Source organism: Oncorhynchus masou, chromosome 27 (assembly GCF_036934945.1).
Source record: "Oncorhynchus masou masou isolate Uvic2021 chromosome 27, UVic_Omas_1.1, whole genome shotgun sequence".
NCBI classification, from domain to species: Eukaryota; Metazoa; Chordata; class Actinopteri; order Salmoniformes; family Salmonidae; genus Oncorhynchus; species Oncorhynchus masou.
The window spans coordinates 50,900,576-50,971,297 of NC_088238.1; the positions used below are offsets into that span (position 1 = coordinate 50,900,576).

The following is a 70,722-nucleotide window of genomic DNA, read 5'->3' on the forward strand; positions in this document are numbered from 1 at the left end:
TGGTAAAATAAGAGGCAGACACCACATGTTTAGAGAACTAAATATTATAATTATTGGGATTTAGGTGAATTTGTAGAGTTATTTTTAGAGATCAATATGTAAACATTAGCCAAGACTGATAAATTCTTGTGTTTGTTTTGAAGTTCCCAGACGTCGTTGCAGAGGGCACATCGAGTAGACGTTCAACTGACAGATCCTCTGAATGCCCTCTTTGGGATCACAGAGGCCACAATTCTCCAAACGCTGGGTGATCAATCCTGCTCTTCTGGCTCACCTGGATTGACCAGATCTATGGTCAGAGATGTCGTGAGTCAGGTGAACTCTGACATCTCACTGATCATCTCCTGTTCCAGCTCAGGTAAATCAAGACCAGTGTTGTGTGACACTGGCAGGCGATATGCCATGCAGGCCGCCCAGAAGCTGGTGTCTGTTATCTGTGCCAAGTTGCGGAGGTTTGGAATCACTGGAAAGGCTGCGCCTCAAGCCAAAACCAATCCATCTAAGGAGATTGTGGACATTGAGGCTTCTCTTGCACCATTGACAGGAGAGGTCATGGCTGTTATGGTCAACTCCAGAGAATGCCAGGGAGGAGAGCAAGGAACAATGGATGTGCTTCGAGAAATAACACACAAAGTAAATGTTTTGGCTTCAAGGGATAGTGTTGGTGGTCTTCTGGAAGACACCCTAGCAGAGGAAAAAAATCTGAAAGAGACTGTATCCTCTGGCAGCTTGGTGAGTCCAAACATCCTCATACTTTCACCTTCTGAGAAAAAGCTTGGATCTCCTGTAATGACAACCATTGAGAAATTCTCCAGTGGTGAATTGAAGTCAGAAGCCACTAACGCTATTAGCGAAGTGCTCATTAGGTCTAGCAGAAGTCTATCTGCACAAATGTCTGCTTGCACACCTGAGCATTCATGTAATCTGGCCAGTGAAAGGAATCTGCCAGCTATGCCAGAACTTTTAACAACTACAATTAATGTAGGTTCTGAAGCCTCTGAAATTATGGATTCCTTTCTGAGCGATATGACATGTATCGCACAATCAGATTTCACAAAAATGAAAGCTCTACCCGCGGCCCTTAACCTTTCTAAAAGGTTGCAGAATACGCTGAGGGGATTTTACACTCGACTTTTGGCCCCTAACAGCTCAGAACGAGACAAAGAGGAGAATCTAGAGCAAGCTAAAAACATTTCTGCTCCTACTTTGATCCAAAAGTCATTTGGATCCAACAAGAGTGAGCGTATGCTTCCAGGGGTCATATCACCAGGAGAAGTGGCTCTTCATAGACATCAGAGTGAAAGCTCCAGACCTACGGCTCTTAGCCCTCAGATCATTCAGCTTCACCTCGACTCTACCACTAAGGAGGTTGTGAGCACAATTGTGTCATGTTACAAGCCAGAAGTTCCTGAGGAAGAATTGACATATTCACATGAAAAGATGTCATCGGATACGTCCCTTTTGGCTACTGAGTTTGTGGACAATGTCATAGCTTGGTTAAAGGTCATCTCTGCCGCAAGTTCTGCAACTTCTTCATCAGAGAGTTTGTGCGTTTCTCCAAATGCATTCATTTGCGAACTCTCCAGTGAAACGTTTCAGACACAGGCTGTGAAACAAGTGAAACAAGTCCTAATTGAATATGTCAGGTGCTTTTCCAACTCAGGAAGTTCCAGCATATCAGAGTCCCACACTAGTCTGGTCAGTCAATCAGATTTTGGCATTCAACAGGATTCCTCCTCAACTTCCTTTATGAGCATGGACTCATCCTCTTTTGGTGTTGTTGCAGCCGTTGTGAAAGACATGAAGAGCCTGTTGCAGACCACCGAATCAACTGATAGTCTACAGCCAACTGATTCTGCCCTTCTACATGGTACCACAAGTTATTCTGAGACATCAAGCAAGAGCTGGCAAAGTGGCGTTGCCATTTCTGACTTTAAACTTTGGTCTACAGCACAGACTATTTATAGGCACCTGCGGAACAACCTGAGAGAGTTTTTCATCCGGCATCATCAACCAGATGTAAAAACCACAGATGCTATCATAATGCAAGCCAAAAAAAGCAGCAGTCAAATCTTGCTTGCCATCCAAGAGGAAATGACCAGATCGGAGGAATTGATGACCTCACGGGAGCTGGTGCAACTCCATGGCATTGTGGGAATGATGCTGGAGGGTGTGGAGACAGTTTGCAGTGAGGATGATACAGAGCAAGAGTGGCAAGAGCTTCAAAGGCCTTCAACGTCTTTATCTACTGCTTCAAAAGGCTCAAGGTCTCAGAGATTGAACAATACTCACACTCTCCCAGGAACTCCAATGTCAACTGAGTTACTGGACAGTAGCTTCCCTGTCATTAGAAGCACATGTATTGATGCAAGAGATGATATTGCATCCGGGGCCTCATTGAGTGACCTAGGAAAAACCCTGAATGGTGTGGTGAGCTTCATCATTGAACATATTGATCCTGAAGTGATGCAGCGGATCACTTCTCCAGACTCTGATCTAACATCACTAGAAGAACTTATCTCAAAGGAGAAGATTCACTCATTGTGCCATGACCTTGTTGATCAACTTGAGAGCCTCATTCGGGAGCAGAACAGCATCCCACTAATCAAATCGGTGGCAGTCACTAAGTGTGTCTCTGACACAGTTTTGCTTAACCTAGCAAGGAGGGAAAACCAAGTGGGGAAACCCTTCTCCTCCAAACTCATCTACATGTTCGCTGAGGAGTTAATGAACCAATTGCTGCTTCCTTTGATCTTGCCTCCTTCATTGTGGGGCTTGGATCAGGAAGCCTCCCTTTACGATGTTCTGTCGAGCACATCTAGTCACCGCAGCTCAAGTTCCACTACTTCTCGAGTGACTGTACTTGATGGTAGTAGCTCTCTGGTGTCTGCTAGTTCTTCGCAGGTTTACGATGACACAGTGAATCTGTTCACAAGCGCGATATGTCACCAAGTGATGGACAACATTTCTGGAGCTTCTAGTCACACAGTGGAGGACAACATCCATGACAGAGAGGCATCCATCATTGCTACTGGGTCTGTGGATCAGGACCAGAGTGATTCCAGTTCTCCTCCGGCTGTGAAACAAGGCAAATGGAGGTTCAGATTCCTCCCAAAGTTTTCCAAGTTCAGACTCAACCTCAAGGTAAACCAGAAATGGGTCTAAGTGAAATGTTATTGAGTTTAGCTGTAATTTTTTTATAGGCAAGTTATGATGATTATAACAACAACACTTGATTACAACAGGACTTGGAAGATAGCCACCAGGAGAAAGGGATGGAAGAGGAGGTGGAGGCAGAGAAACCAGACGCTCAACTAAAGGAAGAGAAGAAGGTCATGTCTGGCAAGGTAAGATTGGTCCTCTTATCATTTTTTACATTTTTTTTGCTAGGTTTTAATCTATCCTGTTTCATTTTACAAACTTGATTCAATGTCAGATGAAAAGGAGGCAGTCTTTCAACAGCTTCACAGCTTTTCAACAAAGTTTACAGAATCTCTACATATTAAAAAAAACTCACTTACTTTCATTTTGATAAACACTGTATAGGATAGAAAGAATGAGAGGAAGGTGTGATTGGTCCTCTGGCCACTTGGTTTATTTTCTAGGTTTGAATCTATATTGTTGTCAATTGGCTAAATAATGGACTGCTTTAACTTGATGTTAAAAATAATAATGTGTGATTTGAAAACTGTATTCTTGAAGGCCCCCAAAAAATCAGCAGACCAAGGCACTGAAGAAGGTTAGAGATTTTTCTATATTAAACTATTTATTTTGCTAGTACATGTACTGTTTTGTTCCTTTTGTTGTGCAGATTCATTATTTTAAAAACAAATTTATTTTTGTCCTTTGGGTTCCTCAGTGGCATTCTGTTCACCCCGAGCTCACTATCTAGATAAATACCAAAACAGAGCGGCCGTAATTCAACTCTTACATGAGGAATTACGCAAGAGTCAACTTTACCCCTCAGGAATGGAAGAGGACGTCTGCTTCCCAATCCTCATCAATTTCATGAGGAATCTCACTGATAGGTATGCTCCAAATCTTTAAATAGCGTCCATTCTTTATACAACAACCCTGTCTGGACCACTACAAAACAACTGAACATGTTAACTTGTGTCTTTATCAGGCAGTGGAAGGTGATTCAGGAGGGCATGATAAATCCTGTAAGTTTATCTGTCAACATTTGATGTGTGATTATATGATAGAAAGTTGGACATGAAGTTTATCATATTGACTAACTAAGCACTTGACAACACAGCCCCTCAAGAATAAATATTATGCTCTTTTTTTGTATTGAAACAGACAACCAAAGTACAACTTGCCAAAATGTGTAAGAAGATAGCGAAAACGGTTTCCCACATTGCGGTAGAGATCCTCATCCCGACCCTTGCACAAATATTAGAGCTTGATTCCGCTGGAGAAGCTAGTTCCTCTCCCTCGCTGACTGGATCAGAGTGCGCCAACATTGCAAGCATCCAGGAACATGTGGTGAAATTGAATGAAGATGGTCTACCTAAGAGGACGGGCAGTGGAAGGTCCCTGTGCAGTCCACGGGCCAGGACTCCCTCCCCCTCGGCCACTGATTTTGAGCAGTCACACATGGTGACATTTGATGACAAAGATCTATCCACAAGGCCCAGCAGTGGAAGGTATCTGTACAGTCAATGGGTCAAGAGTCCCTACCCCTCATCCACTGAATTTGAACAGAGGCTTGAATTGATCCGCGGACACAGTTACCACAACAGAGAATTGACGGCGAGCGGCAGTGGCAGACATTATTACAGCTCCCACACACCCACTCCACGTTCTTCCACAAGGTATGTTCACCGACCAAACTTCAACTGTGTGCCTGATCTGACTGATCTTAGCACCGTGTACATACTGAATTCAAACCAACTTTTTTCACACATTACACAGCATATGACACATCTAAGAATGAAAAGCTAATGAACGACTGTTTTTACGACTGTTTTTATGGTAAAATAAGAGGCAGACACCACATGTTTAGAGAACTAAATATTATAATTATTGGGATTTAGGTGAATTTGTAGAGTTATTTTTAGAGATCAATATGTAAACATTAGCCAAGACTGATAAATTCTTGTGTTTGTTTTGAAGTTCCCAGACGTCGTTGCAGAGGGCACATCGAGTAGACGTTCAACTGACAGATCCTCTGAATGCCCTCTTTGGGATCACAGAGGCCACAATTCTCCAAACGCTGGGTGATCAATCCTGCTCTTCTGGCTCACCTGGATTGACCAGATCTGTGGTCAGAGATGTTGTGAGTCAGGTGAACTCTGACATCTCACTGATCATCTCCTGTTCCAGCTCAGGTAAATCAAGACCAGTGTTGTGTGACACTGGCAGGCGATATGCCATGCAGGCCGCCCAGAAGCTGGTGTCTGTTATCTGTGCCAAGTTGCGGAGGTTTGGAATCACTGGACAGGCTGCGCCTCAAGCCAAAACCAATCCATCTAAGGAGATTGTGGACATTGAGGCTTCTCTTGCACCATTGACAGGAGAGGTCATGGCTGTTATGGTCAACTCCAGAGAATGCCAGGGAGGAGAGCAAGGAACAATGGATGTGCTTCGAGAAATAACACACAAAGTAAATGTTTTGGCTTCAAGGGATAGTGTTGGTGGTCTTCTGGAAGACTCCCTAGCAGAGGAAAAAAATCTGAAAGAGACTGTATCCTCTGGCAGCTTGGTGAGTCCAAACATCCTCATACTTTCACCTTCTGAGAAAAAGCTTGGATCTCCTGTAATGACAACCATTGAGAAATTCTCCAGTGGTGAATTGAAGTCAGAAGCCACTAACGCTATTAGCGAAGTGCTCATTAGGTCTAGCAGAAGTCTATCTGCACAAATGTCTGCTTGCACACCTGAGCATTCATGTAATCTGGCCAGTGAAAGGAATCTGCCAGCTATGCCAGAACTTTTAACAACTACAATTAATGTAGGTTCTGAAGCCTCTGAAATTATGGATTCCTTTCTGAGCGATATGACATGTATCGCACAATCAGATTTCACAAAAATGAAAGCTCTACCCGCGGCCCTTAACCTTTCTAAACGGTTGCAGAATACGCTGAGGGGATTTTACACTCGACTTTTGGCCCCTAACAGCTCAGAACGAGACAAAGAGGAGAATCTAGAGCAAGCTAAAAACATTTCTGCTCCTACTTTGATCCAAAAGTCATTTGGATCCAACAAGAGTGAGCGTATGCTTCCAGGGGTCATATCACCAGGAGAAGTGGCTCTTCATAGACATCAGAGTGAAAGCTCCAGACCTACGGCTCTTAGCCCTCAGATCATTCAGCTTCACCTCGACTCTACCACTAAGGAGGTTGTGAGCACAATTGTGTCATGTTACAAGCCAGAAGTTCCTGAGGAAGAATTGACATATTCACATGAAAAGATGTCATCGGATACGTCCCTTTTGGCTACTGAGTTTGTGGACCATGTCATAGCTTGGTTAAAGGTCATCTCTGCCGCAAGTTCTGCAACTTCTTCATCAGAGAGTTTGTGTGTTTCTCCAAATGCATTCATTTGCGAACTCTCCAGTGAAACATTTCAGACACAGGCTGTGAAACAAGTGAAACAAGTCCTAATTGAATATGTCAGGTGCTTTTCCAACTCAGGAAGTTCCAGCATATCAGAGTCCCACACTAGTCTGGTCAGTCAATCAGATTTTGGCATTCAACAGGATTCCTCCTCAACTTCCTTTATGAGCATGGACTCATCCTCTTTTGGTGTTGTTGCAGCAGTTGTGAAAGACATGAAGAGCTTGTTGCAGACCACCGAATCAACTGATAGTCTACAGCCAACTGATTCTGCCCTTCTACATGGTACCACAAGTTATTCTGAGACATCAAGCAAGAGCTGGCAAAGTGGCGTTGCCATTTCTGACTTTAAACTTTGGTCTACAGCACAGACTATTTATAGGCACCTGCGGAACAACCTGAGAGAGTTTTTCATCCGGCATCATCAACCAGATGTAAAAACCACAGATGCTATCATAATGCAAGCCAAAAAAAGCAGCAGTCAAATCTTGCATGCCATCCAAGAGGAAATGACCAGATCGGAGGAATTGATGACCTCACGGGAGCTGGTGCAACTCCATGGCATTGTGGGAATGATGCTGGAGGGTGTGGAGACAGTTTGCAGTGAGGATGATACAGAGCAAGAGTGGCAAGAGCTTCAAAGGCCTTCAACGTCTTTATCTACTGCTTCAAAAGGCTCAAGGTCTCAGAGATTGAACAATACTCACACTCTCCCAGGAACTCCAATGTCAACTGAGTTACTGGACAGTAGCTTCCCTGTCATTAGAAGCACATGTATTGATGCAAGAGATGATATTGCATCCGGGGCCTCATTGAGTGACCTAGGAAAAACCCTGAATGGTGTGGTGAGCTTCATCATTGAACATATTGATCCTGAAGTGATGCAGCGGATCACTTCTCCAGACTCTGATCTAACATCACTAGAAGAACTTATCTCAAAGGAGAAGATTCACTCATTGTGCCATGACCTTGTTGATCAACTTGAGAGCCTCATTCGGGAGCAGAACAGCATCCCACTAATCAAATCGGTGGCAGTCACTAAGTGTGTCTCTGACACAGTTTTGCTTAACCTAGCAAGGAGGGAAAACCAAGTGGGGAAAACCTTCTCCTCCAAACTCATCTACATGTTCGCTGAGGAGTTAGTGAAGCAATTGCTGCTTCCTTTGATCTTGCCTCCTTCATTGTGGGGCTTGGATCAGGAAGCCTCCCTTTACGATGTTCCGTCGAGCACATCTAGTCACCGCAGCTCAAGTTCCACTACTGCTCGAGTGACTGTACTTGATGGTAGTAGCTCTCTGGTGTCTGCTAGTTCTTCGCAGGTTTACGATGACACAGTGAATCTGTTCACAAGCGCGATCTGTCACCAAGTGATGGACAACATTTCTGGAGCCTCTAGTCACACAGTGGAGGACAACATCCATGACAGAGACGCATCCATCATTGCTACTGGGTCTGTGGATCAGGCCCAGAGTGATTCCAGTTCTCCTCCGGCTGTGAAACAAGGCAAATGGAGGTTCAGATTCCTCCCAAAGATTTCCAAGTTCAGACTCAACCTCAAGGTAAACCAGAAATGGGTCTAAGTGAAATGTTATTATTGAGTTTTGCTGTAATTTTTTGGGTGTTTATTACTTGCTGTTGGGTATCTTACTACACAATATGAAAACCTCTCAACGGCATTACTTTATACTTGTTGTTGTTGTATAAATTATGTTGTTTTAAGAATTACATTCAGTAAGATATTTTATTTTGAAACAATAAGTGCTTCAGGCGGCGCAACAAAAAGGAGGTACAGCCCTCAGAGGAAGCCCAGGACCAGATTAAGTTTCCCCGGGAAGAGGACCATTGCATATGTAAGTCTAACGGCTAATTATTATTTTATCACAGTTTTTTATATAAACTCTGATAAAATATATATATATTAAATATATATATATATATATAAATATATATAAACGGCATAATATTTCACAGTCCCACAACATTAGCAACATGAAAGGATGAGCACACAATAATTTTAAAACCAAGTCCATGTAGGTTTGTTGACTAAAGTTCATGCCAACTTTCCCTTCGGTCTCTAGTACCCAACATAGTGCCAAAGGCTGCCATGGCTCCACTTCAAGAGAGTTGTCTCTCCACTTCTCAACCCAAGGAGAAGAAACACAAACCCTCCATCTTTGTCAGGATGTTTTCGGCCATCAACAAATGCTTTTGCAACACCTTAAAAATGTCAATCTAACAAATAACAACACTTAATTAATCAAATAAAGATTTATTGCATTCAATTATTTTCCTTGTTATCTTTTCATGTTGTTTTTCACAAAAAAAGACACTGTCAAATTAAATGTACTTCAAAACAGTGTATTCATGCCACTAGAGCATTAGGAGGCTCTGAATGTGAAAGAAGTAGTTCACTAATCAGATGCTCAACAAACACACTGTTTATTTATCAGTTTGCATTTGCTTCAGCATTGTCAATATTGAGTGAACACTGTAAATAAGGGCTCAGTAAACTACTTACTTCATTTGATTGAAAAACGATTGGTATAATATGGACCTCGAGGGGACCTGTAACATCAAGCATGTGAGAGATCTAGGATAAATACACATAGAATATACAGCAACAAATGCACTGTAGCCTACATAACAAATGGCTACCTCTGAAAAAGAGTACACAATAACAAAGGGAAAGAACAGGTTAAGAAATTATTCTGAAAACAATGTATCACATGCTGCCTTCAGAGGTAAAGTCTCACCGGAGATACAGATTCATTTTCAACATCATATGATTTGGGGAAAATAATTCTAGAAATTACTGAATCTGTGAAAGTCAATCCTCTGCTATTCAAAGAAAAGGAAAACCTCACAGAATAGTAAGGCATGGTAAACCATAACCTCAAATTCTATCTAGACTACAGAGAGCTCAGTCTGTGAGAGCCAATCCTCTGGGGGTCACAGAAGAAGGAAATAAACAATTCACATAATAGTAGGGTAAAGCATCACTGACATAGGACTCTAGTCTAACTCACATAACTCAGCTGTGGTCTTAAAGCAATGAAGCCAGAACACAGGATAGAGGGGCTGCGTGAATCTGGTCTGGACACTGTGGAGGAGGGCATTGTGTCAGAGACACTGTAGAAGGACAGAGTGCCCGCCTGGTGATCCAGGTACTTAATTCTACTTCTGTGATTTACAGCAGTAGACACACACACAGAAGAACAACTACAGACATGTGAATAAATAACATGTTTATTCACTCCTTTCACTGACACAAAGCAAGTATTCCACAGTTCTCATTAGTTATAAGGGCTTTTCTACATATACAGTTGTTAACAGGCTTATACGGTAGGCCTAACTAACTGAGTTGCTGTGTGTTTCTACAGTCTTTCTATCACGTGTCTTTATAGTCTGTGCAGGCTATGTGTGCTGGCATACCTGTCTGTCTGTCTGTCTGTGTCTTTCTTATGGCAGCTCTATCATGTTGTGTTCTTCCAGTATGCTCTGTGTGCGTGTGTATACCTCTCTCATAACGTCTACAACAATGTTGAGCACCGGCCCAACCTCCTCCTCTTTTTTCACACAAACTATATCCAGGAACACTCTTCTGTCTGGCAGAGCTACAAACACCAGCTCAGCCGCACTGCGGATCAACCAGGGGTGATGGGGGGCCAGGGCCACGGTGTACGCATCCCTAGGGAACAGGGGCAAGGTTAGGGTTAGTGTGTGTGTGCATGAGTGAGAGAGCAGGCATCTGTGCCCACGATACTGGCAAGCTGGTATGGCCATCAGGCTATGGTTAGTGTGAGACTTGGTCTTCAATCATTTAGTGAAATTGTGAAGTAACCTTTTGAGTGTGTGTGTGCAAGTGTGTGTATGTTTTCTGTCTAAAGATACCTGCAGAGCTCCCCAGGGGTGCGGTAAACCCCCTGTGCGTCCGGTCCCTCCCCCATGCCCTGCAGTAGCAGCAGGATCCAGAGCAACGAACGGTGGAGCCGCAGCAGATTTCTGCAGCCGGAGCGCGTCCGCACACTGAAGTTCACCAAGCCCCTTTGCAGCTCCGACTCCACCATGGAACGCACAGAACTGTAGGCCGCTGGGCCTTGTAGTCCTGATGTGCGAGTTTGTATTCCAGAGTGTCCTTCTACTGGACTTCGTTTCTCAAGGGCCTCTTTCTCCTGCTGGGCCAGCTCTCTGATGACAGCGATCTTATCTTTGACCTTCTGAGAAAAAAAACTGACCAGAGGTCCGAGAGATTCCATAAACCTAGAGAGAGAGCGAGAGAGAGGAGTGGGGAATCAATGTAGAGCCCTTCACCTAACAACTCCTTACTGTATCATTTAAGGCAAGTTTAAAAGGTGTTCCCCTTATAAACACTCTCACACACAGACACACACACACCGTACTTGATGAGTTCGTCCCAGCTGTAGAGGTAGTGCTCCAGCAGAACATCATCAGAGTGCGTAGCCATGGAAGAGGTCAGGTGGGACATGAGACGCCACACCTGGAATTGTTGACCTTGACACACCTGGAGAGGGGGCACAGAACCCAACACTACACCCCTCTCACCCTGCTGTCCCCCACTCATCACCCCTGCTGGATGAGGAATAACAGGGCTCTCCAGCTGGAACAGGAGAGAGAGGGAGAGAGGTGGAGAAGATGAAGTATCATATCTACACTACATGACCAAAAGTATGTGGACACCCTTTCAAATTAGTCAATTCAGCTATTTCAGGCACACCTTTTGCTGACAGGTGTATAAACTGAGCACACAGCCATGCAATTTCCATAGACAAACACTGACAGTAAAGCTGCCCTGGTAAACTGTAAGTGATGTTATTGTGAAGTGGAAACTTTCAGGAGCAACAACGGCTCAGCCGTGAAGTGGTAGGCCACAAAAGCTCACAGAACGGGACAGCGGAGTGCTGAAAAATTGTCTGTCCTCGGTTGCAACACTCACTCCCACGTTCTAAACTGCCTCTGGAAGCAACGTCAGCACAAGAACTGTTTCGTTGGGAGCGTAATGAAATGGGTTTCCATGGCCGAGCAGCCGCACACACGCCTAAGATCACCATTGGAATGCCGACTGCAAGCCAGGCCTAATCGCCCAACATCAGTACTCGACCTCACTAATGCTCTTATGGCTGAATGGAAGCAAGTCCCAGAAGCAATGTTCCAACATCTAGTGGAAATCCTTCCCAGAAGAGTGGAGGCTGTTATAGCAGCAAAGGGGGACCAACTCCACATTAATGCCCATGATTTTGGAATGAGATGTTCAACGAGCAGGTGTCCAAATCATTTTGGCCACGTAGTGTATGTCCTATTTATCTTTATTATATATTACAATCTATCACTTGGTTTCACACTACAATGTAAATTATAGAACAACTAACTGTTAAGACATTTCCCTACAGGCTAAATTGTGTGTGTGTGTGTGTACTCACTGTTGGAAGGTAGAAATTGAAATTCAGACAGGGGTGCCAGGAGGTCTCACAATCATGCATTGCAATCTGAGCTGAGAATGAGAGAAACACGTGTACAGTTTGTCACAATATACACACACAGCCACACAGAGAACAGTATCAGCTAAATCCTATGGTTAAAGTGGAAACTCACGGAGCCAGAAAGAACTGAGGAAGAGCAGCAGAGCCATGATGGAGGCTGGCAGCAGGTAGCGTTGCAGTTGCCCATTAATGCCCATCTTGTCTACACAAACAGGTACTGTCCTGAACACAGACACACTCAGTAGACCACCCCTCACATACTGGTAGGTAACCTCGTCCCCAGGCTATTCGCGACCGAGAGATCCGGCTGGGGAATACAACTAACTAGTGGTAAATGGCTGTCCACCTTAGAGAGATAAGATATAGAGAAATACAGCTATCTTCTTGTCCCTTTGCAGCTTACACTATTTCTTAGTATTGTTTTCCTTTCCCTCTCTTTCTAAATGCATTACAGTAAAGAAACACTTCCTCTTTAAGCCACACCTCCTGGAACATTCTGTACTTGACCTTTAACCTTTGGCTCTTATCTCAACCACTGTTTCATCAGCCCTCTATCAACGCACACACACAGTCCCTGTATCTCATGATGTCTCTAGACTCTGGCCATGGGTTGGATCTTATCAGTGAAGTTACACACACACACACACACACAATAGAGAGACAAACAAGTATGTTGTGATACATTTGATAATTTATTTTTTTACAGAGAGACCTGCTACACCTCACCACATTGCTTTCCATGTCTTACATGAAGAGGTACAGTGTGTGTGGGGGTGTATTACAGTGTGTGTGTAAGTCTGTCGGTGGGTTGGCATTGTGTCTATGATGTTAGTGTGTTGGCAATGGCACATGGCAGTATAGATAGTGTTTGATAATGTGTCATTCAGTTCTCAACTCCAGGCCCCGGAGGGCCACAGGACTGCTGGTTTTCATTCATTTCAATTACATTAGACAGTATCTGGGGTCATCAGGGGCACTTTAGCTTAGTCTAATGCTTTGTCCCATTAGACAGCCTGGAACCTGCCTGTCCTCTCCTATTGGCCATGGAGTCTGAGCGGAGTGTCTGGTTGGCTGCTCCTGAGGCAGTGGCAGGGCTAGGATTCTGGAGCACAGAGAGAGAGAGTCAGGAAGAGTTTATATACACCACAGTAGATCAATTCTCACATCTTGCCCCAAATACTTTCTGTCCTCCCCCCGTTCAGAGAAGACAGTGGTGTGACACACACACCTTACCTTTATGCCCCTGCCCCGTCCAGAGAAGACAGTGGTGTGACACACACACACACACCTTACCTTTATGCCCCTGCCCCGTCCAGAGAAGACAGTGGTGTGACACACACACACACACCTTACCTTTATGCCCCTGCCCCGTCCAGAGAAGACAGTGGTGTGACACACACACACCTTACCTTTATGCCCCTGCCCCGTCCAGAGAAGACAGTGGTGTGACACACACATACACCTTAACTTTATGCCCCTGCCCCGTCCAGAGAAGACAGTGGTGTGACACACACACACACCTTAACTTTATGCCCCTGCCCCGTCCAGAGAAGACAGTGATGTGACACACACACACACCTTAACTTTATGCCCCTGCCCCATCCAGAGAAGACAGTGGTGTGACACACACACACACCTTACCGTTATGCCCCTGCCCCGTCCAGAGAAGACAGTGGTGTGACACACACACACCTTACCTTTATGCCCCTGCCCCGTCCAGAGAAGACAGTGGTGTGACACACACATACACCTTAACTTTATGCCCCTGCACAGTCCAGAGAAGACAGTGGTGTGACACACACACACACACCTTACCTTTATGCCCCTGCCCCGTCCAGAGAAGACAGTGGTGAGTCCTTTAGAGACAGAGACATGCTTCATAGGACGGGACTGAGATTGACACAGCTCAGTTAGCAGCTCAGGACTGGAGAGAGACAGGAGAGTAGTGCAACCTACACACACACACACACACACACACACACGTTATTGTACACCACTATGTTACACACAGCAGCTCGACTGGACACACACAAACATTACTACTGTACTAGTATACCATAACTACACTATACTACTACTAGAAGTATACTATAACTACACAACTACTACTAGTATATTATAACACTACTACAACTAGTATACTATAATGACAAAAGTACAACTAGTATACTATAACGATTCCTTATATTAAGCAAACCAAACGGCATCATTTTCTTGTTTTTTAAATTTATGGATAGCCAGGGACACACTCCAATACTTAGACATAATTTACAAACAGCCAGATCAGAGGCAATAGGGATGACCATGGAAGTACTTTTGCGTTTCAGAGAAAATATATGGAATAAAAAGTACATTATTTTCTTTAGGAATGTAGTGAAGTAAAAGTAGTCAAAAATATAAATAAAGTAAAGTACAGATACCCCCCAAAAATACTTAAGTCATACTTTCAAGTATTTTTTATGAAGTACTTTACACCACTGCTACTAGTATACTATAACTACACTACTACTACTACTGGTATACCATAACTACACTACTACTAGTTTACTATAACTACACTACCACTACTAGTATATGATAACTCCGTTGCTAATACTAGTGAACTATAACTACACTACTACTACTAGTATGCTATAACTACAATACTACCACTAGTATACAATAACTGAACTACTGCTAGTATACTACAATGACACTACTACTACTACTACTACTAATAGTAGTATATTATAACTACCCTACTGGTATACTAAACTAAACTACTCCTAGTACACTATAACTACACTACCACTAGTATACCATAACTACACTACTCTAGTAGTATACTATAACTGCTCAACTACTACAATAGTATACTATAACTACACTACTACTGGTAGTATACTATAACTACACTAATAATACTAGTATACTATAACTATACTACTAGTATACTATAACTACACTACAGCACACATTCTATAACTACACTATCACTACTACTAGTACACTATAACTACACTTCTACTAGTATACTATAACTGCACTACTACTAGTATACTATAACTACACTGCTACTAGTATACAGTAACGGCACTACTACTAGTATAATATACCAACACTACTGCTAGTATACTATAATGACATTACTAGTAGTAATATACTATAATGACACTGCTACCAGCAGTATACTATAATGGCACTACTACTGTTAGTATACTGTAACTAGACTACTAGTCAGTGGTGGAAAACGTACCCAATTGTCATACTTGAGTAAAAGTAAAGATACCTTAGTCATTTTCTATTAAGGTATCTTTGTGAAAGTCACCCAGTAAAATACTCCTTGATTAAAAGTCTAAAAGTATTTGGTTTTAAATATCCTAAATTATCAAAACTAAATGTAATTGTTAAAATATACTTCAGTATTGAAAGTAAAAGCATAAATCATTTCAAATTCCTTATATTAAGCAAACCAGACGGCACCATTTTATTGTTTTTTTAATTTATGGATAGCCAAGGGCACACTCCAACACTCAGACATCATTTACAAAATAAGCATTTGTGTTTAGTGAGTCCGCAAGATCAGAAGCAACAGGGATGACCACGGATATTCTCTTGCTAAGTACATGAATTGGACAATTTTCCTGTCCTGCTAAGCATTCAAAATGTAACGAGTACATTTGGGTTTCAGAGAAAACGTACTGAGTAAAAAGTACATTATTTTCTTTAGGAATGTAGTGAAGGCCTCCCGGGTGGCGCAGTGCCATCAGAGACTCTGGGTTCGCGCCCAGGCTCTGTCGTAACCGGCCGCGACAAGGAGGTCCATGGGGCGACGCACAATTGGCCTAGCGTCGTCCGGGTTAGGGAGGGCTTGGTCGGTAGGGACGTCCTTGTCTCATTGCGCACCAGCGACTCCTGTGGCGGGCCGGGCGCAGTGAGAGCTAGCCAAGGTTGCCAGGTGTTTCCTCCGGCACATTGGTGCGGCTGGCTTCCGGGTTGGATGCGCACTGTGTTAAGAAGCAGTGCGGCTAGGTTGGGTTGTGTATCGGAGGACGCATGACTTTCAACCTTCGTCTCTCCCGAGCCCGTACGGTAGTTGCAGCGATGAGACAAGATAGTAGCTACTACAACAATTGGACACCACGAAATTGGTGAGAAAAAGGGGTAAAAATTTTAAATAAAAATAAAATAAAGGAATGTAAGTGAAGAAAAAGTAGTCAAAAATATAAATAGTAAAGTAATGTTCAGATACCTAAAAAAAAAGACTTAAGTAGTACTTTCAAGTATTTTTACGACTACTACGACTACACCACTACTACTATGACTACACTACTACTAGTATACTATAACCACACTACTACTAAAACTACTACAAACACTAGTGTACCATAACTACACTACTACTGGAATACTATAACTACACCGCTACTACTAGTATACTATAACCACACTACAACTAGTATACTATAACTACACCACTACTACCAGTATACTAAAACACTACTACTAGTATACTATAACGACACTACTACTAGTATACTATAGTAACACTCATACTATTAGACTGTAAGTACATTACTAATAGTAAACTACAACTACACTACTACTACTACGTGTATACTATAACTACACTATTGACAGTAAACTACACAGTCACTACTAATAGTATTCTATAACGACACTACTACCACTACTAGTATACTATAACGACACTACTACCACTCCTAGTATACTATAACTCCATTACTACTACTGGTATACTATAACTCCATTACTACTACTGGTATACTATAACACCACTACTACTACTAGTATACTATAACTCCATTACTACTACTAGTATACTATAACTCCATTACTACTACTGGTATAGTATAACACCACTACTACTTCTACTAGTATACTATAACTACACTACTACTACTACTACTACTACTACTACACTACTACTGGTAGTTTACTATAACTATGACTACACTACTACTAGTTTACTATAACTACACTACCACTACTACTACTGGTGGTAGTTTACTATAACGACACAACTGCTACTCCATAACGACACTAGTATGCAATAACGACACTACAATTAGTAGTATGCTATAACGACACTACTACTAGTAGTATACTATAACGACACCACTTCCACTACTAGTATACTATAACTCCATTACTACTACTACTATACTATAACTCCATTACTACTACTGGTATACTATAACACCATTACTACTACTGGTATACTATAACACCATTACTACTACTGGTATACTATAACACCATTACTACTACTGGTATACTATAACACCATTACTACTACTACTAGTATACTATAACACCACTACTACTTCTACTAGTATACTATAACTACACTACTACACTACTACCATTACTACTGGTAGTTTACTATAACTACTACTACACTACTACTGGTTTACTATAACTACACTACCACTACTACTACTGGTGGTAGTTTACTATAACGACACTACAACTAGTAGTATACTATAATGTCACTACTGCTACTCTATAACGCCACTCGTATGCAATAATGACACTACAATTAGTAGTATGCTATAACGACACTACTACTAGTAGTATACTATAACGACACTACTATTACTACTAGTATACTATACCGACAATACTACTCGTATGCTATACCGACATTACTACTAGTATACTATAACGACAACCATTACTACTACTATTCAGTAGCTGAGAACTGGAGAGAGACAAGCATCACATGACTTTACTATCAGTACTAGACCATGGCACTGCTTCAAAACTCACCCTCTTTAGTGGGCATGGAGGAGGACAGGGGCTGTGGGGGGGAGGTAAGGGTGGAGGTGGTGATGGAGGTAAAGGGGGAGACCAGGGTGGAGCTGGGGGAGGTGAGGACATCGCTGGTGTCACAGGAGACAGTTCTCAGACCACGGCTTGCTCTCCTCAGAAACTCAGCCTGGAGCTGGGGACTGGACAGGGAGAGGGGTGGAGGAGGGGAGGAAAGAGGTGGAGGAGGGGAAGAAAGAGGGGTAGGAGGGGAGGAAAGAGGTGGAGGAGGGGATGAAAGAGGGGTAGGAGGGGAGGAAAGAGAGGTAGGAGAGGAGGAAAGAGGTGGAGGAGGGGATGAAAGAGGGGTAGGAGGGGAGGAGAAGAGGGACACAGAGGGGGAGACAGAGGGAGAGGGTTGGTGGGGAAGGTTTTTGTGTCGAGCCAAATCGTTGTCGGGGGAAGCAGCTCTGGGAGCTCTTCTCAGAAACTCAGCCTGGAGCTGGGGACTGGACAGAGAGAGGGGTGGAGGAGGGGAGGAAAGAGGGGTAGGAGGGGAGGAGAAGAGGGAGACAGAGGGGGAGACAGAGGGAGAGGGTTGGTGGGGAAGGTTTTTGTGTCGAGCCAAATCGTTGTCGGGGGAAGCAGCTCTGGGAGCTCTTCTCAGAAACTCAGCCTGGAGCTGGGGACTGGACAGAGAGAGGGGTGGAGGAGGGGAGGAAAGAGGGGTAGGAGGGGAGGAGAAGGGGGAGACAGAGGGAGAGGGTTGGTGGAGAAGGTTTTGGTGTCTTGCCGAGTCGTTGTCAGGGGAAGCAGCACTGGGAGCTCTTCTCAGAAACTCAGCCTGGAGCTGGGGACTGGACAGAGAGAGGGGTGGAGGAGGGGAGGAAAGAGGGGTAGGAGGGGAGGAGAAGAGGGACACAGAGGGGGAGACAGAGGGAGAGGGTTGGTGGGGAAGGTTTTTGTGTCGAGCCAAATCGTTGTCGGGGGAAGCAGCTCTGGGAGCTCTTCTCAGAAACTCAGCCTGGAGCTGGGGACTGGACAGAGAGAGGGGTGGAGGAGGGGAGGAAAGAGGGGTAGGAGGGGAGGAGAAGGGGGAGACAGAGGGAGAGGGTTGGTGGAGAAGGTTTTGGTGTCTTGCCGAGTCGTTGTCAGGGGAAGCAGCACTGGGAGCTCTTCTCAGAAACTCAGCCTGGAGCTGGGGACTGGACAGAGAGAGGGGTGGAGGAGGGGAGGAGGGCTGAAGGGGTTGAGCTGAATCCTGGGGCGAAAGTGATGTTGAAGATCTCATTGGAATGATGAGGACTTCTCCAACTGGATGCTGAAGGAGAGGACAAGAAAGAGAGAGAGAGACAGAAGAGAGAAAGAAGGAGAGGTAGAGAGAGGGGGGGTTGGTGTATGATCAGTGGTGGAAAAAGTACCCAATTGTCATACTTGAATAAAAGTAAAAGATACATTAATGGAAAATTACTTAAGTAAAAGTGAAAGTCACACAGTAAAATACTACTGGAGTAAAAGTCTAAAAGTATTTGGTTTTAACTATACTAAAGTGTCAAAAGTAATACTTAAATATTGAAAGTAAAAGTCAAAATAATGTCAAATTCCTTATATTTTGCAAACCAGACGGCATCATTTATGTTTTTTTAAGGATAGCAAGGGGCACACTCCAACACTCAGACATAATTTACAAACTAAGCATTTGTGTTTAGTGAGTCCGCCAGATCAGATAAGTATGAATTTGAAAATTTTCCTGTCCTGCTAAGCATTCGAAATGTTTCAGAGAAAATGTATGGAGTAAAAAGTACATTATTTTCTTTAGGAATGTAGTGGTCAAAAATATAAAAGTACAGATACCCCAAAAATCTACTTCAGTAGTACACTTTACACCATTGGGTATGATGATCAGACGTTCTGCAACAGATCCTGTTTCATTGAATCACAATAAAATATTCCGATATATTACCTCTTTCCTCTCCATGGCAGCAGCAGTAGTATCAATGGGGGTCTGGGCTGGCTATAGCCCTGCACACAGAGAAACACATTCATAACATCTGTGCAGTGTACGCACCTCTAATCCAATCGGTTTTGCGCTCCTCAGAGAACACAGAGCTTGGCCAATCAAGGGCTGATGTCTTATAGACAGTGTTGAGGTGATTTTCAGCATCAAATAAATATAAAAAACGCGAAAATAAACATTAAAATAAAATCATGCTTCTCTGAGTGAAAACTGCGTTATTTGGCTTGGCTATGCCCGTTGGAAATGGACGCCAGCGGTAGCCTATAGTTTATTGTGCCTAATGATCACCGCGCATTGAAAGAGGGATTAATCTGCCCGCGGTCTCTGCCATCCCCCGATAGTGGTTTGGGTAGGATAATCGGATCCAAGATCTGTGTTAAAAGACGAACCATACACCCATTCTAGTCTACTCACCTTGCGCGCTCCAGCGGTCGACTCGCTTGACAGCCCGAGGAGCCCCCGTTCCGCTACTAGCTTTGCTTGACAGCTGCTCGCGCCACGTTACTGGATTTCCGTACACACAATACTCCCTCACCGGGCAAAGTCTGCCATGCGAACATTGACCGATTATTGTACTAAGCCTAGCACAGTCATCCGCCATTTTCACAGCGCCAGATGCAAGCGCAGCTTTCACTCGTTGACAGGAGCACTCAACCTCCCAGTTCTGTAAATGGGGTACAAACACATTACAGCCTACTCCGCCGTCCTGTCTGTGCCAAATCAGGCGCTACCGTAACTCTCATCCACTGGTCGCCACTATAGTTAGCACAGCCACAAATTCTTAAACCCCGCCTATTTCGACCATTTCTCTTTAAAGATTGTAACCCTAATCCTACCCACACTACTGCTGACCTTATGCCTAACTATAAATTAAGAGCACAAAGCTATTTTTTTTCCATTAAGTTTTACAATATAGCCAACCTATACTTTGTAGCTGTTGTAACTAGTGGAAATCCCCCCAATATGCGTGCATTAATAATTAACGTCCCTTTACAGCTGAGGTTCAGGGGTTGTTGCCCTTAATTACCACCTGACCCCTCTGCCCCCTTCCTCCAATATAATTATATAACCTATTCATAACATGCAATACATAAACATATAATCATGTACTTTACCACTGATAGACTTTAGTCAGTTATGCAGAAGGGTGTGTGTTGATGTCAGGATGTGTGTGAGCAGTGGTTTCAGAAAAAGGAACTTGTTTTAATCTTCCTGGAAGCGGATAAGCGCACAACCTGTTGTTCCCTCTAAGAACATTCTCCCTAACAGGACAGAGCTTATAAACAAACATCTGTATACAAACCTGAACCAGGGTACACACACACACCAGTCACACAATCAGGCTCCACGTGCACACATACACAGGAGATTACTCTATAGCATAAAGGTTTACAATACACACACTGAGTCATAATCAGACATGTTTAATTAAATCATTACAGCAAGTCAGACAGACAAAGATAGTCAGACCCCCCCCCCCCCCCCTACGACGCAAACCCCTCCCTTTCCTGCCCTGTCTCTGCCCCCTTCAGGCCAGTGGCGTGTATTCATGGATGCCAAGCTTCCCCAATAAATTGACCAAGTAAAAAAAAAAAAAAAAAAAAAACATTTTATCTTTTGTGTCTGTTATTCATAATTTTCAATTTGCATGAGGCGGAATGCATCTCACTGGAGAAAGCTTCCGGGCAAGCGAAACAGCGCCCCTCTGTCTCTACACGTGTAGGCCATCTATCTGATGCTGTCTGGTTCATTGCTGCAGCCCGTAGCATTGAACGGAATGCAAGGGAAGCCAGCGAGCATCTGGCCTCTTGATAAAAAAAGTATAAACAATTAGCCGGTCAACATTGAGCTAAATTGAACAAGCTCAACTGTGAGTGGTCCTGGTCTGCAAAAAAAAAAAAGGGTCAAGGGAAGCCAGCTTGGATTTTGGAATCACTCCTATCAAAACGCAATGAAAGCATTAGTCATTGACAGAAACAAATTTAATTGTTGCATCTCGTTGTGTTGTTGTCCTCCGGTGGCTAGCTAGCTAAAGTTGTCCTTTTCTTAAATTAGCCATGGATGGAGATATGGATTTGGACTTGTGGTTCTACTTAATTCTCCATACCGGCCAATGATTATAACGGCGATTCTGTTCCAACCAGAAATTCATATATTGTTGTGCCCCTGGCCTGAGAGGATGGAAATTCAATATGTAGCTAGATGTAGAAGGCTAATGTTAACTAGATAAAATTTCCCATGAATGGAAGTTAATCTAGCGAGCAAGCATTTTAGCCAGGTAATCTATGACAACAAAAAAATAAAAAAGTGTGTACTGTATGACAGAGTGATAGACCTATTTGTGAAGTAATATGAATTAACAAGTTATAGAGCAAACAATGCAATTATAACACATAGGTTGTAATATGGCTTTTTTTCTTGCTTCCCCAGTGATTTTACCCATGCACCACTACTGCTTTAGACCCTACTCCACAACACTGACGTCACACCGCAGAGTGCTGAGCCACTGTGTGCATGTTTGTAACTTTCTAGTAGCGTTCCCCATTACTTCTCTGGTAGTGTTCTCTCCATAGCATCTCTGGTACACGGTCATTATCCGTAGCGCCGTTCCTGTGTTGTAACATTCTATACAGCTACAGGTAGAAGAATTTACCATCCACATTTTGTGAGCATGACCAGGTATAGTCAGATCAGCTGCTACAGAGTCATCTTCAGACACCTGAGAGAGAAAGAAATAGAGAGAGATATGAGGCTAAGGGTAGTAGGGTTAATATACAACCCTGTGTGTGTATGGTATTGTGTATGTGTGTGTGTGTTGCATTCATGTTACGTAGCCTCTGTGTGTATTGAACAGTGTGTGTGAGTGTTAGAGCTGGGCAATATGAACAAAAATTCTTATCGCGATAAATTGCCTAATTGATGCGATACCAATAAATCGAACAATAAGTTAATAGCAATGTGCACCACACTTTTTATTGTATTATCCTTCAAACTACTACTATTGGTTTGATGGTTGTAGCTATCAATTGTCCCATTAACAATCACCCATATTAGCGAACGCATTTCATTTCGAACTTCACATTTCTTTAGTATAGGCTACTTATCGTAATGAACGATCATTTTCAGTTTATGGTCCCAGCTCTAGCGAAGTGTAGTGTGAGTTACCTGGTCTCTCTGTGCGTGATAAGACAGCGTGTGGAACAATAGCGCCCCCCACAGGAGCAACAGGTGTAGGAGGAAGGAAATCCACAGACGGAGCAGAACAGACGAGGGGGGAGCGAGGAGGGAGGGGCTGCAGCTGACAGGTAGTTAGGCTCCTCCCTCTCAGACACATTCTGCCAATCACAACACAGCAAGGACGGGGTTAGCATCTCAGCAAAAACGGGGGCTATAGATAGGTTAGCGAACAAAGCGCTTCCTTGGGGCAGAAGTCAGCGTATTGTTGTGATTCTGGATGGCCAGATTGCTAGCAAAAATGACAAGAAACTGCCATGTGGGGAATCGTAAGTACGATAGTTTCAGCTCGTTTTATCTTGTTCTTGAGGTGTTCTGACTGATTTCATATCAATGCTAATATGGCTAAAATTTGTTAGCTAGCTAACCAACCAACAACTGTAAGGATGTATTTGAGAGGATACAAGAGCTCGTTGTGCAAATGTATGTTTTCAATAAACATTGGAGACAAAATATAGCTTACATGTTGTCAACAATCTAAGCCAACCCTGTCTATTTTGCATGTATTGGTTTTGTTGCTAAACAACCAACGAGTCTATGGGAAGATCTCAATTAATGATTTCAAAGGAAATTATTAGTATAAGAAAAATGGTGGAAGCTCCCACTAGCCAATTCCTCCACCAATCCAATGCTTTTAGATTTGTGGGTAGTAGTGAATGGGTTTACTTTGGGGCGTTCTGGATCAGACAAGGCTTAAGTTTACTTTTTTGAATTTAGTGAATAAGTTCACACTTCAGGAGAAAGGAGATATTATTGGTACGCACTAGAGGTCGACCGATTATGATTTTTCAACACTGATACCGATTATTGGAGGACCAAAAAGGTCGATACTGATTAATCGTCCGATTAAATTAATTAAAAAATGTATTTGTAATAATGACAATTACAACAATACTGAATTAACACTAATTTAACTTAACATAATACATCAATAAAATCAATTTAGCCTCAAGTAGATAATGAAACATGTTCAATTTGGTTTAAATAATGCAAAAACAAAGTGTTGGAGAAGAAAGTAAAAGTGCAATATGTGCTATGTAAGAAAGCTAACGTTTCAGTTCCTTGCTCAGAACATATGAAAGCTGGTGGTTCCTTGTAACATGAGTCTTCAATATTCCCAGGTAAGAAGTTTTAGGTTGTAGTTCTTATAGGACTATTTCCCTCTATACCATTTGTATTTCATTAACCTTAGACTATTGGATGTTCTTATAGGCACTTTAGTATTGCTAGTGGAACAGTAAAGCTTCCGTCCCTCTCCTCGCTCCTCCCTGGGCTCAAACCAGCAACACAACGACAACAGCCACCACATCGAAGCAGCGTTACCCATGCAGAGCAAGGGGAACAACTACTCCAAGGCCCAGAGTAATTGAAGTTTGTAACGCTATGAGCGCGCGCTAACTAGCCAGCCATTTTACTTCGGTCACACCAGCCTCATCTCGGGAGTTGATAGGATTGAAGTCATAAACACTGCAATGCTTGACGCACAACGAAGAGCTGCTGGCAAAACGCACAAAAGTGCTGTTTGAATGAATGTTTACGCGCCTGCTTCTGCCTACCACTGCTCAGTCAGATACTTGTATGCTCAGTCAGATTATATGTAACACAGGACACGCTAGATAATATTTAGTAATATCAACCATGTGTAGTTAAGTGATTATGATTGATTGTTTTTTATAAGATAAGTTTAATGCTAGCTAGCAACTTACCTTGGCTTACTGCATTTGCGTAACAGGCAGTCTCCTTGTGGAGTGCAACGAGAGAGAGGCAGGTCGTTATTGCGTTGGACTAGTTAACTGTAAGGTTGCAAGATTGGATCCCCCGAGCTGACAAGTTGAAAATCTGTCGTTCTGGCCCTGAACGAGGCAGTTAACCCACCGTTCCTAGGCCGTCATTGAAAATAAGAATGTGTTCTTAACTGACTTGCCCAGTTAAATAAAGATTAAATAAAGGTGTAAAAAAAATAATCTTTTTAAAAATAAATAAAATTGGCGCCCAAAAATACCGATTTCCGATTGTTATGAAAACTTGAAATTGGCCCTAATTAAATCGGCCATTCCGATTAATCAGTCGACCTCTAGTACGCACCCAGGGTCACGTTCAGAAGTCTCTATAGCAGAGGTCAACCAATTAATCGGAATGGCCGATTAATTAGGGCCAATTTCAAGTTTTCATAACAATCGGAAATCGGTATTTTTGGGCGCCGATTATGGCCGATTACATTGCACCCCACGAGGAGACTGCGTGGCAGGCTGACTACCTGTTATGCGAGTGCAGCAAGGAGCCAAGGTAAGGTGCTAGCTAACATTAAACGTATCTTGTAAAAAACAATCAATCAATATTAACATAATCACTAGTTCACTACACATGGTTGATGATATTACTAGGTTATCTTGCATGTCCTGCGTTGCATATAATCGATGCGGTGCCTGTTAATTTATCATTGAATCATAGCCTACTTCGCCAAACGGGTAATTTAACAAGCGCATTCGTGAAAAAAGCACTGTCGTTGCACCAATGTTAATGGTTTGGTACACGTCTTTCTTAAAAACAATACACAAGTATATATTTTTAAACCTGTATATTTAGTTCATATTGCCTGCTAACATGAATTTCTTTTAACTCAGGAAATTGCGTCACTTCTCTTGCGTTCTATATATATGCAGCAGTGTGGGCCGCCTGGCTCGTTGCGAACTGTGTGAAGACTTTTTCTTCCTAACAAAGACAGCCAACTTCGCCAAACGAGGGATGATTTAACAAAAGTGCATTTGCGAAAAAAAGCAATATCATTGCACGAATGTACCTAACCATAAACATCAATGCCTTTCTTAAAATCAATACACACAAGTATATATTTGTAAACCTGCATATTTAGTTAACAGAAATTCATGTTAGCAGGCAATATTAAACTAGGGAAATTGTGTCACTTCTCTTCCGTTCATTGCACGCAGAGTCAGGGTATATGCAACAGTTTGGGTAGCCTGGCTCGTTGTGAACTAATTTGCCAGAATTTTACGTAATTATGACATAACATTGAAGGTTGTGCAATGTGACAGGAATATTTAGACTTATGGATGCCACCCGTTAGATATTATACGGAACGGTTCCGTATTTCACTGAAAGATTAAACGTTTTAATTTCAAAATTATAGTTTTCCGGATTTGACCATATTAATGACCCAAGGCTCGTATTTCTGTGTGTTATAATGTTATTATTAAGTCTATGATTTGATATTTAATAGAGCAGTCTGACTGAGCGGTGGTAGGCAGCAGCAGGCTCGTAAGCATTCATTCAACCAGCACTTTAGTGCGTTTTCCAGCAGCCCTTTGCAATGCTTCAAGCATTGCGCTGTTTATGACTTCAAGCCTATCAATTCCTGAGATTCGTCTTCAAGAGAGCGAGAGTTGCACCCCTTCTGAAAAAACCTACACTCGATCCCTCCGATGTCAACAACTACAGACCAGTATCCCTTCTTTCTTTTCTCTCCAAAACTCTTGAACGTGCCGTCCTTGGCCAGCTCTCCCGCTATCTCTCTCAGAATTACCTTCTTGATCCAAATCAGTCAGGTTTCAAGACTAGTCATTCAACTGAGACTGCTCTTCTCTGTATCACGGAGGCGCTCCGCACTGCTAAAGCTAACTCTCTCTCATCCTTCTAGACCTATCGGCTGCCTTCGATACTGTGAACCATCAGATCCTCCTCTCCACCCTCTCCGAGTTGGGCATCTCCGGCGCGGCCCACGCTTGGATTGCGTCCTACCTGACAGGTCGCTCCTACCAGGTGGCGTGGCGAGAATCTGTCTCCTCGCCACGCGCTCTCACCACTGGTGTCCCCCAGGGCTCTGTTCTAGGCCCTCTCCTATTCTCGCTATACACCAAGTCACTTGGCTCTGTCATAACCTCACATGGTCTCTCCTATCATTGCTATGCAGACGACACACAATTAATCTTCTCCTTTCCCCCTTCTGATGACCAGGTGGCGAATCGCATCTCTGCATGTCTGGCAGACATATCAGTGTGGATGACGGATCACCACCTCAAGCTGAACCTCGGCAAGACGGAGCTGCTCTTCCTCCCGGGGAAGGACTGCCCGTTCCATGATCTCGCCATCACGGTTGACAACTCCATTGTGTCCTCCTCCCAGAGCGCTAAGAACCTTGGCGTGATCCTGGACAACACCCTGTCGTTCTCAACCAACATCATGGCGGTGGCCCGTTCCTGTAGGTTCATGCTCTACAACATCCGCAGAGTACGACCCTGCCTCACACAGGAAGCGGCGCAGGTCCTAATCCAGGCACTTGTCATCTCCCGTTTGGATTACTGCAACTCGCTGTTGGCTGGGCTCCCTGCCTGTGCCATTAAACCCCTACAACTCATCCAGAACGCCGCAGCCCGTCTGGTGTTCAACCTTCCCAAGTTCTCTCACGTCACCCCGCTCCTCCGCTCTCTCCACTGGCTTCCAGTTGAAGCTCGCATCCGCTACAAGACCATGGTGCTTGCCTACGGAGCTGTGAGGGGAACGGCACCGCAGTACCTCCAGGCTCTGATCAGGCCCTACACCCAAGCAAGGGCACTGCGTTCATCCACCTCTGGCCTGCTCGCCTCCCTACCACTGAGGAAGTACAGTTCCCGCTCAGCCCAGTCAAAACTGTTCGCTGCTCTGGCCCCCAATGGTGGAACAAACTCCCTCACGACGCCAGGACAGCGGAGTCAATCACCACCTTCCGGAGACACCTGAAACCCCACCTCTTCAAGGAATACCTAGGATAGGATAAGTAATCCTTCTCACCCCCCTTAATGATTTAGATGCACTATTGTAAAGTGGCTGTTCCACTGGATGTCAGAAGGTGAATTCACCAATTTGTAAGTCGCTCTGGATAAGAGCGTCTGCTAAATGACTTAAATGTAATGTAAATGATTAGGCTGGTGTAAGCGACGTGAAATGGCTAGCTAGTTACCGGGGTGCGCGCTAATAGCGTTTCAATCGTCACCCGTTTTGAGACTTGGAGTAGTTGTTCCCCTTGTTGTTCCGCGGATTTTGTGGAGCGATGGGTAACAATGCTTTGAGGGTGGCTGTTGTCGATGTGTTCCTGGTTCGAGCCCAGGTAGGGGCGAGGAGAGGGACGGAAGCTATACTGTTACACTGGCAATACTAAAGTTCCTATAAGAACATCCAATAGTCAAAGGTATATGAAATACAAATGGTAGAGAAAGAAATAGTCCTATAATAACCTCAACTTAAACTTCTTATCTGGGAATATTGAAGACTCATGTTAAAAGGAACCACCAGCTTTCATATGTTCTCATGTTCTGAGTAAGGAACTAGAACTTTAGCTTTTTTACATGGCACATATTGCACTTTTACTTTCTTCTCCAACACTTTGTTTTTGCATTATTTAAACCTAATTGAACATGTTTCATTATTTATTTGAGGCTAAATTGATTTGATTGATGTATTATATTAAGTTAAAATAAAAGTGTTCATTCAGTATTGTTGTAATTGTCATTATTACAAATAAATATAATAATTTTAAAAAAAGAATTCAAAAAAAAAAAATCGGCATCGGCTTTTTTTGGTCCTCCAATAAATCGGTATTGGTATCAGCGTTGAAAAATCATAATCGGTCGACCTCTACTCTATAGAGCTGACGTCATTCCTTATTCTATGTGAGAGAAATGTGCTACATGGCATTTAGCAGACACTTTTATCCAAAGCACTTTAGAGACACGCGTGCATACATTTTTATCGCTTGGGTGATCCCGGGACTTGAACCAGTTACAAGCATCATGTTCTACCAACTGAGCTACAGAGGACCATACATACGAGGGTTAGCGTCAATTCCGTTTCAATTCAGAAAGGAAACGAAATTCCAATTCAACATTTCCCTTACTGAAAAGCATTGGAATTTCAATGTCCTCCCTGAATTGACTGGAATTCAAATGAAATTGACACCAACCCTGATACATATCATCATAATGTATTTCTATCGGAAGGTTCTGTCAGGATGCACCCCTCTGCACATGATGCTAGTGTGTTTCAAATGACACCCACTTCTCCATATGGCGGACTACTTGTGGGGTTAGAGGTGTTCTCAGTCTATTACCTACCTCTTCTTCTAGTAGAGTCTGGAAGTTTTTGCGAAATCTCTGTTTGAAGTGATCACCTCTAGTTTTCCTCTTCTTCTTACCTAGAGACAGAAAGAAAGAGGGAAGGAGGAAGAGAGGCAGGAGAAGAGGGAGTGAAAGAGAAAGGATAAAGAGATGAAAGAGAAGGGAGGCAGAAGTACACATGAAGAAATTAATATAGAGCTCTCCACCAAACAATAGCACTGGGCAGATCTAAAAGGCGTTTCCTCACACACCGGGTTCCTCTCCTTCGCTAAAGGCGGGCAGGCGGGCAGTAGGACCAGAGGGAGGCAGGGAGGAGAGAGGGTCATCCTGGAAGTTGTCCTTCTCTAGAGCATCCAGCTGCCGATTTAACCTCCGCTGGCGTGTTGCATCGTCCAACACACGCCTCTGTCCCGCCTCCGCTACACGGGCTGGGAGAGATAGAGGGAGTAGGGGTAGTGAGGTAGTGAGGGAGAGAGAAAGATGTTATTAAAATATCCAATACCTGTAGTCATATGGATTAAGTCATTCGAGTCTACATTGGGCTCGTGTTTTAAAGTGCTCAGCATATGTGGGAAAAGCTTTCCAGGTGAAGCTGGTTGAGAGAATGCCAAGAGCAAGCTAAGCTAAGCTTTCATCAAGGCAAAGGGTGGCTACTTTGAAGAATCTCAAAAATAAAATATATTTTGATTTAACACTTTTTTGGTTACTATATGATTCCAGATGTTATTTCATAGTTTTGATGTCTTCCCTATTATTGTACAATGTAGACAATAGTAAAAATAAAGAAAAACCCTTGAATGAGTAGAGAATATTCATTAAAAAAAATCCATGTTTTGTATCGAGTGAGAAATTCCAGCTTGCATGTAATTTACATATTTTGGTCCACTGTGTGACACGCTGTCATCTACTTCTACACACTGCCGTGTCGCTTAGAAAAGAGCTGGGCACAGACATTTATAAGATACAATTTTCTTAGGAATCGAGAACGAAGAAAGTATCGCCCAAGTACAGGTTAGTTGAATATGTGTCTGCTATGCTTTACTCAGACCGAGTTTTCTTAAAGCTGCAATAGGGCTGGACAGGTTTCCTGTGGAGATTAAGATGCAGCGGAGCCAGCACGAGATATGGCTCGGAAAGCGTTCCTCAGTCCATAGATGAGAAATGCATTGTACTCCAAACTGTTCCATTATCCCAACTGTTATACAGAGAATTGTACGACTGCTAGTTAAGTAAACTGCCGTGTTTCGTTCTTATGCTAGCTAACAGTAGCCACTGCAGCCAATCTCTCATTCCATTCAAAGTGGTTTGGAGGCTGGATATTTTTTGAGTGAATTTTTTTTTTTTACACCTTTTTTAACCAGGCAAGTCAGTTAAGAACAAATTCTTATTTTCAATGACAGCCTGGGAACAGTGGGTTAACCGCCTGTTCAGGGGCAGAACGACAGATTACAACTCGGGGGTTTGAACTCGCAACCTTCCGGTTACTAGTCCAACGCTCAAACCACTAGGCTACCCTGTGCAGGTAGCCTAGTAAAAAGACCCATTTGAAGTAATTGTTTGACAATCAGATTAAAACATCATGACTGGTTCTGTTTGCCACAATAAAAAGTAATAAATTTCTAAAGTTAAATCTCAAATCATTACAACTAGTCCCACAGAGATCCTATTGAATTAATAACATAGAATTACATATAGAATGTATGATTCGACTCACATGTTTTTGGTTTAGGATGTTCTGTATAGCGAAGAAATTAAATCCACTTTCGCCCCTGCTTAAGCTACACGACTGTCCGACCCTAGTGCAGCTGTAAACAAGTGGGTCAAATCTGCTGGCTAGGTTTACACTAGCTACATATCAACGACTATCAATCACACAGCTGGAACAGCTAAAGCCTGACTCGAAGAGCTAGTAATGTTCGGACTAGACGATGATTTATTAGCTAACCTTGCTGTTGGAAAAGTACTGAAAATTACTTTCTGTTGTCATGTACTTCCTCTCATTGCAATTGAATACCCTTTTCGCCTTTCTATGTTAATATGAGATGATCAAGTTATATGTTTCGGTATAGTATGTCATAGTATGCATAGTTTTTCCGGTATAGTATGCTCACAACCGGTATTTTTTGTGATGATTGCGCATTTGTACGATCTGGACACAACACCACCAGGTTAGCCAGTTAGCAAGCTCAAGTGACAAACGTACGGTTGTTTGTTAATTAAATTGTTATTGTATTATTGACTTGTGAACTCAAGTTATCTACTCGAGATAGTTATTATAATCAGAAGCAACCATTTCACTAAGAAAAGAGAGTTAAACTCACCCGAAGACTTCTTTTCAAAAACCATTTGATCCTTTCTACTTTAGCAGGAAACGTGTTCGGCTAATCTACGTAGGCCTGCAGCGAACAATTTGTCCCAGATTATTTTCTTGCGCGTTTCTCTTCGTGTGACATGGTCGCCTTCTTGTGGTATCTATGAGCATGCAATTAAAATTATATTTCTAGTGGTACGAAATAGATCAAATATGATCATATGGATTATAATAATTTATTGACCCAAATAAATCACACAAATATATACATCGGTATATAATAATTTAGCGCTATTAAAATGTTGAAACTTTATTTCCCAATGATAACAAATCATTCACATTTGTACTAATCACGAAATAAAAATCAAATCAAAGCGATGACATACTTTGAGAGCTCTCGAATCTTCTAGAAATTAAACAATTAAAGTATATAGGCCTTACATACCCTTTCATGAAACCCCCAAAACAATGAAAGAATTATGGAATGTAAAAAATAAACAAAATATGAATATTTTCATTAATTTGAACCTCTAAACGTCTAGGGAGTATTGGTTTCATGGAAATAAACTCTGGTATAGTGGTATATGCAGTGAAAACATTCAAAAACCTGGATGTGGGTCGGTCATACCTGAAGCAACATGGTACAGGTATATCTGAGTGCATACACATAACCCATACAGTGCATTCAGAAAGTATTCAGACCCCTTGACTTTTCCACATTTTGTTATGTTACAGCCAGCCTTTTTCTATAATTGATAAAATCGTTTAAAAAAGTATTCAGACCCTTTGCTATGAGACTCGAAATTGAGCTCAGTTGCATCCTGTTTCCATTGATGATTTATTTATTTTTTAATGTTTTTATCTAACCTTTATTGAACTAGGCAAGTCAGTTAAGAGCAGATTTCTATTTACAATGACGGCCGACCAAAAGGCAAAATGCCTCCTGCGGGGATGGGGGCTGGAATTAAATATAAAAATATATAGGACAAAACACACATCACGACAAAAGAGACACTACAACACTACATAAAGAGAGAACTGAAAATAGCTGTGCAGCGACGCTCCCCACCCAACCTAATAGAGCTTGAGAGGATCTGCAGAGAAGAATGGGAGAAACTCCTCAAATACCCAAGAGGACTTGAGGCTGTAATCGCTGCCAAAGGTACTTCAACAAAGTTCTGAGTAAAGAGTTTGAATACTTATGTAAACGTGATATTTCTGTTTTTTATTTTAGCAAAAATGTTTAAAGCCATTTTTGCTTTGTCATTGTGGGGTAGTGTGTGTAGATTGATGAATGAAAAAAACACACAATTGAATGCATTTCAGAATAAGGCTGTAATGTGGAAAAAATCAAGGGGTCTAAAAACTTTCCAAATGCACTGTATATGGCCAGCTTTTGATGTGGTTAAATGATACTGACTGCTTTTGCCATACAGTTGAAGTCATACGTTTACATACACTTAGGTTGGAGTCATTAAAACTTGTTTTTCAACCACTCCACAAATGTATTGTTAACAAACTATAGTTTTGTCAAATCATCTACTTTGTGCATGACAAGTAATTTTTCCAACAATTGTTTACAGACAGATTATTTCACTTATAATTCACTGTATCACAATTCCAGCCACTAAGTTGACTGTGCCTTTAAAAAGCTTGGAAAACTCCAGAAAATGATGTCATGGCTTTAGAATCTTCTGATGGGCTAATTGAACTCATTTGAGTCAATTGGAGGTGTACCTGTGGATGTATTTCAAGGCATACCTTCAAACTCAGTGCCTCTTTGCTTGACATCATGGAAAAATCAAAAGAAATCAGCCAAGACCTCAGAAAAAAAATTGCGGACCTCCACAAGTCTGGTTCATCCTTGGGAGCAATTTCCAAATGCCTGAAGGTACCATGTTCATCTGTACAAACAATAGTACGTAAGTATAAACACCATGGGACCACTCAGCCGCCATACCGATCAGAAAGGAGACGCGTTCTGTCTCCTAGAGAAGAACGCACTTTGGTGGCAAAAGTGCAAATCAATCCCAGAATAACAGCAAAGGACCTTGTGAAGATGCTGGAGGCAAAAGGTACAAAATTATCCATATCCACAGTAAAACGAGTCCTATATCGACATAACCTGAAAGGCCCCTCAGCAAGGAAGAAGTCACCAAAACCGCCATAAAAAAGCCGAACTACGGTTTGCAACTGCACATGGGGACAAAACACTTACTTTTTGGAGAAATGTCTCTGGTCTGATGAAACAAAAACATAACTGTTTGGCCATAGTGACCATTGTTATATTTGGAGGAAAAAGGTGGAGGCTTGCAAGCTGAAGAACACCATACAAACCGTGATGCATTGGGTGGCTGCATCATGTTGTGGGAGTGCTTTGCTGCAGGAGGGACTAATGCACTTCACAAAATAGATGGCATCATGAGGCTGGAAAATTGTTGATGTATTGAAGTAACATCTCAAGACATCAGTCAGGGAGTTAAAGATTGGTCGCAAATAGGTTTTCCAAATGGACGATGACCCCAAACATACTTCCAAAGTTGTGGCAAAAAGGACAACAAAATCAAGGTATTGGAGTAGCCATCAAAAAGACCTGACCTCAATCGCATTGAAAATGTGTGGGCAGAACTGAAAAGGCATGTGCGAGCAAGGAGGCCTACAAACCTGACTCAGTTTCATCAGCTCTGTCAGGAGGAATGGGCCAAAATTCACCCAACGTATTGTGGGAGGCGTGTGGAAGGCTATACGAAATATTTGACCAAAGTTAAACAATTTTAAGACAATGCTACCAAATACTAATTGAGTGTATTTAAACTTCTGACCCACTGGGAATGTGATGAAATAAATAAAAGCTGGAATAAATAATTATCTCTTCTATTATTCTGACATTTCACATTCTTAAAATAAATTGGTGATCCCAACTGACCTGAGACAGGGAATTTTTACTCTGATTAAATGTCAGGAATTGTGAAAAACTGAATTTAAATGTATTTGGCTAAGGTGTATGTAAACTTCTGAGTTCAACTGTATATGTGCAAATACAGTACCAGTCAAAAGTTTGGACACACCTACTCATTGTCCTCTATTTTTAATATTTTCTACATTGTATAATAGTGAAGACATCAAAACTATGAAATAACACATATGGAATCGCGTAGTAACCAAAACAGTGTTTAACAAACACATGTTGGTTGCTTTTCCTTCACTCTGTGGTCCAACTCATCCAAACCATCTCAATTGGGTTGAGTTAGGGTGATTGTAGAGGCCAGGTCATCTGATGCAGCTCTCCATCACTCTCCTTCTTGGTCAAATAGCCATTACACAGCCTGTAGGTGTGTTTTGGGTCATTGTCCTGTTGAAAAACAAATGATTGTTCCACTAAGCGCAAACCAGATGGGATGGCGTATCGCTGCAGAATTCTGTGGTATTCATACTGGTTAAGTGTGTGTTGAATTCTAAATAAATCAGAGTGTCACAAGCAAAGCACCCCCACAACATCATACCTCCTCCTCCATGCTTCACGGTGGGAACCACACATGCGGAGATCATCCATTCACCTAGTCTGTGTCTCACAAAGACATAGCGATTGGAACCAAAAATCGTAAATTTGAACTCATCAGACCAAAGGACGGAGTTTCACTGGTCTAATGTCCATTGCTCGTGTTTCTTGGTCCAAGCAAGTCTCTTATTATTATTGGTGTCTTTTAGTAGTGGTTTCTTTGCAGCAATTCAACCATGAAGGCCTGATTCATGCAGTCTCCTCTCAACAGTTGATGTTGAGATGTGTCTCACTTGAACTCTGTAAAGCATTTATTTGGGCTGCAATTTCTGGTAGGCTGGTAATTCTAATGAACGTATCCTCTGCATCAGAGTTAACTCTTGGTCTTCCTTTCCTGTGGTGGTCCTCATGAGAGCCAATTTCAGCATAGCGCTTGATGTTTTTTTGCGACTGCACTTGAAGAAACTTTCAAAGTTCTTAACATTTTTCGGATTGACTGACCTTCATGTCTTCAAGTAATGATGGGATGTTTCTCTTTGCTTATTTGAGCTGTTCTTGCCATAATATGGACTTGGTCTTGTACCAAATAGGGCTATCTTCTGTATACCACCCCTACCTTGTCACAACACAACTGATTGGCTCAAACGCATTAAGAAGGAAAGAAATTCCACAAATTCACTTTTAACAAGGCACATCTGTTAATTGAAATGCATTCCAGGTGACAACCTCATGAAGCTGGTTGAGAGAATTTCAAGCTGTCATCCTGGCAAAGGGTGGCTACTTTGATTAATCTAAAATATTTTTTGGTTTTACATGATTCCATATGTGTTATTTAATTGTGTTTTCTACAATGTAAAAAATAGTGAAAATATAGAAAAACCCTGGAATGAGTAGGTTTGTCCAAATTTTTGACTGGTACTGTATATGCATAGTCACTTTACAAATTACCATGACTAACCTGTACCCCTGCACATTGACTCTGTACTGGTGTTGTGCCGAAAATCTCCCCCCTGACAGAATTCTCCCCCCTCTTCACGTGAACTCGCACACACTCAATTCTTTATTGCTCTCGACTTGCTTGATAGTTGAGATTTCTGATCACGTTAGACTGCATTTCATTTGATTTTTTATGTCGGTTTGATCGTGGGGAGGCACTAGTAATGTCTGCAGTTTTTGGTTTGGCTACGTGCATTAGTCTATAAATAAAGCTCTTTGCCAAAATTCATCACCTCCCCCATGTCTTATTCGTCTAGTAGTTGTTCTGAAATGTGTATTGCTTGCCTAAACTTGACTCCCTCCTCTATGTGTCACACCCTGACCATAGTTTGCTTTGTATGTTTCTATGTTTTGCTTGGTCAGGGTGTGATCTGAGTGGGCATTCTATGTTGGATGTCTTGTTTGTCTATTTCTATGTCTGGCCTGATATAGTTCTCAATCAGAGGCAGGTGTTAGTCTTTGTCTCTGATTGGGAACCATATTTAGGTAGCCTGGGTTTCACTGTGTGTTGGTGGATGATTGTTCCTGTCTCTGTGTTTTCACCAGATAGGACTGTTTAGGTTTTCACACATTTATTGTTTTGTTAGTTATTTCATGTCGAGTTCCTTTTATTAAAGAACATGAATAACCACCACGCTGCATTTTGGTCCGCTTCTCCTTCACCAGAGGAAAACCCTTACACTATGTTTAATTCTCAATTGGATTTATATGTTTAAATGAATGACTAGAATATTCCACCCTGAAACCATATGATTGTATGAAATTCATTAGAATCATGAGATTATTCGAATGATGTGTGTGGTTTTAGTCAGTAGAATTATATATCCGTGAGTGTAGTTTTTAGTCAGAATTAGGATAAAACATATCTGTACAATATATTGTTTATAGTATCTTAAACACAGACTGTCTGAGCAAAATTCGGTGCCGACCTGACAAGAGATTGGGAGAGGACAGGAAGTACGTCCCAAGGTCTCCCTAATCTCTGTCGGCTGGGTAGTGAGACAGTATGTGCGTAGGATATCTACTGTTTGTGTGGAAGTATGTGCGCAGCTATAAAATGGATGTCTTTTGTATTCTTGACTTTAGAACGTTCTCTGAATAAACTGTACTAGCCTTTTGCATAGACTGAGTCTTTGACTAATTATTATTATACCAATGGTCTTACAAACCTCGGGGATTAGTCAAAGCTATTGATTGTTATTATCATTGGGATTGAAAATTCTTGTGACATTAATATAACACACATACAGTTGAAGTCAGAAGTTTACATCAAATCAAAGTTTATTATCACGTAAGCTGAATACAACAGGTGTAGACCTTACAGTGAAATGCTTACTTACAGGCTTTAACCAATAGTGCAAAAAGGTATTAGGTGAACAATAGGTAAGTAAAGAAATAAAAACAACAGTAAAAAGACAGTGAAAAACAGTAGCGAGGTGTGGCGTACAGCAGGTCAGCCACCTATTCTTTTGGACTATTATTTTAATAAATACCTTTGAAACTGAGCTACTCCTACTCTGTCCGTGTCTGATCTGTGTAAACGTTTTGACCCAACCCCATGGTCTGCCACAAGTGGTAGACATTGCGGGCACTCTGACAACGTGGTCAGATCAGGGTTGACGGTTACGCAGCATCAGCATGGACAAGTTGGTAGCTCAGTTCATCCAGTCCCAACAAGCCTAACAGGCGGTGCAGGAACAAACGCTGGAGAAACAGAGGCTACAAAATGTCCTCCTCATTGAGGAAATCAGGAAGCTACAAGGAGGAGCGTCTACTGAATCACATCCAAACCAATTTTTAATCGAGCTAACAGAAAATGACAACATCGAGACCTACCTCTGTACGTTTGAACTACGGGAAGGATGGCCAAGGCATAAGTGGGCCAGTCTGCTGGCTCCGTTCCTTTCTGGGAATGCCCAAAAGGCGTATTGGGAACTGAACGATGAACAAGCGGCTAACTACGACAGACTCAACCAGGAGATACTCAGCCGCTACGGTTACAGCCTGGCCCACGGGCTCAACTATTCCACAATTGGAGGTTCGTAGCCAACGCATCCCCTCGAGCCCAGATGAGCAACCTACTACGCGTCCCCAGGGGATGGCTCCTAACTGACATACCCACCCTCTCCATCCTAGTCAAAGTGGTCCTGGATCGTTTCCTACTGGCAATACCCCAAAACATGAAGAGGGCAGCGAGTCTATGTGCGCCCCATACCTTGGCGGGCCTCCTGGAAGCAGTGGAGATGCATCAGAACACTCAGGCTCTGCTGAGTGGGAGCCGGGCTGAGTCGACGACCCATTTGAAGGAGTCTGAAGGACAGCCCCACTGCTGGGTACCCCAAACCGACAGTCAGCAGGGCCGAAGGACCGCAAACCCGAAATTCTATTAGACTCTGGAAGTATGGTTACCCTATAACCACGAGCCTGCTGAACCAGGTGACTGAACGGGGTAGGGAGATGTCCATTTCCTGTGTTCACGGGGACACAAAACATTATCCAACCCAATGGGCCAACATTGTGACGCCACAAGGGAACTGCCAGCTGATGGTGGGTGAAGTACCAGAGTTGCCGGTACCTATCCTAGTGGGACGAGATTATCCACTGTTCGCGGCCCTGTGGGGGCACGAGCTGAGGAAGAAGATACGAAGCCGTCTGAAGATGAGAGCGAGGACGACCCATCGCCTGTGTGGCCCGGAAGCAAACGGTTGACCAACCTGTATCTACGGGTCCATAGTTGGAGGGGGTGCCAGAACCAGACCCCCCCTCCCCCCTCCCGGGGAACCACAGGAGGAAGACCCCAGCCTCCCCCTCCTCGATTGAGGGGCCAGTCGAGACACCCCTGGGGGCCAACTGAGGGGACAATTCGGGACGGCCCAGTGGGAGGACCCTAACTTGAAAGCCGAGGCAGCCCAAGTGATAGCAGTGGATGGACAGCTACTTCCGGGGGTGAGTGACTGGCGATACCCCCATTTCCAAATCAAGAATAACATTTTGTATCAGGTGGAACGTGGGAACTGTTCTTCAGCTGGCCCACACCCACCTGTTGGGGCGCACCCGTGAATGGAGAAGACCCGAGAACGGATCGCCGCCCAGTTCCACTGGCCCGGGATGAGGAGGGCCATGGAAGACTAGTGTCGCAGCTGCCCGGAGTGTCAAATGACTGCCCCAAAGGCCCACTTCCAAAACCCACTGGTCCCCCTACCGAACATCGGGGTGCCCTTTGAACGCATTGTCATGGACATAGTGGGGCCCCTGGTAAAAACAGCACGAGGACACCGGTACATCCTGGTAATTGTAGACTATGCCACCCGGTATCCCGAGGCCATTCCCCTAAGGGCGGCGGTGTCCAAGGGAATCGCCCGGGAGCTGTCCCACCTCCTTAGCTGGGTGGGCATCCCGAACGAGATCCTGACAAACCAAGGTACTGAGTTTATGTCCCGCCTAATGAAAGATTTGTCCTCCACAGGGTTTTCCCCTTTGGAACTCCTCTATGGGAGGAGGCCACGCGGCCTACTGGACCTCGCCAAAGAGGTGTGGGAGGCCCAACCGACCCCCTTACGCAGCATGGTAGAGCACGTGGAGATGATGAGGGAGCGGATGACAGCCAATTGGCCAGTCGTGAGGGAACATATGGAGAAGGCCCAACGAGCCCAAGCCCAGGTCTACAATCGGGGAGCCCAGCCCCGAAAATTTGAGGTGGGAGACAGGGTGTTGGTCTTGATCCTCACGGCCGAAAGTAAGTTCCTGGCAACATGACACGGGTCCTATGAGGTGATCGAGAAGCTGGGACCTGTCAATTACTGCGTATGGCAGCCCGGAAGATGGAAACGCTAACAGATTTACCACGTGAACCTGTTGAAGAAATGACACAAGAGGACAGGCTTGTCCATGTTATGGCCGGGACCCAGGACACCGACGGTAGCAGTGGTGGTCCCGAGCAATGAGGACCAAGAGCAAGAGCTCAGGGAGCAAGAGCTCAGGGAGCAAGAGCTCAGGGAGCAAGAGCTCAGGGATATTGTCGATCGGAACACGTCAGTGTTCTCCGAGAAGCCTGGGCCGAATGACCCTCATTGAGCACCACATCCGTACCCAGGCCGGGGAAATGGTATGAAAGAGGCAATATCGGATTCCAGAGGCCCGAAGGAAGGCCGTAAACAGGAAGTGGAGGCTATGCTGTGGATAGGGGTCGTTGAAGTCTCACAGTGCATGGTGCAGCCCCGTTGTGTTGGTGCCCAAACCGGACGGTAGCCTGCGCTTCTGTAATGATTTCCGGGGTGTGAACGATATAAGCTTGTTCGACGCCTACCCTATGCCAAGGGTGGACGAGCTCATCGACCAATTGGGAAAGGCAGCCTCCTCCCGGGAGAAGACGGCGTTTTCGACACCAGACGGATTGTATCAGTACCGGGCGCTCCCGTTCGGTCTCCATTGAGCCCCGCCTACATTCCATGATATTATCATCCACAGCCAAGGTTGGGAAGAGCACCTGACACGCCTCCAGGCGATGCTGAACGTGCTCAGACAAGCCGGGTTGACCGCGAACCCCAAGAAATGCAAACTAGGGTTTGAGGAGGTGGAGTACCTTGGGTATTTGATCGGACGGGGGAACATCAAACCCCAGTAGAGGAAGGTTCACACGGTACGTTACTGGCCTGTTCCACGCACCAAGTCCTTCCTGGGACTGGCAGGATACTATAGACGGTTTATCCCCAACTTTGCGATTATAGCTTCTCCCCTAACCGATCTGACCATGGCCCGCCTCCCAAAAACAGTAAAATGGATGGACGAGACAGAAGCGGCGTTCAGCTCCCTGAAGGAAGCACTGTGCTCCTATCCGATTCTCGTAGATGTGGTTAAAGTGACTGTGCATATATGATGAACAGAGAGTAGCAGTAGCGTAAAGAGGGGTTGGCGGGTGGTGGGACACAATGCAGAGGCCTGGTTAGCCAATATGCGGGCGCACTGGTTGGTCGGGCCAATTGATGTAGTATGTACATACATCAATGTATAATTAAAGTGACTATGCATATATGAAAAACAGAGTAGCAGCAACGTAAAAGAGGGGTTGGGCTGGAGGGGGCACACAATGCAGATAGTCCGGGTATCCATTTGATTATCTGTTCAGGAGTCTTATGGCTTGGGGGTAAAAACTGTTGAGAAGCCTACACTTGGCACTCCGGTACCACTTGCCATGCGTTAGTAGAGAGAACAGTCTATGACTAGGGTGGCTGGAGTCTTTTACAATTTTTTGGGCCTTCCTCTGACACCGCCTGGTGTAGAGGTCCTGGATGGCAGGCAGCTTAGCCCCAGTGATGTACTGGGCTGTACTCACTACCCTCTGTAATGCCTTGCGGTCTGAGGCTGAGCAATTGCCGTACAAGGCAGTGACGCAACCAATCAGGGTGCTCTCGATGTTGCAGCTGTATAACCTTGAGGATCTCAGGACCCATGCCAAATCTTTTTAGTTTCCTGAGGGGGAATAGGCTTTGTCGTGCCCTCTTCACAACTGTCTTGGTGTGTTTGGACCATTCTAGTTTGTTGGTGATGTGGATACCAAGGAACTTGAAGCTCTCAACCTGCTCCACTACAGCCCTGTCGATGAGAATGGGGGTGTGCTCGGTGCTCCTTTTCCTGTAGTCCACAATCATCTCCTTAGTCTTGGTTACATACACTTAGGTTGGAGTCATTAAAACTCGTTTTCAACCACTCCACAAACTTATTGTTAACAAACTTTCACTTTTAATTCACTCTATCACAATTCCAGTGGGTCAGACGTTTACATACACTAAATTGACTGTGCCTTTAAACAGCTTGTAAAATTCCAGAAAATTATGTCATAGCTTTAGAAGCTTCTGATAGGCTAATTGACACCATGTGAGTCAATTGGGGGTGCAGCTGTGGATGTATTTCAAGGCCAACCTTCAAACTCACTGCCACTTTTCTTGACATCATAGGAATATCAAAAGAAGTCAGCCAATACCTCAGAAGGAAAATGTAAACTTCTGAATTCAACTGTACATTAATTATTAATTTCGGTTTGTCCTATAGAAAATATTTGACTCTAGCCATAAAATTAAGGAAATTAGAAGGGCGGGATTTCGGGAAGGCCATGTTCTTGCCTTCCCGAAATCCCTTCTAAATTCCATAATTTTGTGGCGAGAGTCAAATACATTCTGTGGCACACATCAGAGTCAAATCCTTTCTATAGAACAACCTTTACGTCAGGATAGGCAACCGAAATTAATAATTAATGTGCTTTATATTAAACACAGAGGAGGGAGTAAAATGTTGGCAAGCAATAAACACTTCAGAACAACTACTAAGTCGAATAAGACATGGGAGCGATGACGAATCTTGGCAAAGGTATTTATTCATTGAAACAAACAGCCAAACCGAAAACTGCAGACATTACTCGTGCCTCCCCCGCGGTAAATCCGACATACATTTTTTGTTTAATTAAACGCAGCCTAACGTGATCAGTGACCCCAATTTGTATGGGGGTCGCAGCAATGAAGAATTGAGTGCCTGCACGTTCACGCGAAGGGGGGACTCTCGTTATTGTTATTTCAGTCACATGAGTGCATGTATGGCCTGATATATGCTTCTGATATGGTTAAACAGCTTTTTTTTGCTGCCATCATGTAATGCCAATGTTGACAGAATACGTCACTTACACACATGCTAAACACTTGTTTAGCATATCAGGTAGTACAGTAGGCCTTTGTTTTTAGTGCAGCAAACCAATCCAATAGAATACTGTTGAGAAATGCGATGGATACAACAACGCCACATCCACTATATCCTGCCAGGGGCGGAAGTCTGGAAGTCTGTTCCAAACAGTAATCATTCCAACACGGAGTGTGAAGTGTCAGCATCTCTCCCGTCGCACGCCCATAATTCCTGGTAACCATTCCCTTGTTGTCTACATTTGAATTTACCAATATTTTGACGCGTTTTACATGTTTGTTCATTTTAAGTATTGCACCTTAGATACGCATTTTTAAACCAACTAGGTGGAAAATCATTTTGCAACAGGATTGTGCGCCGCGAGTCTTTATTTTTTTGAGCGCTAATCATCGCTTGTGTTTATCCATCTACAACAATTATTTCCTGCCATCGTGGTAGGTCGGCTGTGTAGCCGTCTCTCAGACATAGCAAAGGATTAAGTTACTGCTGGTGGCGGATTATTCTATTGGCTTCCTCTTGTCACGTTCTAGTCTTCGGCCTTTATATTTTCCAATTGAAGTTGCCTGAAATCGAGGTAGAGTAACTGAAAAAATGTCCGTTTTGTTTAACTAAAACTCCTTGCTATTGTATTTACTTCGACTAATCTCCTCAAACCTCACATTGTTGAAATGCTTCTCCAAGTAGGGCAGGCTACTTTTAGGCTATTTGTTGATACATTCTCTTAGTTGTATTTTGTGTCCTTTTATTTTTATATTTTCTGACCCACCTTTTCCATTAATGTTGATGCTAATAATGTGCGTTGTGCATCTACAGTATTTGCTAACTACACCTACCACTCCCGGTGACAGACAGTCTTACATTCAAATGATCTGGATGCAAGCCAAGCCAACATTTCTCACTATCACGTTGTTATAGGCTACATTGTTAAGTTAGATGTAACACATGTTAACACCCTTGTTTAGATGGATACTGGATCGTCAACTATAAAGCATTGAGTAGCACCCCCTCCCCTCTGTAGTCGTCTCTCTCTAACTGCCAACCCCCCCTTAGAACTGACTGACTCACATTATTGGAGAATTTGGCTGTTGCACACTGTTTACTTATGTTCTTATCCCCACGCTCATTAAATGTTACTGATTAACTGAATATACATTTTTTTTATTGGTTAGTGCAATATTGTGTACCCCAATCAGCTCCTATTGAGCTGATAAGGGTTTCACAGAGACAGGATGAGACAATTTGTTTCATAGGCTTAACTCTTGACATTGTAGCCTCCTTGAGGATGTTCTTAAAAGAACATGGCTCAAAAAGTTTTGGAACTCAGGCCTACCAGTTACCACGAGTCTATTAGTACCGACTTGCAAGAAGCAAAACTAGCGTCGCCAGAATTCTAATCCCTACTTGCATGTGAGTCTCTCAATATGTATTTGATGTGGTAGATATATTGGAACCATGGTACATTTCTCACCTGGGGTGTGGCTGCATAGGCTAGCTACATCATTAAAAGTTGAGGATAAAAACCTCCACATTGAATTGTCATGTTGTTGCTTAGGGTGTATTATTGTTAACAAGTAATATCTCCCTCTTCAGTCATGTCGTTCCGAAGAGGCGTGGTCAGACAGAGCAAGTTTAGGCACGTTTTCGCCCAGGCATGGAAGGCTGAACACTGCATCGATGATGTCCGAGTGTCCCGTGTCACATGGGATGGGCCCCTCTGCGCTGTGAACCCCAAATTCACCGCAGTCATCATTGAATCAGGCGGAGGAGGGGCCTTCCTCGTTCTGCCACTCAACAAGGTTTGTACTCGCCCACATAAACATCCAACCTCTCTCAGATTGAGGATAAGCATCGGATCAATACCCCAAAGGTGTTTATGGGCAATTCCATGGTAATTGTATTATGCTGAGACTCCGATTTTTCACTTTAAAATATATACCAAACAAAAACCATTGATTTCAAAATTTAACAAACCGAAGAACTCAGAACATTTTACAAAAACACATTCAGAAGAAGAACTGTGCACCTACAAAGTTTAGAATAAAACTGAGGGCGATTTTACCGTAATTCTGTTACCAAACTTGCATCTGCACAGTTTTTCCAGTAAATGTTTTTATTTATTTTTTATTTACCATGTAAATTGTTCAAAGTAGTCATTGTGCAAGGAGTTCTATGGTTTGTTAAACTTTGAAATCTTGGCTTTTGTTTGACATTTTAAAGTAAAGCATAATTCCGTTGCCATGGAATTGCTCATACTGGGCTGACGTTACATGATGGGTTGTAGCAATATGTTAGCAACTCGGAGTCTTCCTGACCAACTGATTTTCATGTTAAACAGTGCTTTTCGGTTGGTGAGTAAGTAGTATTGAGATCGACCTTGGAGGTTGTGACTTATCTGATGATAAATTGTCACCTGGCCCACATGACACCTGCTTCTCTCCCACAGAGTGGCAGGATTGACCAGGCCACTCCCACGGTGTGTGGACACTCAGCCCCGGTGCTGGACGTCCAGTGGTGTCCTCATGACGACAACATCATCGCCAGTGCCTCGGAGGACTGCACCGTAAAGGTGAGTGATGGGAACGGAGCTGCCTTCTAAAAAAGCAGCGTAAGCAGTTCACAGTAGTCTGTGATGACACTTTCAACCCTTGTCTAGATCTTGGCTTAGATTTAGGTGGACTGCTGGATGATAGTTATGGGTTCATTGAGGGGACATAGCAGATGCACTATTATATGATGGCATTATGTTGGCCTTGTGATAGATGTTCTACTATTCAGAGGGAATATTTGTGTTGAGAATGTTGCAGACGCAGTTATTGGTTAGGCCTTATAGAGTTGAAACAAAGGTTCAGTTGTATGCTCTACTCCTGTAACAGTGTTGTCATTGGTTGTATTGTCTATGACAGGTTTGGGAGGTCCCTGATGGAGGGCTGACAGGGCCAATGACAGAGCCTATAGTGACACTGGAGGGCCATAGCAAACGAGTGGGGATCCTGGCCTGGCACCCGACAGCCTTCAACATCCTCCTAACTGCAGGTAACCTCACCTATCTGCAACTCATTGTCTCACGTCGGATACTGTGATCATAATGCCATGGCCGTCTGAGAGGACAATGCATGGCAGACGACTTGAGGTGCAGACATTGTCCCCTGTCCTTGGGCTATCCAACTCACTAGCGATGCCTCTTGTATCAATGAATGTGATTGGTAAAAGGAAAGGTAGACATGGTAGGGGCACAATTGGATCCCCAGGTCCATGATAATGGGAGACCTCTTATGTTAGGACATTTCTGAGAAAGAAGAACTGAGTGTTTTTAAGAAGGAAGTGTTGCATGTAATCACGCTCACACCTGGAAATGTAGACATAATGATAGTGTTAGGACACAGTTTGGTCACGCGTCAGGGTAGCATTTAGCTAGCTTGTTAGCCACCCATGTGTCGAACGTTGGACCCTGTGTGATTGCCAGAGAAAGCTAACATGTAGCAGTCAATGTAAATGGTGAGAGACAGTTCATTTGAAAGACAGTTCCATTCCAAATGCATTATACAAGCTGGGAATTGAGTTTCCTTCCCTTGCAATTAACAGCATGTGATTATTATTTGACCCTGCTGGTCAACTATGAACGTTTGAACATCTTGAAGAAAGATCTGGCCTTATTGGCCATGTACTCTTATAATCTCTACCCGGCACAGCCAAAAGAAGACTAGCCACCCCTCAGAGCCTGGTTCTTCTCTAGGTTTCTTCCAAGGTTCCTGCCTTTTTAGGAAGTTTTTCCTAGCCACCGTGCTTCTGCATAGCTTGCTGTTTGGGGTTTTCGGCAGAGTTTCTGTATAAGCACATGTGACATCTGCGGATGTAAAAAGGGCTTTATAAATACATTTGATGTAGTTTGCAAGTTTTAAAGGAGACTGTGGTTAACATGAAACTAAAGAGGTTTCAAGAGGTCGTGGGAAGGTTTCAAATGTTAGAATAAAAAACATGAGCTGGTGCACACCCAGAGAATTATTTTATGTAGAGGTGTTGACTAATGGCCGATAAACTATAAGCTATAAAAATAATAGTTGCAGTCATATACAGTGAGTACCATAATTCATTGGACAGTGACTATTTTTTTGTTCCTTTGGTTCTGTACTCTAGCACTTTGAGTTTGAAAGGATACAATGACAATGAGGGTGAAGTGCAGTCTGTCAGCTTTAATTTGAGGGTATTTTCATACGTATCGGATTAACCGTTTAGAAATGACAGCAACTTTTGTACATGGTCCCCCCATTTTAAGGTACAAGTGTTTGTTGTATTGGCTTCACAAATGTATGTCGTTAGGCAGGTGTATTCATTTGTGTCATTGGTGAATGCAGGAGAGCTGTTGAGGAATAGTATTGATTCTAGACTTTGCTATTGCCTTTGGAGGTTGTTGGTGGGGTGTGACAACATGAGGAAGACAGCAGTGTCGATGCAAATGAAGCTGGCTGTCATAAGGCTCAGAAATGAAAATCAATCAATCGGGAACATTGCAAAAACCCTGGACATGCCCAAGTCAACAGTTTGGTTCATCATTAACAAGAAAAACAACAACTGGTGAACTCAATTATGTCAAAAGACCCAGTAGACTGAGGAAGACCACTGTAGTGGATGACCAGAGAAAACCCCCCAGACAACAGGCCAAAAGATCAAAAACACTCTCCTGAATGCAGGTGTAGATGTGTCAAAGTCTACCATATGTAGAAGACTACACCAGCAGGACTACAGAGGGTACACTACAAGATGCAAACCACTGATAAGCCTGAAGAACAGAAAAGCCAGATTACAGTTAGCTAAAAAGCACTTAAAAGAGCTCCAAGAGTTCTGGAAAAAAGCATTGTGGACAGATGAGACAAAGATTATAATGTATCAGAGTGATGGAAAGAGGAAAGTGTGGAGAAAAAAAAGACATGCCCATGATCCAAAGCATACCGCCTCTTCTGTGAAACATGGTGGAGGGGGTGCTATGGCTTGAGCCTGTATGGCTGCCAGTGGAACAGGCTCACTTGTCTTCATCAATGATGTGACTGCAGACAGAAGAAGAACAATGAATTCTGAAGTCTACAGAAATATTTGTTCTGCTCAGATAAAACCAAATGCCTCCTAACTCATTGGACGGCACTTCATCATGCAACAAGACAATGACCCTGAACATACTGCTAGAGCAACAAAGGGTTTTCTTGATGGCCAAAAAGTGGAAAAACCTTGACTGGCCGAGTCAATCACCGGATCTGAGTCCAATAGACCATGCATTTTACATGCTGAAGAGGAGACTGCATTACAGGTAGCCATTACAGAAGATACCCAGCGTCTGGTGATGTCGATGCATCGCAGACTTCAAACAGTCATTGTATGCAAAGGATATGCTACCAAATATTAACAATGATTACTTTATTCTACATTATGTTAAACTGTCCAATGTTTTTTGATGGCCAAAATGGGGAAGGGGGGGGGATTGACGACTATGTACAAAAGCTTCTATAATTTCCAAACGGTTCATCCGATATGTATGAAAATACCCTCAAATTAAAGCTGATAGTCTGCACTTCACCCTCATTGTCATTGTATCCTTTCAATCCCAGTGCTACAGTACAGAACCAAAATAACAAAAAAATGGTCACTGTCCAATTAATTATGGTGCTCAGTATGTGTGTTTTTTCTTTACATAGTTGAATGTGCTGACAACGAAATCACACAAATTATCAATGGAAATCAAATTTATCAACCCATGGAGGTCTGGAGTTGGAGTCACACTCAATGAAAGTGCAAAACCACACTACAGGCTGATCCAACTTTGATGTAATGTCCTTAAAACAAGTCAAAATGAGGCTCAGTAGTGTGTGTGGCCTCCACGTGCCTGTATGACCTCCCTACAATGCCTGGGCATGCTCCTGATGAGGTGGCGGATGGTCTCCTGAGGGATCCCCTCCCAGACCTGGACTAAAGCATCCGCCAACTCCTGGACAGTCTGTGGTGCAACGTGGCGTTGCTGGATGGAGCGAGACATGATGTCCCAGATGTGCTCAATTGGATTCAGGTCTGGGGAACGGGCCGGCCAGTCCATAGCATCAATGCCTTCCTCTTGCAGGAACTGCTGACACACTCCAGCCACATGAGGTCTAGCATTGTCTTGCATTAGGAGGAACCCAGGGCCAACCGCACCAGCATATGGTCTCACAAGGGGTCTGAGGATCTCATCTCTGTACCCAATGGCAGTCAGGCTACCTCTGGCGAGCACATGGAGGGCTGTGCGGCCCCCCAAATAAATGCCACCCCACACCATGACTGACCAACCGCCAAACCGGTCATGCTGGAGGATGTTGCAGGCAGCAGAACGTTCTCAGCGGCGTCTCCAGACTCTGTCATGTCTGTCACGTACTCAGTGTGAACCTGCTTTCATCTGTGAAGAGCACAGGACGCCAGCGGCAAATTTGCCAATCTTGGTGTTCTCTGGCAAATGCCAAACGTCCTGCACAGTGTTGGGCTGTAAGCACAACCCCCACCTGTGGATGTTGGGACCTCATACCACCCTCATGGAGTCTTTTTCTGACCATTTGAGCAGACACATGTACATTTGTGGCCTGCTGGAGGTCATTTTGCAGGGCTTTGGCAGTGCTCCTCCTGCTCCTCCTTGCTCAAAGGCGGAGGTAGCGGTCCTGCTGCTGGGTTGTTGCCCTCCTACGGCCTCCTCCACGTCTTCTGGGGTACTGGCCTGTCTCCTGGTAGCGCCTCCATGCTCTGGACACTACGCTGACAGACACAGCAAACCTTCTTGCCACAGCTCGCATTGATGTGCCATCCTGGATGAGCTGCACTACCTGAGCCACTTGTGTGGGTTGTAGACTCCGTCTCATGCTACCACTAGAGTGAAAGCACCGCCAGCATTCAAAAGTGACCAAAACATCAGCCAGGAAGCATAGGAACTGAGAAGTCTGTGGTCACCACCTGTAGAACCACTCCTTTATAGGGGGTGTCTTGCTAATTGCCTATAATTTCCACCTGTAATCTATTCCATTTGCACAACAGCATGTACAATTAATTGTCAGTGTTGCTTCCTAAGTGGACAGTTTGATTTCACAAAGTGTGATTGACTTGGAGTTACATTGTTGTTTGTGTTCCCTTTATTTTTTGGTTTGTCTGCATTACTTGGGATGTTATGTCTGTATTATGACTATTTGCATGCTTTTCAAATACATTTGATTGTATCCATATGACATTTGCATTTAGGTTTTAGTTGTCTACTACTACAGAACTCCTACACACAATTTGACTTCAGCACTTTTATTGTGGTTGACGTCTTGGTGAACTGAGATTGGTAGTGTGCTTGTTATAACCCTCTTCTGTGAACACTGTTTTGTCTGTGCTTTCCTAGATGCTGTGTAAACACCTGTTTTTGAATGTTGCATCTCTTCTCTCCTTTCTTGTCTGTGTCTTGCTGTGTCTCTGTCTGTATCGCTCTCTCTGTGTCTTTGTCTCTCTGTATGTGTGGCTCTCTCCTCTCTCTCTCCCTCTCTCTCTCTCAGGCTGTGATAACCTGGTGTGTGTGTGGGACGTGGGCACGGGGGAGCTGGTCTACCAGATAGCCGATGCCCACCCCGACCTGATCTACAGCGTGAGCTGGAACCGGGAGGGCAGTGCCATCTGCACCGTGTGCAAGGACAAGGCGTTGCGTGTCATCGACCCGCGACGGAGCACCGTCCTCAAGGTGAGTCCTGTCTGTCCTATGTTGTATGACACACCCATGCAAATGAATGGAAAGAATTCTTAAGAGATTTGGATATAATGATGAGATACCTACAGTTAAAGTCGGAAGTTTACATACACCTTAGCCAAATACCTTTAAACTCAGTTTTTCACAATTCCTGACATTTAATGTCTTAGGTCCGTTAGGAACTCCACTTTATTTTAAGAATGTGAAATGTCAGAATAATAGTAGAGGGAGTGCGTTCATCTCTAGGAGACAGACAGGCTGCGTGTTCCCATGGTGTTTATACTTGCGTACTATTGTTTGTACAGATCCACATAGTATCTTCAGGCGTTTGGAAATTGCTCCCAAGGATGAACCAGACTTGTGGAGTTCTACACTTTTTTTTTTTCTGAGGTTTTGACTGATTTCTTTAGATTTTCCCATGATGTCAAGCAAAGAGGCACTGAGTTTGAAGGTAGGCCTTGAAATACATCCACAGGTACACCTCCAATTGACTCAAATGATGTCTATTAGCCTCTCAGAAGCGTCTAAAGCCATGACATATTTTTCTGGAATTTTCCAAGCTTTTTAAAGGCACAGTCAACTTAGTGTATGTAAACTTCTGACCCACTGGAATTGTGATACAGTGAAATAATCTGTCTGTAAACAATTGTTGGAAAAACTACTTGTGTCATGCACAAACTATAGTTTGTTAACAAGAAATTTGTGGAGTGGTTGAAAAACGAGTTTTAATGACTCCAACCTAAGTGTATGTAAACTTCCGACTTCAACTGTATATCTCCATCTTAAAAACGGGATTTGTTGTCCACAGAGCAGAACGGTGGGCTGTCAAGCTCCTGCCTATTCCTCTCTTTGGATTGATGGCTGCATTTAGTTTATTTTAATACTTTTTTGAATATTAGAATTTGTGGCGTTAATGTCAACCGCCTGTATTCAATGGAGAGAGATGCGTTGCTACTAGCCACATGTCATGAATATGCATAGCCATATAAAGACAATTCTCATATAAAAAAATATAAAAAATGTCATCTTAAAGTTGCCGGGGTGTCATGAGTCCTACTTATATCAGTATGCTCATAACAACCTAAGTATTATGAAACTTCAATTAGATCAAATAAACCTCACGTAGCAAATAAGCCATTAAATTTTTGGGTCGTTGACCACATTTGAAACTCATCGACTTCCATACCAAAAGTCCTTGCTTGGTGAGTGAAATAGATAAAATAAATCTGTCTGGAGAAGACAGATTTTTCACCCAGCTGTCCCTCTCGCTTTGCCTTTTCCTATGGTCTTTAAGTACCAATAACAAGCAATACAACTTTATTATCCTTCAAGGTGAAAGTAACCAACACAAAGTGGACTGTAAACACACAAACTCTCCACTGCTTAAGAAAATCTCCTTATCAAAGAAAATTGGATTTATCCAAATCCCCCAAGTACTGTATATTGTTTAGATTGTATGAACTCTACCTTCTGTACATGTGGCTTTTGACATTGACTCTACCTCCCACTTGTTGCTGTGTGCCTCAGGTGAAAGAGAAGGTCCACGACGGCACCAGGCCCATGAGGGCTGTGTTCCTCTCGGACGGGAAGATCCTGACCACGGGCTTCAGCCGCATGAGTGAAAGGCAGCTGGCCTTGTGGGATACGGTACGGCGGCTGGATGGACACATTTCATATACACTGAGTATAGCAAACATTAGGAACACTTTCCTAATATTCAGTTGTACCCGCCCCCCCCTTTGGTCTCAGAAGAGCCTAAATTGGAGCATGGACTCTACAAGGTGTCAAAAGCGTTCCGCAGGGATGCTGGCCCGTGTTGACTCCAATGCTTCCCACAGTTGTCAAGTTGGCTGGATGTCCTTTGGGTGGTAGACCGTTCTTGATACACACAGGAAACTGTTGAGTTTGAAAAACTCAGCAGTGTTGCAGCTCTTGACAAAAACCGGTTCACCTAGCACCTACTACCATACTCCGTTCAAGGACACTTAAATATTTTGTCTTGCCCGTTCACCCTCTGAAGGACACACATACACAATACATGTCTCAATTGTCTCAAGGCTTAGAAATTCTTCTTTAACCGTCTCCTCCCCTTCTGCACTGATTTTGAAGAGACATCGATAGGGATCATAGCTTTCACCTGGTTAGTCTGTCATGGAAATGTGTTCAATGTTGTGTACATGACCTTGTTGAGTCGTATGGTAGAAGAGAGTGTTGTGCTGCGGTGTCATGACAGTACAGTTCAGCCCTGTTTATTTTCCCTTGACGCAGCACCTAGGGCTTCACTACACACTGACCAAGTAGTGGGAGCTAAGTGAAAACTATCTTCATAGTGCCTTGGAAAGGTAGCTAGATCAACAGGTTCAGCTGCTACATGTTCAGCCAGGCACAGCAGTGACGTACATTATCAGCATGAGATTAAGTACATTCAAATCCAAGCTCATAGTTTTATTAGTCGTAAGGGATACTTACAGATGGTATACACAGCCCAACAATCTCGACAATGCAACAATAATAAATAAATATATATAAGAATACAAACAAAGTAAATGTCTCAGTAGAATAAAATAAACATTTTAGCATAAGCATAATACAGGAAGGAACAATTTACATCCAATATTTACACATGTATCAGGGAAGGGGCAGTGCAGGGGACATTTTTTACATTTAAGTCTGGTAGCAGTGTGTGTGTGTGTGTGTGTGTGAATGAGTAAGTGATTGCACTCAGACATCATGCTCCGATACAGTTTGCTTGACTGTAAAGGAGTGAACAGCACGTGGCTGGGGGGTGTTGGGTCCTTGATGATGCAGTACTTCCTAAGGCACCATTTCAAGTAGATGTCCTGGATGGGTGGGAACACGGCCCCAGTGATGTATTAGGTCCTCTTCTACACCTGTTGGAGGGCCTTGCGGTCGTGGACAGAACAATTCCTGTACAACCGGTCAAGACGCTCTCGATGGTGCAGCGGTAGTATTTGGAGAGAACCCGGGGCGGTGTTGGTCCATGTCAAATCATCGTTGATGTGTACGCCGAGGAACTTAAAAATGCTGACTGTTTCTACTGCAGTCGCGTTGATGTTGGGGGCTTGTTTCCCTTTGCTTCCTGAAGTCAACAATCAACTTCTTTGTTTCGTTGACGTTGAGTGAGAGGTTAATGTCCTGGCACCACAATGCTAGTTAATTTACCTCCTGATAGCTTGACTCGTTGTTGGTATCAGGCCTACAACCGTGGTGTTGTCAGCAAACTTGATGATGGATGTTGGTGTCGTGCAAAGGCACACAGTCGTGGGGAAACAGCGAGTGAGGACACACCCCTGTGGGGCACCTGTGTTAAGTCAGTGTGGAGGAGGTGTTGCCAATCCTCACAGCCTGTGGTCTTCCCGTCAGGGTTCTGAGTTTGGTGACGAGCTTGGAGGGAACAATAGGATTCAAATACTGAAGTCTATGAACAGTATTTGGTATTTGTGTTGCAGAATGATATGTCTGAGCCAATGGCAGTGCAGGAGATGGACACCAGTAACGGTGTTCTCCTTCCCTACTACGACCCTGACACTAATATGGTCTACCTGTGTGGAAAGGTACAGTGGTACACCCATTTCCTACAACACTTTCAACAAATTCTGCTGGTGGCATAGGATCAAATTAGAAGATCCTCCTCTGGATGTTTGGTTCAGTCCCTTTTGTCTGTTGATCACTCTCAGGGGGACTGCACCATCCGGTACTTTGAGGTGACGGACGAGTCGCCTTACGTCCATTTTCTCAGCCTGTACAGCAGCAAAGAGCCCCAGCGAGGAGCAGGCTTTCTCAGCAAGAGGGGCGTGGACGTCAACAAGTGTGAGATCGCCAGGTGAACAGGTTTTTCAGCATGACTTCATGGTTGTTAGTTGAATTCTTCCTCTGTGTATTTGCTGCCTTTGTTTTCTCTTTCACCACTCCTCTCTCCCTCCTACATTCCCCCTTTCATGCCCTCCCACTGTAATTAATTTCTATCTTGTCTTTCATTCATTCACTCTTTAATTCACTCTCGCTTTCTTTCATTTAATCTCAGTCTCCTCTCTTTCTCATATTGCAGGTTCTACAAATTGCATGAGAGGAAAGTAGAGCCCATTTCTATGACGGTACCACGAAAGGTAAGCCATGCAGTTCGAAACAAAGCCATTTGAATTCACACATTTTTGGACTAAGGCCATATTCCAATAGCCATACTAGCGTCCCACTTAGAATCCATGCCCAAAACATAACATTCTGCTAAGTGGCATGTTAATGTGGATATTGGAACAGAGAGTGTTCCTCAAACCTCCCTCTCCTCTCTTGCCGCCTCAGTCAGACCTGTTCCAGGGGGACCTGTACCCGGACACTGCCGGTGTGGAGCCCTCTCTCCTGGCCGAGGATTGGATCGCTGGGCAGGACGCGGCACCCCTGCTAGTCTCTCTGAGCGGGGGCTATGCTGGCACCCCCTACAAGCACAGAGACAAGCTCAGGAACAAGCCCAAGCTGCTGTTGCAGGGCTCCGGGACGGATTCTTCCCCAGTCCCCCGGCAGGCCGCCTCTCCCACGGCAACCACCACCTCCAAGGAAATGGAGAGCGAGAGCGAGGGGGTGGGGGTGGTGCAGCAGAGGGTCACTCGAGCAGAAGGAGAAGGAGCATCCGATAAGGCGAGAAGAGAGGTGAGAATGGAGTTTGGTTATACGTGGGTATGGCAGTAAGCATAGCAGGGGTGTATTCACCAGGACACACTGTAGCCACTTTAATAAACGGATTACTTGTCACTTTAATAATGCCATTTTAATAATATTTATATATCTTGCATTACTCATCCCATATGTATATACTGTATTTTAATGCATCTTGCCTATGCCGCTCTGTCATTGCTCATCCGTATATTTATATGTACATATTCTTATTCCATTCCTTTACTTAGATTTTTGTGTATTAGGTAGTTGTTGTGGAATTGTTAGATATTGCTGCACTGTCGAAACTAGAGGCACACGCATTTCGCTACACTCGCAACATCTGCTAACCATGTGTATGTGACGAATTGATTTGGGATTTAGCAAAACGTTTTGTAACGAGAGTTTCTTATTGCTCAAGTTTAGGGTGTCTCCCTTAGAGAAGTAAGTATGAGTATGGAGGTAGAAGTGCCAGAAAAGTGACAATTTAGGATATCATCATGTATGTGACTGCATTTCCCCTCTCCACCTCCCTCTCGTCCCATCTATCCCTCCATCCCTCTCCCCCGACCCAGGAGGAGGTGCTGAGTGAGGTGCTAGCGGAGGTGAAGGCCCTTCGTTCGGTGGTCTTGGCCCAGGGCCAGAGGATTGAGCTGCTGGAGAGGCAGCTGGTCCGCATCGAGGACGGGGATGTCTGATTGGCCGATGGGGCATCACCACTACTCCCAAAGGGCATTCTTACTAAAACTCCATAGACCATAGCCTTACTAGAATCAATAGCAGTACCTTAAGCTGAGTGGGAGGATGTAGTGAAGTGTAGCTCCGTGACGAACTGTGTTAATCACAGAGGGGCCGAGAATAAGGTGAACTGTTATAGTGAAGGTGTTTTGTGGGTGAATCTAAATTGTGTTTCCTTGTTTCCTCGCATCCTCTCCCCTCGCCTTCTCAAAATGCATTGGAGGACAAGGTCAGAGGTTCCTCCCCTCGAGACTTCTCTTCCAATGGGGTTTGAGAAGGAAGGGGGAACAAGGAAACACAATTGAGATGCACCCTACATCTCTTTAGATGCTGCTTCAGTTAGATGGCAGGTGATATAGGATGAATGGAGATCATCTGTATAAAACATCCATACTGCAGTAAGACATGTCACCAGATTTTTTGAAGGAGCATCGATGGTGACAGTATTTGAAGGTGTATCACGACAACCTAAGACATGCGGAATCAATCATAGCCTACTCACGAATCCTTATGACATCTGGCACAAAAGTCTATGTTAATTTGGTACATTTTGCAAAATGGCACATCAGTATACATTTGTATGTGTGTACACCCTCAATAAATGTTACCAAGTAGATCATTGCCAGATCATTTACAGTTGCTGTGTTCTTTGAAGCACTCGCATTGTGAATCCATTAGGGATTGTTTCATCAGGTAGTTACAGCTGCTAATCATGTCATATCAAATGTGATACTCCATTATTAATACTTATACATTTGTACATGTATGGCTTTATACATTACCATCATAGGAAGCTATTACTCTAAAATCAGACCATTGGTATTATAAATATAATTGTATATGCTAATAGCGCTATGCTGTTTACAAAACTGCACTGGTTCATTGCGATTGGATTAGTTGTATTGAATTGTGCTGTACAGCGCATATATTGACATATAAAGAAAAACAGATCGGTCAATTTCTAAATAATGTTTTTGATATGAAGCTCTTTTTCTTACAAATGATGTGAAGGACGTGAGTTGGAGGTAGCTTAAAAACATTCCTATCATGTATGTTTCTCTTTTGGATGATTTTTGTATTTTTTTTTCAACCTTAGAAGGTAATACTTAATTTGTGCTCGCCAACTAAGTTGTCTTAGGTGAATGAAGCAACATGCAGTATCATTTGTCACAAAGGGTTATAAATTCCAATGACAGCTTATAACAGAGTTCAAGTTAAGTGTTACCTCAGAGAATGTGTTCCAAGCAGAACTAACATAATATACCATTAAAACCATAGCAGTTGTATGAGTGTCACGGGGCACAGAATTTTAAAACGTTACAATGAAATTAGATTGAACTTTCTTTCTTTTTTACTGTGAATGATGTAATCCAAGCCAGTAGAACCTACTAGACTAATGTAGCAGCAGCTGCTGTGTTTCTATTTGAAGATGGGAAAGAAAGGGCATACGATGCTCGACTGTTGGACGGAACTGAAAAATAGTAGTTCAGTTACATTTTAGATTTGTTTGCATTTATCCGCAGTTTATACCTCACCCCTTTTGCAGCCTTGGGTACTGTTCACATATAGCCTGGTCCCAGATCTGTTTAAGGCTGTATTGTCTACAATGACTACAGGAGTTGGCGAGACAGCACAAACAGTCCTGGGACCAGGTTAGTTCACATCGGGCTCATGTGTTTGTTTTATTTACTTGATTAATATTTCTGTATGCTCTGTCATAATACACATTTTATGTGTGTGGTTGTGAACAATTAGAGGATGAAAATAACACTCCACTGTGCAAATCTTCCAATAAACACTCCTTTCTCTTTTGCATTGTGCAACAGGCACTTAATTACCCTCACTGGTCATGTGTCAGGAAGTCATAGCTGTCATTAAAATGTATTAGTAAGCCAGTGTACTGACATGCACACAAAAAAATAGGAAAGTAAACAAACGGGGAATATGTTCTACCAGTAGTACAATTATTTGGTTTCATAGCAAACGTGTATCCTAGTGATTATCATCTTGTGTTATCAAATCACATTTTGTTAGTCACATGCACGGAATACAACAGGTGTAGTAGACCTTACAGTGAAATTCTTACTTACGAGCCCCCAACCAACAATGCAGTTTCAAAAAATACAGACAAGAATAAGAGATAAAAGTAACAAGTCATTAAAGAGCAGCAGTAAAACCACAATAGCGAGACTATATACATGGGGATACCGGTACAAAGTCAATGTGCGGGTTGAGGTAGTATGTACATGTGGGTAGAGTTATTTAAGTGACCATGCATAGATGACGACAACCGAGAGTAGCGGCGGTGTAAAGAGGGGGGTTGTTAATGCAAATAGTCTGGGTAGCCGTTTGAGTAGATGTTCAGGATTCTTGTGGCTTGGGGGGTAGAAGCTGTTTAGAAGCCTCTTGGACCTAGACTTGGCGCTCCGGTACCCTCTGTAATCAATGCACTTATTGATGAAGCCGATGACTGATGTGGTGTACTCCCGGAACATATTCCAGTCTGTGCTAGCAAAACAGTCCTTTAGCTTAGCATCTGCTTCATTATTGATCTCTTCACTGGTGCTTCATGCTTTTCATTTTTTGCTTGTAAACAGGAATCAACGAGGATATAACAATGTTCAGATTTGCCAAATGGAGGGCGAGTGAGAGTTTTGTATGCGTCTCTGTGTGTGGAGTATAGGTGTTCCAGAGATTTTTTTCCCTCTGGTTGCACGTTTAACATGCTGATAAAAATGTGGTAAAACGGATTTAAGTTTCCCTGCATTAAAGTCCCTGCCTACTAGGAGCACCACCTCTGGGTGAGCGTTTTCTTGTTTGCTTATTGTGGAATACAGCTCATTCAATTCCGTCTTAGTGCCAGCCTCTGACTGTGGTGGTATGTGAACAGCTACGAGAAATACAGATAAACTCTCTAGGTAGAAAGGGTGGTCTACAGCTTATCATGAGATATTCTATCTCAGATGAGCAATAGCGCGATACTTGCTTAGATCTCTTGCACCAGCTGTTTTTTACAAAAATACATAGTCCGCCGCCCCTTGTATATCTTGCCGGTATAGCGTGTAATCAGCCAGCTGTATGTTGATAGGGTCGACGTTCAGCCACGACGCGGTGAAGCATAAGATGTTACAGTTTTTATGTCCCGTTGATTGTTTAAGCTTCCGCGTAGCTCAACGATTTTTTTCTTCTCCATGTTTGCTAGCAGAATGGAGGGAAGGGGGGTTTATTAGATCGCCTACGAATTCACGCAAATCGCGGGGATCTGGGCCTCTTACCGAGAAAGCAGTATATCCTTCGCGTCGGGCTCGTCAGTGTCGTCAAAGGGAAAAAAAGGATTCTGCTTCGGTCTGGAAGTTATTTTCAGTCATAAGAGACGGTAGCGACAACATTATGTACAAAATAGGCGAAAAAAAGTTGCAAATAAACAAAGAGAAACAATAGGTTGGGGACACGTAAAACGTCTGCATTCATCTCCGGCGCCATAACCCAGTAGTTATCATCTTATGTTATCATCTTGTGTTATCATACACTGTGTAACCCAGTGGTTATCATCTTGTGTTATCATACAGGGTAAGCATGCTCCTGAAGTTTTTCTGATTGGTTCCTCAACTCTTTGGAAAGAAGAACTCGATTATATTCAGCATTAGAAATGGACTGTCAAGTTTAGTCCTCCCACAACATCATAGCAAAATTTACATGAATTCAAATCTACCTCTACGGTTCCCCGGTAGTTTATGGTGTTGTGTTTGTACTAGCCAGTGGAGCACATAACAGGATGTGGTCCCAGGTTGAAAGAGCATCAGCTCTGTGTCTTTTGAACCACTCACTTCCTTCCTCTGGGCTCTGCAGTGTCTGTCAGCCGAGTGGTTCTACACTGCTTCAACTCTTAACATAGTGCATTCGGAAAGTATTCAGACCCTTTCACTTTTTTCCACATTTTGTTACGTTATAGCCTTATTCTAAAATTGATTAAATTGTTTTCCCTCATCAATCTACACACAATACTCCCCTTAATGGAAAAAGTACAAATTGAGTTGTAGAAATTTTTGCAATAAATAAATAATTGTATAAAGAAATACAAACTGAAATATCACATTTACATAAGTATTCAGAACCCAGGCTCCGTTCATCTTTCCCTCGTTCCTGACTAGTCATCATGATGCTGTGGGTGCCTTTTGGCAAACTCCAAGCGGGCTGTCGTGCGCCTTTTACTGAGTCGCTTCCGTCTGGCCACTCTACTATAAAGGCCTGATTGGTGGAGTGTTGCAGAGATGGTTGTCCTTCTGGAAGGTTCTCCAATCTCCACAGAGGAACTCCAGAGCTCAGTCAGAGTAACCATCGGATATCTGGTCATCTCCCTGACCAAGGCCCTTCTCTCCCGATTGCTCAATGTGGGTGACCAGCCAGCTCTAGGAAGAGTCTTGGTGGTTCCAAACTTCGTCCATTTAATAATTATGGAGGCCACTGTGTTCTTGGGGGCCGTCAATGCTGCATAAATGTTTTTGTACCCTTCTCCAGATCTGTGCCTCAACACAATCCTGTCCGGAACTCTACGGACAATTCCTTTAACTTCAGGGCTTGGTTTTTGCTCTGACATGCACTGTCAACTGTGGGAACTTATACAGTCAGGTGTGGCCTTTCTAGGAACGAGTTTGGGAAATCCTGATAAAACTGATATCAATTGCTCTTTAGAGTGTGAGCTGCTTTTATAAGAGTTGGTATTTATTAGCAGAATCACTATGTCTATTTAGGTTCAGCCACTCTGTGGTCATTGGACTGTATGCGTCTGTGAACCTTGAACTTCAAATCAAATTTGATTTGTCACATACACATGGTTAGCAGATGTTAATGCGAGTGTAGTGAAATACTTGTGCTTCTAGTTCTGACAATGCAGTAATAACCAACGAGTAATCTAACCTAACAATTCCACAACAACTACCTTATACACACAGTGTAAAGGAATGAAAGAGTATGTACATAAAAATATATGAATGAGTGATGGTACAGAACGGCATTGGCAAGATGCAGTAGATGGTATCGAGTACAGTATATACATATGAGATGAGTAATGTAGGGAATGTAAACATATAAAAGTGCCATTGTTTAAAGTGGCTAGTGATACATGTATTACATCAAGATGGCAAGATGCAGTAGATGGTATAGAGTACAGTATATACATATGAGATGAGTAATGCAGGGTATGTAAACATATGAAGTGGCATTGTTTAAAGTGGCTAGTGACACATTTTTTGACATACATTTTTACATTATTAAAGTGGCTGGGGTTGAGTCAGTATGTTGGCAGCAGCCACTCAATGTTAGTCGTGGCTGCTTAACAGTCTGATGGCCTTGAGATAGAAGCTGTTTTTCAGTCTCTCGGTTCCTGCTTTGATGCACCTGTACTGACCTCGCCTTCTGGATGATAGCGGGGTAAGCTGTTGTTGTCCTTGATGATCTTTATGGCCTTCCGGTGACATCGGGTGGTGAAGGTGTCCTGGAGGGCAGATAGTCTGCCCCCAGTGATGCTTATGCAGACCTCACTACCCTCCTGGAGAGCCTTACGGTTGTGGGTGGAGCAGTTGCCATACCAGGAGGTAGTACAGCCCGACAGGATGCTCTCGATTGTGCATTTGTAAAGGTTTGTGAGTGCTTTTGGTGACAAGCCAAATTTCTTCAGCCTCCTGAGGTTGAAGAGGCGCTGCTGCGCCTTCTTCACCACGCTGTCTGTGTGGGTGACCAATTCAGTTTGTCCGTGATGTGTGCCCTGAGGAACTTAAAACTTACTACCCTCTCCACTACTGTCCCGTCGATTTGGATAGAGGGGTGCTCCCTCTGCTGTTTTCTGAAGTCCACAATCATCTCCTTTGTTTTGTTGATGTTGAGTGTGAGGTTATTTTCCTGACACCACACTCCGAGTGCCCTCACCACCTCCCTGTAGGCCGTCTCATCGTTGTTGGTAATCAAGCCTACCACTGTAGTGTCATCTGCAAACTTGATGATTGAGTTGGAAGCGTGCATGGCCACGCAGTCGGGGGTGAACATGGAGGACAGGAGAGGGCTCAGAACGCATCCTTGGGGGCCCCAGTGTTGAGGATCAGCGGTGTGTTTTTGTAATCCACGATTGACTGTAGGCCCTGCCAGATACCTCTCGTGTCTGAGCTGTTGAATTGAGACTCTACTTTGTCTCTATACTGATGCTTAGCTTCTTTGATTGCCTTGCGGAGGGAATAGCTACACTGTTTGTATTCGGTCATGTGTCCGGTCACCTTGCCCTGATTAAAAGCAGTGGTTCGCGTTCTCAGTTTCGCGCGAATGCTGCCATCAATCCACGGTTTCTGGTTGGGGAATGTTTTAATAAACGCTGTGGGTACAACATCACAGATGCACTTGCTAATAAACTCGCTCACCGAATCAGCATATTCGTCAATGTTGTTTGACGCAATACGGAACATATCCAAGTCCACGTGATCGAAGCAATCTTGAAGTGTGGATTCAGATTGGTCAGACCAGCATTGAACAGAGCTGAGCGCTGGAGATTGCTGTTTTAGTTTCTGTCTATAGGCAGGGAGCAACAAAATGGAGTCCTGGTCAGCTTTTCCGAAATTAGGGCGGTGGAGGGCCTTATATGCATCGCGGAAGTTAGAATAACAATGTTCCTGGGTTTTACCAGTCCTGGTTGCACAATCGATACGCTGATAGAATTTAGGGAGTCTTGTTTAGCCTTGTTAAAATCCCCAGCTACAATGAATACAGCCTTGGGATATGTGGTTTCCAGTTTACATAGAGTCAAATTAAGTTTGTTCAGGGCCATCAATGTGTCTGCTTGGGGGGGAATATATGCGGCTGTGATTATAATCGAAGAGAATTCTCTTGGTAGATAATGCAGTCGGCATTTGATTGTGAGGAATTCTAAGTCAGGTGAACAGAAGGACTTGAGTTCCTGTATGTTGTTATGATCACACTACGTCTCATTAATCATAAGGCATACCCGCCTGCCGTTCTTCTTACCAGAAAGATGCTTGTTTCTGTTGCCGCGATGCGTGAAGAAACCAGCTGGCTGTACCGACTCCGATAGCGTGTCTCGAGTGAGCCATGTTTCCGTGAAGCGAAGAACGTTACAGTCTCTTATGTCTCTCTGGAATGCTACCCTTGCTCGGATTTCATCTACCTTGTTGTCAAGAGACTGGACATTGGCGAATAGGATGCTCGGGAGCGGTGCGCGATGTGCCCGTCTCCGGAGCCTGACCAGAAGACCGCTTCGTCTGGCCCTTTTACGGCATCGTTGTTTTGGTTCGCCTGCTGGGATCCGATCCATTGTCCTGGGTGGTAGGCAAAACAGAGGATCCACTTCTGGAAAGTCTTATTCCTGGTCGTAATGTTGGTGAGTTGACGTTGCTCTTATATCCAATAGTTCCTCCCGACTGTATGTAATAAAACCTAAGATTACCTGGGGTAACAATGTAAGAAATAACACGTAAAAAAAACTAAAAACTGCATAGTTTCCTAGGAAGGCGAAGCGAGGCGGCTATCTCTGTCGGCGCCGGAAGTTGACTTTGCACATATAGAATGTTAATTGGTGGGTTCCTTTAGTGACATCAACCCTCCATGGTTGTACAAATCAATTCCATTGAATCTTTTCTTGTGTCTATTTTCAAAGGATAAAGCTAAGAGCTGTTGTGGAAATTATTACACAGGGATACTCGAAGTCAATCTTAAATGAATCATTCTTTTTTGTCTGCAAGCTGGAGAGGTCACGGTCAAACTTAGATGCATTAAGTACCGGTCTGAAGTGAGCTCTAACGGGTCAGTCCCGTTAGTTCCCTTATATACTAACAAGTTATATTTGCATGATGTAGCTTATTCATCACTCATAATTCATGTTTGCTTCATTCATGTGACGATCAAATACTGGGTCATGCATGTGAGAGACCAATACCTCACAAGGCTTCTTCTCTCTAAGCTGAGACCTTGAAACTGAGATATCCCTTTCTCTAAACAAGGTTCTAGGCGTACTGCCAAATTGCAGATACTGACAGTGAGGATTTGTTCAATCAGTCACTTGCATGAACACAGAAATTGGTTATTAGAAAAGCACAAACATTCACATTTCCATAACATTCCATCCTCTTATCACTTGTGTGATGATAATCATTACATTTTAATGGAAGCATTTAGATTATAGCTTCTATATCATAATATTCTATACTCCTATTAAAGTTAGGGAAATCAATGCAGAAAAAAACAGGCACTTCATAATTTCAAGCCCTTCATTTTGGGTTCATCAATCTAATTAATATAGTAATACTATTTTTTATTTTACCTTTATTTAACTAGGCAAGTCAGTTAAGAACAAATTCTTATTTCCAGCGAATGCCTAGGAACAGTGGGTTAACTGCCTTGTTTAGGGGCAGAATGATATTTTGTTTTAACCTTGTCAGCTCTGGGATTCGATCTAGCAACCTTTCAAACAGGGATTCCAACCAAGTTGCAGTCGTCCACTCTGGTTGTGGGGAATTATTCGCAACAGCGGCAATGTATTCGGCGAGATCAGTCATATTAGAAGAGTGATCTGGGACAAAGGTACAACATTCATCGCCATTGTTTGCACAAGTGTCCCCTTTGCCTGCCAAAAGATAGTTAAGAGCCTCTCTGTTTCGCAGAGCCAATTTACGCAATTCTTTTAGCATTGCTAATTTTCTCTATATCTCTAGAGATCTCCCGAATTTGGCCTAGAGCACATTCATATTAACTTTCACAGAGAAGAGAGAGAACACATATTATAACAGTTTCACACCAACCTTGATAAGAATGGGATTGGGGCAAGGTTAGCCCAAGCTACAATCTAGTGGCTCTCCTCACAATTTAGGGGCATAGCTCGGTCTCTAGAAGCCTCTCCTTTCCATGTCATAATTATAAATATTGATAAATTATCCAAACCAAATTTAGAATGACAGTCCTTAGTGCTTCACGTTGGTTCTATCACTTAAATTTAAGACCCACATCAATAAATCAAACAGAGTATTAACGACTAACAAATATTAATTAACAGGTGGGTTGTGTGTGGGTGCTGGCATGTATATAGTAAAAATCGTAGGGTAAAAACAAACAAAATGGCCTGGCCTTACTTAATTTGGGAGCTCCCTTAACAGCTGGACTGCGTGGCCATGCACGCCTCCAACTCAAATCTGCTAGGACCTTCAAAAAGTTGGTGCTGGCTTATCAGCTCAATATTCGGTACTAAAAACATTTACTTGGACCTACTTCTTCTGGACACAGTTCCACGTAATGGAAACATATTGTAGTTTTAGATGACGTTACCTTCTTACTTTAATCCCTGGTGGTACCCATACTATAGAATTTAGTAATACATTGTTAAAAACATGTCTTATTCAATTATTCATACCTCTGTCCCAAATTTCCCCACCGTGTCTCGTACAGCCTGTTTGAATTCAGTATGTACTGGTAGCTATTGTTACACAGGAAGCGGATCTCTAACCCAAACAACAGATTACTTAAACACAAGAGCAATGGACCAGGCCTTGAAGAGTGAGCCAGGTCCAATGCTCAATCCCTTTGTCTTACTACTTGAAATTACTCAGATATTACGTTATTGGAGTGCTATCTGAAAGCCAATTACTATTCACTTTGTTACTTTCACTTGTCTCCATATCTGTTTCCTTCTTTCCCAATAGGAAGACCTTCTAAATCACTTTGTTAATACACACAGATCACTCTCAAACAACATTCTGCTTTCCCCCCTATTGCAAGGTTTAAAACAAAACAAACATGATAACCTTCTCCATATTGGAAGGCATTGATTTCATTTTAGTCTAACCTAACAATGTTAGTCTATATATTTATTTCAATTTTCTGTTGGATATTCACTTTCTGCTTCAGACTTATTAAATGTCTATTAGTTTAAGCTTCATATGTAATATGCCAAATGTATAAAATACATTGGTCAATTTAGAAGGGGAGAGATTAACAGTTATTATAACTAGGCTAGCACTGCCTATCAGTTCACTGTCATTGGAATATTCTATCCATAAGGTTTCTGGCACTTGAGACAAAATAGACAGGGAGGCAGTGTCAGACCCCCAGTCATCCTGGGGGACTGGTTCAATTTGCCTGCTTACTCATTGGTTTAATATCTCATCGTTTGGGATATCAACGAAAACTCCATCAGAGGTACAATCAATTGTCGCCTTAAGTTTAGTTAACAGAAAATCATGTTCAACATTCATTGGTTCTATTTATAGTGTAATTTTTTAGGGGTAAGTCAAGTCCCATACAATGCTTTAACCTTATCATACCTCAAATTATCCATAAAGGGATCACTCTGAACATTTCTCATAATACCTTTGACACAACTTACATAGTCTACATGTGGGTGTGCAAATTGTATATATCTTTTTTTATATTGTTACATCTCTAGTAACCCATTATACTCAATATTATGTTACTTTATCTCTAAAGTTTCAATCTCTTATTATCCAAATTTCAATCAGCTATTTATCCATATTTCTTAATATCCACATTTCAATCAATCAGCTTAATTTGTCATATCTCACAATCACGCAACTTTCACATCGACTTTCACTTTCACAAAATCATTCCCTAAAAACAAAATCCTATGGAACAATCCTTGGATTGCTTTTCAGAATGCACATTGGTCCACATGGACAACTAGGTGAAGGATGTTTTGAACTAACAAAAAGAGTTCTACAAGCAGTTCTTACAAAAATAACAAAATAGCTTGAAGTGTTTTGTCCAAATACTGGTGGAGTCAACTAATAAAAGAATGTATGACCTGACCAGAGAGGTCCAGGACCTGAAGAACAGTTTGCAGTTCTCCCAGTGTCTGCTTGATGAGTCTAAACAGGAGAACGGCAAGATGACAGCAATCTGTAAATCATTGAGAGAGGACATCAATTCTGTGTATGAATCCATGATAACAATGACGGATAAATCAAATTATCTCGAGGTACAATCAAGACAGAACAACATGGTTGTGGACAGAATTGCAGAATCTCCACGAGACATGGAGGGAGTCTGAGGACAAAGTGAGGGAAGTGATCTCAGAGAAATTGAAGATGGACCAGTGGAAGTTTGAGGTGGAGCGCACCAACAGAACTGGAAATCCCACCACCGGTCCAGGTGACATGCCCAGGCCGAGGTTGCTGTTCTGGAAGGTAGCTGTTCGAGAAAGAGCCAAGAGCTTGAGAGGAATGTATATCTTCCTCAACAAGGACTATCCTGAAGCTGTGCGCCAGAAGAGAAAATACCTTATCCCAGCCATGAAAGCTGCCAGAGCGCGTGTGGACATTGCCTACATCTGCTATGACAGGCTCATTGGCTCACAGGCTCCTAAAAATACCTGGAAGGGATGAGAGAACCAAGCCTATGGGTTCATAGCTTTAACCCCACAGCACACACCACACTTTCGAACACCAACTGATTAATGGACTGCAGAATGTATATTTTTGTCTCTTGCTTTCTCTGATAAGCTACCCAGGAAAGGGCTGAAAATAGCCCATATTTAATATATGTAGCCTAAGAAATAAGGTTAATGAAATCAATAACTTGCTGACATCAGATAACTTTCATCTATTAGCCATTTCTGAGACTCACTTAGATAATTCATTTGATGATACAATACAAGGATATAACATCTATAGAAGAGGCAGAAATGCTTATGGGGAAGTGTTGCTGTATATATTCAGAGCCAAATCCCTGTAATGCTTAGAGAAGCTCATATGTCAAATGTTATTGAAGTGTTGTGGTTTCAGGTTCACTTGGCACATTTAAAGCCTTTTCTGTTGGGGTGTTGCTATAGGCCAACAAGTGCTAACAGTCAGTATCTAAGTAATATGTGTGAAATGTTTGATAGTGTATGTGAGGTAAACAGAGAGGTCTACTTTCTTGGGGACCTGAATATTGATTGGTTTTCATCAAGCTGTCTGCTCAAGAGGAAGCTTCTTACTGTAACCAGTGCCTGTAATCTGGTTCAGGTTATTAGTCAACCTAACAGGGTGTTTACAACCATTACAGGAACAAGATAATCCACATGTATCGATCACAGTTTTAGAACTTTGTTCTAAAGCTGTATCCATACCCATTGGATGCAGTGATCACAATATCGTGGCTATATCCAGGAAAGCCTAAGTTCCAAAAGCTGGGCCTAAAATTGTGTATAAGGGATCATAGAAAAGATTTTGCTGTAGATGATGTAACAAATATTTGTTGGCAAGTCAATTAAGAACAAGTTCTTATTTACAATGATGGCCTACAAAGGAACAGTGCTTTGTTCAGGGACAGGATGACAGATTTTTAAACCTTGTCAGCTCAGTGATTCGATCCAGCAACCTTTCATTTACTGGCCCAACACTCTAACCACTAGGCTACCTACCGCCCTAAAATGAATAAGGAGCATCCAGATGCTGCACTTGATGAATTTATGAAATTCCTTTTTCCAATTATTGATAAACATTCACCTGTTCAGAAGCTGACTGTTTGAACTGTTCAGGCTCCGTGGACTGATGAGGAATCGAAAAACGTTACGGTTGAAAGAGATGAGGCAAAAGGAGTGGCTAATAAGTCTGGCTGCACATCTGATCCTCATGTAGCTACCCTGCACACCAGCTGCCAAACCTTCCATCTGCACTACAGCTAAAGTACACAGAACACTACAGCTTCCTCTTTCTATGTATATTTGGGTGGACACATTACTTTCTTATCGCCCCCTGCAACATTTCTCCTTCACCCTGCTTGAGTTAGTGGGTTGTTTTATCTATCAATCTATCAACGTCGCTATGTCTCTCTCTATCTCTCACTCTCTCTGTCTTTCTCTCTCTGTCTCAGTACATTGTTGTAATGATGTGCAAATAGTTAAAGTATGAAAGGGAAAACAAATCAACGTAAATATAGGTTGTATTTACAATGGTGTTTGCTCTTCACTGGTTGCCCTTTTCTTGTGGCAACGGGTCACATATCTTGCTGATGTGATGGCACTCTGTGGTATTTCACCCAATAGATATGGGAGTTTATCAAAATTGGATTTGTTTTTGAATTCTTTGTGGATCTGTGTAATCTGAGGGAAATACGTGTCTCTAATATGGCCACACATTCGGCAGGAGGTTCTCTCTCTCTCTCTCTCTCTCTCTCTCTCTCTGTCTCTCTGTGTTTCTCTCTCTCCGCCCACATTATATCCCCTCTCGCTCTATTTCTTACACGCCTATCTTTAAGTTTCTGTATCCCCATCTCTTGTTAAAAAAGTGCCACCACTAACACCTGCCTCATTGGGTCTGTCTCTCTTGAAACCATCATTCAGACTGTTCATTTTATAGCAACACATTGGTGAGTTTACATTTTTTTTTTAAATCAATCGTAATTCATCAAATCGCCCCTATGTTTGGCATTTTATGGCGTGGATCTGTTTGAACATTTTCTCTCATCTTCCTATGTGTGACCATCTTGTCACGGCTCTTTCCACTCTCTGTATGTCCATCCTTCAGCTTCCCACTCTCCACTCAATCTCTCCCTCTACATCTCCTCCTCACTTTTCTTCCACCACTGTTTCTCTCCTTCCACTGTGTTTTTATTCAGTCTTTTTAGGACTTTTACATATTTCCACCCCTTTTGTTTTTTGTGTGTGTGACCATGGTGTATTTAGTTTCAGAACTGTAAGAAGAATCTTAGTTTATGTAGTTCAGTCCTTGAGCTGTTCTTGTCTATTGAGGTTTTGTATTATATCATGTTTTATTACTTGTGTGGAGCCCAGAAAGTGTCGCTGCACCTTCAGCAACAGCTAATGGGTATCTTAATAAAATGACAATAACAATCTACAAAATGAAAGAATTGCATTGGGGGTGAAGGGTGTGGTTAATGGTTACGTATCAAGTGGGCCTTTGCTTAAAACATTTATGTTATCTGTGCTAATGCTGCATAAGTGTTATGCATATAAACAGAGTATGTAAACATTTGTAAGTCGCTCTGGATAAGAGCGTCTGCTAAATGACTTAAATGTAATGTAAATGTAAACAGCATATCCCTCAGTGAGATCCTTATTAAAGATCCTTATTAAATCAGTGCTCCACCCCAATACAGCTACCTTTACAAAGGCAGTCTAATTCTAATATTTCTCCTACTAATTGGTCTTTTGACCAATCACATCAGCTCTGAAAAAGATCTGATGTGAAAAGATCTTCTGTGGTTGTTCAAAAGACCAATTAGTGGAAAAAAAGATCAGAATTGGCTGCCTGTCTAAACACAGCCTACTGTACCCTGCCTGCCTGCACCACATGAAAACGTGTAATGGGAAATGTTCAGATATGCCTTTGACTTATTGGCTGGTTGGTCATATGCATAATTGTAAAGGCATTGTAGGATGTAGAAAGAGAGAGAAAACATTGCTTAACATATTTTGCATAATCAAGTTGGCAATCTAGGATTAACTATGCCTTGTTGATAACTTTAATCTGATGAGCAGAATGTCACATTTGTACGTCATATGAAACAACAAGTCCACATACCGTTCCAAAGTTTGGTGTCACTGAGAAATGTCTTTGTTTTTGAAAGAAAAGCACATTTTTATCAATTAAAATAACATCAAAATGATCAGAAATACAGTGTAGACATTGTTAATGTTGTAAATGACTATTGTAACTGGTTATTGTAGATTTTTTGTGGAATATCTACATAGGCGTACAGAGGGCCATTATCAGCAACCATCACTCCTGTGTTTAAATGGCACATTGTGTTAGCTAATCCAAGTTTATCATTTTAAAAGGCTAATTGATCATTAGAAAACCCTTTTGCAATTATGTTAGCACAGCTGAAAACTGTTGTGCTGTTTAAAGAAGCAATAAAAGTGGCCTTCTTTAGACTAGTTGAGTATCTGGAGCATCAGCATTTGTGGGTTCGATTACAGG

General features: G+C 42.9%; 6 protein-coding genes across 9 annotated transcripts in view; 3 read left to right on the forward strand and 3 right to left on the reverse strand.

Annotated features, from left to right (window-relative positions):
• Positions 1-499: 499 nt before the first annotated feature.
• On the forward strand, positions 500-8,834 carry LOC135516358 (uncharacterized). Its single transcript, XM_064940616.1, has 9 exons — positions 500-3,144; positions 3,246-3,347; positions 3,703-3,739; positions 3,860-4,028; positions 4,127-4,163; positions 4,303-4,817; positions 5,119-8,119; positions 8,320-8,410; positions 8,639-8,834. The coding sequence occupies exons 1-9, from the start codon at positions 553-555 to the stop codon at positions 8,794-8,796; spliced, it is 6,702 nt and encodes a 2,233-aa protein (XP_064796688.1). The 5' UTR covers positions 500-552; the 3' UTR covers positions 8,797-8,834.
• On the reverse strand, positions 8,814-12,519 carry LOC135516368 (ceramide-1-phosphate transfer protein-like). The gene is made up of 5 exons (XM_064940631.1): positions 12,171-12,519; positions 11,999-12,069; positions 10,961-11,178; positions 10,452-10,820; positions 8,814-10,248 (listed from the first exon to the last, which is right to left on the reverse strand). The coding sequence occupies exons 1-5, from the start codon at positions 12,253-12,255 to the stop codon at positions 10,020-10,022; spliced, it is 972 nt and encodes a 323-aa protein (XP_064796703.1). The 5' UTR covers positions 12,256-12,519; the 3' UTR covers positions 8,814-10,019.
• A 210-nt stretch (positions 12,520-12,729) lies between these two features.
• LOC135516364 (uncharacterized) lies at positions 12,730-20,638 on the reverse strand. Of its 2 annotated transcripts, XM_064940625.1 has the most exons (6): positions 20,241-20,638; positions 19,773-19,831; positions 18,176-19,130; positions 17,831-18,049; positions 13,874-14,010; positions 12,730-13,160 (listed from the first exon to the last, which is right to left on the reverse strand). In XM_064940625.1, the coding sequence occupies exons 2-6, from the start codon at positions 19,785-19,787 to the stop codon at positions 13,047-13,049; spliced, it is 1,440 nt and encodes a 479-aa protein (XP_064796697.1). In that variant the 5' UTR covers positions 19,788-19,831; positions 20,241-20,638; the 3' UTR covers positions 12,730-13,046. The 2 variants fall into 2 exon arrangements, with proteins under 2 accessions (XP_064796697.1, XP_064796696.1); XM_064940624.1 differs by having other exon boundaries at positions 17,831-19,130.
• A 682-nt stretch (positions 20,639-21,320) lies between these two features.
• On the reverse strand, positions 21,321-31,593 carry LOC135516371 (zinc finger HIT domain-containing protein 1-like). 2 transcript variants are annotated; one of them, XM_064940637.1, is made up of 5 exons: positions 31,489-31,593; positions 29,419-29,595; positions 29,165-29,244; positions 22,992-23,161; positions 21,321-22,545 (listed from the first exon to the last, which is right to left on the reverse strand). In XM_064940637.1, exons 1-5 carry the CDS (start codon positions 31,511-31,513, stop codon positions 22,524-22,526), a joined length of 474 nt encoding a protein of 157 aa, XP_064796709.1. In that variant the 5' UTR covers positions 31,514-31,593; the 3' UTR covers positions 21,321-22,523. The 2 variants fall into 2 exon arrangements, with proteins under 2 accessions (XP_064796709.1, XP_064796708.1); XM_064940636.1 differs by lacking the exon at positions 22,992-23,161.
• An 11,179-nt stretch (positions 31,594-42,772) lies between these two features.
• LOC135516365 (coronin-1B-like) lies at positions 42,773-57,605 on the forward strand. 2 transcript variants are annotated; one of them, XM_064940626.1, is made up of 11 exons: positions 42,773-42,876; positions 44,251-44,456; positions 45,104-45,226; positions 45,564-45,693; positions 50,199-50,380; positions 51,914-52,033; positions 53,857-53,961; positions 54,085-54,230; positions 54,456-54,513; positions 54,707-55,051; positions 55,630-57,605. In XM_064940626.1, the coding sequence occupies exons 2-11, from the start codon at positions 44,253-44,255 to the stop codon at positions 55,750-55,752; spliced, it is 1,536 nt and encodes a 511-aa protein (XP_064796698.1). In that variant the 5' UTR covers positions 42,773-42,876; positions 44,251-44,252; the 3' UTR covers positions 55,753-57,605. The 2 variants fall into 2 exon arrangements, with proteins under 2 accessions (XP_064796698.1, XP_064796699.1); XM_064940627.1 differs by having other exon boundaries at positions 42,807-43,234.
• An 11,406-nt stretch (positions 57,606-69,011) lies between these two features.
• The window catches only part of LOC135516370 (uncharacterized), a 6,146-nt gene continuing 4,435 nt past the window's right edge, over positions 69,012-70,722 (forward strand). Inside the window, exon 1 of the mRNA XM_064940634.1 lies at positions 69,012-69,148. The gene's annotated coding sequence lies outside the window, so the exon portion shown is untranslated. The remainder of the gene's footprint in view (positions 69,149-70,722) is intronic.

Coding starts and splice junctions, on each gene's coding strand:
- LOC135516358 (XM_064940616.1), top strand. CDS start 553: ATGGCTGTTATGGTCAACTCCAGAGAATGCCAGGGAGGAGAGCAAGGA. Junction 4,818..5,118: donor ACTCCACGTTCTTCCACAAG/GTATGTTCACCG, acceptor TTTGTTTTGAAG/TTCCCAGACGTCGTTGCAGA. Junction 8,411..8,638: donor GGAAGAGGACCATTGCATAT/GTAAGTCTAACG, acceptor TTCGGTCTCTAG/TACCCAACATAGTGCCAAAG.
- LOC135516368 (XM_064940631.1), bottom strand. CDS start 12,255: ATGGGCATTAATGGGCAACTGCAACGCTACCTGCTGCCAGCCTCCATC. Junction 11,179..11,998: donor TCAATTTCTACCTTCCAACA/GTGAGTACACAC, acceptor CTCCTGTTCCAG/CTGGAGAGCCCTGTTATTCC. Junction 10,821..10,960: donor AGCTGGGACGAACTCATCAA/GTACGGTGTGTG, acceptor CTCTCTCTCTAG/GTTTATGGAATCTCTCGGAC.
- LOC135516364 (XM_064940624.1), bottom strand. Junction 14,011..17,830: donor CTCCATGCCCACTAAAGAGG/GTGAGTTTTGAA, acceptor GTGTGTGTGTAG/GTTGCACTACTCTCCTGTCT. Junction 13,161..13,873: donor GACGGGGCAGGGGCATAAAG/GTAAGGTGTGTG, acceptor TCTGTGCTCCAG/AATCCTAGCCCTGCCACTGC.
- LOC135516371 (XM_064940636.1), bottom strand. CDS start 31,513: ATGGTTTTTGAAAAGAAGTCTTCGG. Junction 29,596..31,488: donor TTTTGAAAAGAAGTCTTCGG/GTGAGTTTAACT, acceptor TATCTCTCCCAG/CCCGTGTAGCGGAGGCGGGA. Junction 22,546..29,164: donor AGACTCTACTAGAAGAAGAG/GTAGGTAATAGA, acceptor TTTCTCTCTCAG/GTGTCTGAAGATGACTCTGT.
- LOC135516365 (XM_064940626.1), top strand. CDS start 44,253: ATGTCGTTCCGAAGAGGCGTGGTCAGACAGAGCAAGTTTAGGCACGTT. Junction 52,034..53,856: donor AGCTGGCCTTGTGGGATACG/GTACGGCGGCTG, acceptor TTTGTGTTGCAG/AATGATATGTCTGAGCCAAT. Junction 53,962..54,084: donor TGGTCTACCTGTGTGGAAAG/GTACAGTGGTAC, acceptor GATCACTCTCAG/GGGGACTGCACCATCCGGTA.